At 35.3% G+C, this 60,948-nt stretch overlaps 1 protein-coding gene across 3 annotated transcripts; it reads left to right on the forward strand.

Annotated features, from left to right (window-relative positions):
• Positions 1 to 29,165: 29,165 nt before the first annotated feature.
• Positions 29,166 to 51,993, forward strand: LOC129256616 (general transcription factor 3C polypeptide 2-like). Of its 3 annotated transcripts, XR_010293226.1 has the most exons (8): positions 29,167 to 29,330; positions 31,397 to 31,540; positions 31,955 to 32,126; positions 36,718 to 36,787; positions 37,702 to 37,815; positions 42,194 to 42,265; positions 43,663 to 43,735; positions 45,103 to 45,176. XR_010293226.1 is itself a non-coding variant. In XM_054894776.2 (7 exons), the coding sequence occupies exons 1-7, from the start codon at positions 29,231 to 29,233 to the stop codon at positions 45,208 to 45,210; spliced, it is 780 nt and encodes a 259-aa protein (XP_054750751.1). In that variant the 5' UTR covers positions 29,167 to 29,230; the 3' UTR covers positions 45,211 to 51,993. The 3 variants fall into 3 exon arrangements, 2 of the variants coding, with proteins under 2 accessions (XP_063953880.1, XP_054750751.1); XM_054894776.2 differs by lacking the exon at positions 43,663 to 43,735 and having other exon boundaries at positions 45,103 to 51,993; XM_064097810.1 differs by lacking the exons at positions 42,194 to 42,265; positions 43,663 to 43,735 and having other exon boundaries at positions 29,166 to 29,330; positions 45,103 to 51,993.
• The last annotated feature ends 8,955 nt before the right edge of the window (positions 51,994 to 60,948 follow it).

The following is a 60,948-nucleotide window of genomic DNA, read 5'->3' on the forward strand; positions in this document are numbered from 1 at the left end:
CATTTAGGGTCAATGAACTTACACCATGTTGGGGGAATCAATATCAAAATCTTAACCAAGGTTAAGTTTTTGAAATGTTGTCATAACTTCTAAAGTATGTGGACGTAGCTCATGAAACTTGAACATATGGTTGATAGTGTATCACTGAAGATCCTGCCTGAATTCTCTACAATTTCAAAATACTTTACTCTGCAGTGCTGCCAAGAATCACGAATATTACCCCGAGTTTGAATAAATGGTAGAGTGGTTTTGATTTTTTCTTTACATAGATACAAAGCATTCGGCGCATTTTTGGTGTTTTAAAAAGCACATTTGCTCTAATAAAAATACTGATAGTTTAAAAACAAGCACATGAACCCCTATTTTTTAATGTTTGTTCCTCTTAGGTATACCTTCCTCTACAACTCTACAAATTTTGGTGAAAATGACATGGATTTTGAATAAAGTGCAGCATTTATTGTACTTTTGTAGTTTGTTACTGAAATTTCACATTTTTTAGATTGGGATTTTGTTATCTTTTACGCCAGTTTTAAGAACTGACAGTACTGTTAAACTTAAAATTGCAAACAAATAGCACTATAAATATATTCTCCATTCTAACGATACAATTATTAACTCTCTTGCGAAATTTGATGACTTTTTCATGTATTTTGACATTGTAGTAATCTTGGGCGGTCTAAAAATGCCAAATTCTTTTGAATGCGCAATTCTTAAGAACATCAATTTGGGTGAACTTTGAAGTTCTATAGCAAAAAATCAAGCACATGGACCTATGTTAATTTTTGCATATTTCGAATATTAAGGTTCTAAAGTATCTATGTGCAAAGTTTGGTGAAAATGACATGGATTTCACTTTAACTGTGGAACGTCCTTAAGTATCCCTGAATATCATGTGCCAGTATCAGGTCACATGACCAAGGTCAAAGGTCATTTAGGGTCAACAAACTTTGATGATGTTGGGGGTATTTGTGGAATCGTCATCATAACTTTCAAGCTTATAGATCTAGTTCATGAATCTTGGGACATAAGAGTAACCATGTATCCCTGAATATCTTGTGCTTGTTTTTGGTCATATGACCAAAATAAAATGTCATTTAGGGTCAATGAACTTTGGCCGTATTGGGGGTATTTGTTGAATGGGCATCATAACTTTGAAAGTTTATGGATCTAGTTCATGAAACATAGACATAAGGGTAATCAAGTATGAATGATTGTTTTGCACGTGTCTTAGATCACATGGTCAAAGTTCATGTTTGGTCAATCGACATAGTATTTTATTATCATATGAGTGTTTTCTTTTGTGAATGATTATTTAATAGCTGTTTTCAAAGTCAGCACTGTTGCTATATCGATTCGCGTAATGCAGGCGAGACTGCCAGAGGTGTCCCACTTGTTATTTGTCTTTTTTTGTTTGAAGTTTTTTCACTGATAAATGATATGTCAAAATGAAAATATGCATATAGTGTCAAATGATCACTTACATCTGTGACAATCATTCCAGAGCTCAAAATTTTTTCAGGTCTATTTGTAAGTATGTTTTCTATTAATCTAGCTGAGTAACTGGTTACTTTTGTTGGTTTAAGTATCAGAGGTGCAAAAGAGAAGGATGCCAATATATCTGTAAATTTGATGACATCAGGAGAAATGTAGGAGTTAATTAAATCATTATTGAAATCACTGGTAACTATACATTCTTTATGTTCATCATTTATTCTAGACAGAGATGATTCAAAGTAATTAAGAAAGTAAAGTGCAAGGGAATACCTTTATACACTCTGAAAGTATATCATCATTACAATTGTATAGTGCAAATTAAAATATGTCATTACTCACATATCTATAATGGCTGTGAATTATTGTTCTGATACGAATCAAAATGAAATGAAGTTACATTAAGTAATGAATGGTATTGATTTATGTTGTGTACTGAGCACTTTCTTACAATGTCTTTACTTACAGATGGTCATCTAACATACTTTGCATTTAATATTGGAGGCACTGTACGAAGTATTGCATGGTGTCCTGTGCCATTAAGTGAGGATAAAGCTTGTCAGTATGCTGCTTTCAGCCCATATAACAATGAATTCAAGCATCAACAAACTTTACCAAGTTACACAGGTTCCAGTTGTATTCAGATATGGGGGTTTGGACCACTTCACAATGAAAGGTATGTTTGTATGTTTATTATCTATATCATGATTAACTACATGCTCGTTCAGTAGCTAGCTTCAAGGCTGAGGTGCAGAAAATCTGTGCTATTAAGACTGCTTTTTCTTTTTAACCACACATAGAGTAGATCTTTCACAGCAATGTATATGCTCCTGCACAACTCTACAAGTATGTCGATACACTAACCTGGCAGACTGTACTTTCACAGATGGTGATGATGATGATACTGAATTCTGTAACTTCCATAGGCTTTGATCAGGGAACTCCTGGTTCCAACTAAACAGGTTAAGACTGTCCAGCCAGCCGTTTTATGCAATTTCTCATGCTCTTGTTTTGTACTTTTGAATCCATAAAAAAGCAGGCCTGTAAAAAAGTAAAAAGAATGTAATATAACATTGATCTTTGATGTCCTTATGGTTATAAGCACCATTGATTTTTCTTTTATCTCTTGATGTTTGGCAGGCAGAAACCCGACTTGAAGTTGTGTATTTTACATGATGCTGGGAGGGTTCATGAACTAAAATGGTGTCCATCTGGCTGCTATGATGATCCTAGTCTAGTGGAATCCAAAGGAGAGGATAGGTTTGATCAACGACTTGGTCTTCTTTCAGCAGCATGTTCAAATGGAAGTGTGCTGGTTTATAGTATACCTCATCCACCTGAAGATCAAATGAATTATCATCCACAACACAAAGGTACATACACACACAAGGTGTGTCCTAAAAAACAAATGAAACCCATTTTCAGAAATAGAAAATAATCAAATATAATTTGATGAAGATTTAAACTTCTTTTTGATTTGAGATCAAATTTTTAGTATATCAGCCATGCATTGTAGATGATATAAGGGCTGTCAGAGACAATTTACATAGAATCTTACAGGTTAGTGTTAATCATTCAGAGATTCAGTGAAGTAAACATAACCAAGGAACACAAAAGACATGCTTGTAGGCCTTCCCTGTCTTACCTTAGGAATGTCGGATCAGAATCCTTTATTGATAAATTTTTCTATTTAACTTGACTTTAACATTAAAATTTCACACTCACCTTGCTCAACTTAGTGTGAGCTTTCACACAAAGGTACAGTTCAAAAAAAAAAAAAAGAAAAATTGGATTCTGTAACTAGAAATAGAATATCATTAATTGTATGTCACCTTGTTTCTATTTTCTGGGACACACTGTACTCAATGTACTGTACTTAATTGATTTGTTTTTTTGTTGTGGGTTTTTCCCAGGGGGATGGGGACTTACAGTATTGCTCGGAATAAAGTTGACGCATTACCGCGCTGTACCGCGTAAGTCGATGTGAAATCGGGTCGCGCGCGATTACCACCAGCAAATTCCCATCGGCGGGAGTCGCGCTCTGAGAGAAATTACCACGAGATTTTAAAATGAAAATCTCGTGTTTTACCGCGATAATACCGCAGAAGGAGGGACGATCTTCTGTCGAAGAGATATTGATTTGATAATTAACTCACATGGCTCGAATTAGCCCTCCTGACTTGCCGCGATGTCTCTCTCGAAATTACGATGTACAGCAACAACTTATTGCCGTAAGATGCCGTCTCCTCGAAACCCAAACAAAAAAAGATCATAGAGCTGTTGAGCTTGGCGCGAGTGCACAATTTTAATGCACGCTCGTGTCATCGCCCTCAAATTTTCTGAACTTCGTTGAATGAAAGTCGGATCGAGATGAGATCACATACTTTCTGGGATAAGTAGTTAATAGTTATAAGAAAATGGAGCATCCAAGATAAGAAGGGACAGAGTCGAGCAAGAGAAGGAGAGAGCGAAAGATACAAGAGACAGATGGAGGGGGGAAATGATCAAGAGAGAGAGAGAGCAAAAGATAATGGAGAGAAAGGGGGGCGGGGTGGCTAGATTAAGCAAGAGACGCCGAGGCTGGAAAAAACAGAACTATTGTTTATTTCCTTACATTCCTGTATCGTCATTCTCTTACTTTGTTTGCAACCAGAATGATTTAATTTCATCATATTTTCAGTGCATTATTGCCAAACATTCTTCCGCCATTATGATATAAGGAATGATAAACTCCTTTTTTTTCTCCCACCACTCGATCCAGTCACACAAACACAGGACGTACAGGGCTTAATTTGATTGCAACACGAATGTCCTTGACTCATGCTTAATTACAATCAGTGTTCTTTTCCCTTGTTTCCTCATATGTTATTTTTTATCGTTTTTGATGTTGATATATTTCCATTTGACCCATGTCTCACTCTTGAATTTCTACTCTATCCCTATCTCAGCTCACTTCTCCCTCGATCCCTACCCTCTTTTTCTACTCCACTCTTCTCAATCCTTTTGAATCCCTTTTTTTGTGTATGTGTTTGTTTTTTTTGTTATGCGACGCTCAATCTGGTGTTTATGAATTAACAAAGAAAAAAATTTATTGTCACCCGATTGTCATAAGCATATATCTTTATCAATTTGTATTAATCTTCATTGTTCGAATGGTAGTTTTCAGAATGGTTTTTATATTCTCTCCTCTCACTGAATCACGTCACCTCTGCTGTCATCTCTTGCTCGCAGTGGCGTACATGTACCTAGGATTTTCCAAAAGGGGGGGGGGGGGCAAATTCGTCAAACAAATTTACAAGCAAAAAAAAAAAGGTCTTTGACCAGAAATAAAAGATATTATACCAGGAAAAATTTTGACAAGAAAAAGACAAATAAAGGGCTTCAACCACAAATTACGGATTTCATATCAGAAAAAAAATTGACCAAAAAAAGGTCTTCAAGTTCAAAGGAGCAGGCCATCTGTATCACTCGCTCGTTAGGGGGGGGGGGCAGGGATACATCTCTTGCATGGGTCGTGACTCATCGGGGGGGGGGGGCAGTCTGTCCCCTCTGCCCCCCCCCCTGTAGGTACGCTAATGCTTGCTCGACTCATTTTTTCCCTTATCATTCCTTAGAAACATGCATTTGATTTGATATATAGATGTATATTTGTCAATATAAGTAAAGATTTGGTCTTAACTAAGACCCAACGGTGGATTAGCCTGAAGGCACAAAGATGAACCACTGAAGTCAGACAATGGATCACATTGACCTGATTAACATCAGGTCAATTAACTGTAAGTATTATATCTTCGGTTATGTTTGCTTACAAATTCGCCCATGTGCACGTACTAACGTTAGGTCTACATCTTTTTAAAATACAGACAGCAAATTAACATTTATTGTAATTGTTAATTTGCTGTCTGTATTTTAAAATATGTAGACCTAACGTTAGTACGTGTATGTTGTAGACTTACTCTTCTTCAGTCCAATGATGCAGGTTTTGTATTTCTTTATGATAGCACATCCAGAATAGAGGTAAATCGGAGCTCTGCACTGTCATAATCATGAGCATGGGTTAGACTAGATCTACAATCCTAGTCGATATTCTCAAATAGATCTTTAACAGTTTTTGATTGGTAATGATTTAGGGCCTATACAAAATCCAGGGTCATATTCCTTTACTAGATCTACCAATATGTTTACGAGACACGATAGGCCCCACTAACGTTGGCGATCATCCATAGGTTGGTGTAGTAGACTCAATGTCTAGATGTGATCAATTATGATCCAATTTCAAAATCATATTTTTGAATGATGAAGACAATTATTTCAACAAAATGGTAGTGGTACGGGTAGATACAATGGCACTGGTACTGGTAGTGGTACTAGATCTTTACTAACTTGGTAATAATATGGCGACTGGGCATAAAAAGGATCTGATTGGACATTCACACGACAATCGAGTAGGCCTAGAATCAACATTATTAAAATTGCTTGTGCCTTGTGAAGGCTTGTAATTGTTATGTGCTTAACATATTCCTCACTCGTCGATATCTGCATTGCCACAAAGACAAAGTAAGCATATATGGGTATACGATCCGATCAACGCTAAGTTAGGCCTGGGTTAAACTAAAGTCTTGAAGAATTGTATACTACTACTAAGTACTAGCTAGCTAGCTACCATCACACTGTCACTAGTACGAGAATAGTAATAGTATACGGTAGCTTAGACAGGAATAACCGTCGTTTCTGGGGATTTATTCAACAGTTTCTGACATTTTACTATAATCCCCATTCCTTCAGTCTCTGTATTTTGGTTGTTCCGCTGAACTGCGTTGGCTCACGCACCAATACATAGACTGAAGAGCTTGGAGGCCCGTACGTTCAGACAACGTATTAGCAGTAACATTAGACAGCTGGCAGCCGTCTGTTTTGAGGAGTTTTTTAACATTTTTTCATTTTTTAAATTTCTCCTCATACACAGACGGCTCGCTATCGTGCAGCCACCAGTAGGGGACTTACAATGCAAAATCCCCCCATCGGGGCTCTTCAATTTTTGTCTTTAATGAATCAAACTTTTGAAAATTAACGCGACAGAAATGCATATTAATATTCCCTCTTGGCATTAATTGCCAAAAAACGGGGAAAATCAAGTAAAAAGGAACAAAAACAGTGACTTACCTCGGCTGTCGCGCAACTTCACTGCCCTGTTTTATCTGAACTTAATACACATAAACATATGGCCATTGAGTCCCCTGTACAGATCGCGCTAGAACTTCGGTCTCTGTATTTGGTGAGTGAAGCCAACGGAGTTCAGCTGAACAACCAACATAACAGAGACCGAAGCTTTTGGTCTACAGTAACATTAGATCTAACATTCGGCTGAAACCCGATTTTCCGATCGTTTTTTTGTGCATAAAATGTCACATTACGAAAAAGAAATCACATCCATATTTCCCAAAAAATGTTTAGAATTCAGAAATATTGTACCTTAGACCGCAGTTCCCGCTAATTCCTTTCAAATGATATCGAAACATCGTCATCTTCGATCCTTTCGTTACTGCTGGCTAGCAACCAACGGATTTCCATTCTCAGCCGTTCTCTGATTGGTCAGTTTAGACAGTGCGGTGTCTGTGTGTTCCGTGTGTGTATGTGTGATGCGAAGCGTGCTGTACATGTGTTCACTGGACATGTGGGCATAGAGTAGATACCCAGTCGTTTTATTGATTTTAACCTTACACACGATCAGGGATGGGTTTATTTTGTTGCTGTGTGTGCATGTGAAGGATAGAAGTTTCTTACAGCTCTTAATAAACTGACTCTCTTTCCAAGCTTAAAATTATAATGATAATTGCTTCATTCCAATTGCGTGATTTGTTTGTTTTAGAAAAGGTCTTTTATTTTTTCCTGTCTATTAATTCTCCCATTATTAAAGAGTCTTCACTTGTGTTTCATTACACTATACAATGTCCACTGTAATGAAAATGGAAACATGCCAGTCAATGGACAGTTTTATAAAAAATGGAAACATGCCAGTCAATGGACAGTATTATAAAAAATGGAAACATGCCGGTCAATATTGAATATGAAAATGGAAACATGCCGGTCAGTTTACCATATGTTCTAGTGTTTAATGAAAATGAAATTATGCTGGTCAATTGGCCAGTGTAATATAAAAATTGAAACATGCCGGTCAGTTGACCATATGTTTCAGTGTATAATGAAAATGGAAACATGCTGGTCAATTCTCGCTACCCCAAATAGCGATTTCGCCGAGATCCGGGAAAATCCCTGTAACGTGCATTGCATTATGGGATAGCTTTTTCGGTATTACAACGTCCTGTTCGGAAGTCCAATGCACTGTTTTGCCATTCAGATCAACGGTGCCGTCATGCACAACAACACAACGTCGCTTTCGCTCGGAAAGTTCGTGATCACAACCCTCTCTTTCACGATATAGTTTAACAGTTTTACAGCCTTTTCTGCTAAAGTCACTAATTCTGCCCGACGCTTTCCATTGCACGGTATTCATCTGTCAGTTAAGATTTTTTTAAGTTCCGAAACTGATTTTTATCCATTTTGTGGTCGACGAAAAATTGAACGAAATGAATGCTGTGTATATTTAGCGCACTGAACTAGAGATACGATTTAGCGTCTAGTTGAATACGATCGTGATGTCAGGCCGGTCGCAAAATTTTAAGATATTCATTATTTGTTTGATTTTTTTATAACCAAATAAAAACATGAATAAAAATTATTTTCACGTGAAATAGATTTTTTATTTTTATTTATAATTCAAATGGAATCAAAACTGACCAAATGTAATAAAAAGTATTATACTCTGTACATATTACGCTGATTGGCATCGATTTCAGCGTGGTGGAAAACTCAGTATCGCGAACCTCGCGCGAGCATGACTCTAAACCGGAAGTGGTGATGACGACCCGACGGAGTGAAAATTATCTCGTCTCGCGCATTATGAGATTTTTGTTCCTATTTGGGGTAGCGAGAATTGACCGGTATAATATGAAAATGGAAACATGCCGGTCAGTTTACCATATGTTTCAGTGTATAATGAAAATGGAAACATGCCGGTCAATTGACCGGTATAATATGAAAATGGAAACATGCCGGTCAGTTTAACATATGTTTCAGTGTATAATGAAAATGGAAACATGCCGGTCAATTGACCATACATTTCAATGTATATAATGAAAATGGAAACATGCCGGTCAATTGACCAGTAAAATGAAAATGGAAACATATGCCGGTCAGTTGCCATATAGTGTTTCAGTGTATAATGAAAATGGAAACGTGCAGGTCAGTTCTGTTCATTTTCTCTCTCCCCCTTTCTCTTTCTCTTAATTTTTGTTCTTTCTCTCATCGTCCAGATGCAATATGCTTTTTATTTACTTTTTAATTTTATATTTTTTGAAATACAGAAAGCGACAAGAACGTTTTTCATCAGCTAGTTCATGATGCATGTATTCATTAAGATTTCACAATATGAAGAAATGTGCGCATTGAAAATGGCAACAGACAAATGAACTTGATTTTTTTCATTTTCTCAATAAATTTTGTTTGTTTTATTCATTCACCATGCAACACAAAAATAAATCGACAGAAATAGTGTAACATAGATATAATGATAATTAGGAAGAGCTGAACATAAACAAAATATGTTTGAAGTGCAGATATAGCATCCTAGGTAAATAATTCATTTGAACTAAAACATTGGCTCTAAATAAGCATTCATAAAAAACTAAAATAATGCCCAATAGCATGTTGAAATACAGCTAATTATATCATCTTGAATAAAATTTTAAAAACATGCATACACTATTATATATACCTCAATGAGGAAAAGAATACTTGGAAAAAAAATCATCATTTACAGTATTCTGAGAGAAATAAATCCATACAACTATACACGTATAACAGTGATATTCTCTGATATAAATTTCAGGATATTTTTATGATGAATTGGGCAGTGTTAAGGGGAGGGGGGCATCATGCCACAGCCCTTTGGGAGTTACTTATTAAGTGTAAATTAATTTATTTCAGTAATACCAATTTAATAGATGAAAAATTAATGGATTCATATCTTTCAATAAAATGACAAATACATATATTTGCATATTTTCAACGAAAGTGTTGTGTAAATCACCATGCAATATGAACAGCTTCGATAGAAAAATCACTTCGCATACTTTGGAATTGATATACATGTAGATCCAATTATTTTAGTAATCCATACATGTCCCATTTAAAGGGATGGTCCAGGCTGGGATTATTTATATCTCAATAAATAGAGTTAAATTCACATAGCATAATGCTGAAAATTTGATCAAAATCGGATAATAAATAACAAGTTATTATTTTAAAGATTTACATTATTCCGGTGAAACCGTTCTTGGCATTTCTTTATGAATATTTATTAGGTGGGCTGATGATGTTACATCCCCACTTGTTCTTTTGTATTTATTATATGAAATTAGGTTTAGTCAAAATTTTTCTACCAAGAACTAAAACAATATGGGATTGACTGACATGCATTAGTTAATTGTCGCAACTTATCTGGAGACACATCATTTACACATGTTATGAAAAAATGAAACATTTATGATTTCATGTCATAACATAAGAAAAAGGAAAGTGGGGATGTGACATCATCAGCTCACCTGATGAATATTCAGGACGATGTGCATATAACTGTTTTCACAAAATATTGATAAAGCTTTAAAATCCAATAACTTCGTTATTTGTTATCCGATTTTGATAAAATTTTCAACATTATGCTCTGTGAATTTTACTCTATTTATTTAGATAGAAATATTTTCAGCCCGGACCATATCCCTTTGACAATATCTACTTCTCTGTTGAGACTTCTCCTATACACAAAAATATAAATAAATGAAAAAATAATAGGCATTAACATTCCGACCGGCATTCCGATTTAAACCTTTCTTTAAATATAGCTCGGGAACAGCTATAGGTGCATGTTTAGAGGGATACACTTTATGTCAACATCCATCTAAAACAACTTGAAGGCAAATTACTCTTCTAATATTTATAAATACTTGAAGTACTGATAAAATATGCTTTCTCCACACTATACCCCCCCCCCCCCCGATAATACCCTAACACAATAATGGTGTGTTAATCCCTTGTACTCAGTATTGATTTTAGTCAGAGCCTCGAGAATTAAAAAGGGGATTACTGCGTGGAAGTTCCTTTTGATAAGTCTCATATCAATGACATAAGTCCCTTCAATCGTAACTTGTCAGACATTAAGCATCCTGCCATTATGAACAAGTACAGTCAATACAAAAAATTCCAACTAATAATTATATAGGCAACCCAAACGTCCACTCGCTGACATTTTGCACTGAAACATGTCAATTGACCGGCATGTTTCCATTTTCATTATACAGTGCGTCCCAGAAAAAACGAAACCGAGATTTAGCGATGATTTATCATAACTTAATCACAAATAAAATAGACAAATGACCTACCAATGTAAAGCTTAGAATCTCCTCTTTCATCTGGTATTACTTATATTATTTCTCCTTCACGCATGAATGAGCAAAAACAATTTGAAGAAAGGATACCAAAAACTCATTTGGCGGGGGTATCTGAATTTCAACAAGAAAATCACATGTCTTAAAAGTTCAATATCTGCTCTTCAATTTGATACCTCAATTACAGAAAATGGTCAAGAAATAACAAAGTTCTGGTTATTTGAAATAAGGCTTGAATTTCCATAATTTCATTAAATAAACTGTTTTCACCGGTTTCCCACAGAAGCTATCGCATCGTTAACAAAAGACTTGATGCATGGCTGATCGTAGACAAAACGGAGTGTCGACTGAGTTTGAACGCTAGCCTGTAAAACCTCTTCATTTTATGAAATTATTGAAATTCAAGCCTTATTTCAAATAACCAGAACTTTGTTATTTCTTGACCATTTTCTGTAATTGAGGTATCAAATTAAAGAGCAGATATTGAACTTTTTAAAAATGTGGTTTTCCTTTTGAAATTCAGATACCCCCCGCCAAATGAGTTTTTGGTATCCTTTCTTAAAATTGTTTTTGCTCACTCATGTGTGAACGAGGAATAATCTAAGTAATATCAGATGAAAGAGGAGATTCTAAGCTCTACATTGGTAGGTCATTTGTCTATTGTGTTTGTGATTAAGTTATGATAAATCATCGCTTAATCTCGGTTTCGTTTTTTATGGGACGCACTGTATACACTGAAATATATGGTCAATTTACCGGCATGTTTCCATTATACACTGAAACATATGGTCAACTGACCGGCATGTTTCAATTTTCATATTATACTGGTCAATTGACCGGCATGTTTCCATTTTCATTATACACTGAAACACATACAATGTAGCCAATTGACCGGCATGTTTCCATTTTCATTATACACTGAAACATATAGTCATTGACCGGCATGTTTCCATTTTCATTATACATTGAAACACATAGCCAATTGACCGGCATGTTTCCATTTTCATTATATACACTGAAATATATGGTCAATTGACCGGCATGTTTCCAATTTCATTATACACTGAAACATATGGTCAACTGACCGGCATATGTTTCCATTTTCATTTTACTGGTCAATTGACCGGCATGTTTCCATTTTCATTATACACTGAAACACATAGCCAATTGACCGGCATGCATGTTTCCATTTTCATTATATACATTGAAATATATGGTCAATTGACCGGCATGTTTCCATTTTCATTATACACTGAAACACATAGCCAATTGACCGGCATGTTTCCATTTTCATTATATACATTGAAATATATGGTCAATTGACCGGCATGTTTCCATTTTCATTATACACTGAAACATATAGTCATTGACCGGCATGTTTCCAATTTCATTATACACTGAAACATATGGTCAACTGACCGGCATATGTTTCCATTTTCATTTTACTGGTCAATTGACCGGCATGTTTCCATTTTCATTATACACTGAAACACATATAGCCAATTGACCGGCATGTTTCCATTTTCATTATATACATTGAAATATATGGTCAATTGACCGGCATGTTTCCATTTTCATTATACACTGAAACACATAGCCAATTGACCGGCATGTTTCCATTTTCATTATATACATTGAAATATATGGTCAATTGACCGGCATGTTTCCATTTTCATTATACACTGAAACATATAGTCATTGACCGGCATGTTTCCATTTTCATTATACACTAAACATATAACCAATTGACCGGCATGTTTCCATTTTCATTATATACACTGAAACATCATTATAGCCAATTGACCGGCATGTTTCCATTTTCATTATATACACTGAAATATATGGTCAATTGACCGGCATGTTTCCATTTTCATTATACACTGAAACATATGGTCAACTGACCGGCATATGTTTCCATTTTCATTTTACTAGTCAATTGACCGGCATACGTTTCCATTTTCAATATATACATTGAAATATATGGTCAATTGACCGGCATGTTTCCATTTTCATTATACACTGAAACATATAGTCTATTGACTGGCATGTTTGTTTCCATTTTCATTATACACTGAAACACATAGCCAATTGACCGGCATGTTTCCATTTTCATTATACACTGAAACATACATGTATAGTCAATTGACTGGCATGTTTGTTTCCATTTTCATTATACACTGGTCAATTGACCGGCATGTTTCCAGTTTCACTGAAACATATAGTCAATTGACCGGCATGTTTCCATTTTCATTATACACTGAAATATATATGTTAAACTGACCGGCATGTTTCCATTTTCATTATACACTGAAACATATGGTAAACTGACCGGCATGAAACATATGGTCAACTGACCGGCATGTTTCAATTTTCATATTATACTGGCAAATTGACCAGCATGTTTCCATTTTCATTAAACACTAGAACATATGGTAAACTGACCGGCATGTTTCCATTTTCATATTCAATATTGACCGGCATGTTTCCATGTTTTATAATACTGTCCATTGACTGGCATGTTTCCATTTTCATCACAGTGGACATTGTATAATGTAATGAAACACAAGTGAAGACTCTTTAAAGGTCAAGTCCACCTCAGAAAAATGTTGATTTGAATCAATAGAGAAAAATCAGACGAGCAGAATGCTGAAAATTTCATCAAAATCGGATGTAAAATAAGAAAGTTATGACATTTCAAAGTTTCGCTTATTTTCAACAAAATAGTTATATGAACGAGCCAGTTACATCCAAATGAGAGAGTCGATGACATCACTCACTCACTATTTCTTTTGTTTTTTATTGTTTGAATTATACAATATTTCAATTTTTACGAATTTGACGATTAGGACCTCCTTGCCTGAAGCACAAAATGTTAAAATAATGGAATTCCACGTGTTCAGGGAGGAATGAAACTTCATTTCACATGACAATGACGAGAAAATCAAAATATTTCATATTTCATATAATAAAATACAAAAGAAATAGTGAGTGAGTGATGTCATCAGTTCCCTCATTTGCATACCGACCGAGATGTGCATATAACTGTTTTGTGAAATGAAGCGAAACTTTAAAATGTCATAACTTTCTTATTTTACATCCGATTTTGATAAAATTTTCAGTGTTATGCTTGTTGAATTTTTCTCTTTTTATTCAAATCAAGTTTTTGTTGGAGTGGACTTGTCCTTTAATAATGGGAGAATTAATAGACAGGAAAAAATAAAAGACCTTTTCTAAAACAAACAAATCACACAATAGGAATGTAGCAATTATCATTATAATTTTAAGCTTGGAAAGAGAGTCAGTTTATTTAGAGCTGTAAGAAACTTCTATCCTTCACATGCACACACAGCAACAAAATAAACCCATCCCTGATCGTGTGTAAGGTTAAAATCAATAAAACGACTGGGTATCTATACTCTATGCCCACATGTCCAGTGAACACATGTACAGCACGCTTCGCATCACACATACACACACGGAACACACAGACACCACACTGTCTTAACTGACCAATCAGAGAACGGCCGAGAATGGAAACCCGTCGGTCGCTAGCCAGCAGTCTTTCGTTGGTCAACGTAAGTTGCCATCTTGGATGACGTCATCATCCTTACAGACGTACATGTATTTACCAGTCGCTATATATCGCGATTTATGCCGTTGCTTTGCGCTTGTACATGTAGATGTGCGTGCGTTCGGAACTTGTCGCTCGCATTGATTGGCCAAGATATCGAAAATTTAATCGGAAAGCCTTGATAAAAGCACAACTCGTTGACGGCTGCCATATTTTCCTCTCCGGCAGAAAATAAAAAAATAAGGAATAACCCAGGGAATAACTCATCGGTAAGGTATATTTTCGATATTTTATAGATTTTACATCGTATCAATAGAAAGATTAGAGTCTAAAGAAAATAGTGGGCCTTCGTTCAAGATAATATAATGTCATTTAGAATCTAAAAGAAATGAAAAATCTGGACAAAACCCACCCTCCGAATTGTCGGGCCAGATTACACATGCAGGCTCGCACTAACACATTACCGTCGGTGAATGGGGATTATAGTAAAATGTCAGAAACTGTTGAATAAATCCCCAGAAACGACGGTGAGTGAGCCAACGCAGTTCAGCGGAACAACCAAAATACAGAGACTGAAGCTTTTGGTCTAACGGTAGCTAAGCTAGGTAGGCATCGTACGGTACACTACGGTACCAGTGCCGGTACATGTGAGCAGAGGCAGAGAGGACAGTGACAGTGCATATACTTCCGATTTTGTCTCTAAAATGGACGTCCATCATTAAATAAATACAATACCTGTATCATTTTACCGAAGAGAATGAGTTTAGATTCAGTAACAATCACCGGGATAGCACAAAAAGCACGAAATACTTTCTATTTGGTGATTTTGTTGTAAGTTAGTTCGAGCAATCTGATTTTCTTTCGAGCTCGTGCATTTCTAGTACGGTATCTGCAAAAGCATAAACGAGTACTCGCACGAGATGGATTTTTTCTTTTAATTATAGTATGATATAGGAGTAAAATAAAATGAATAGATTATGCCTAATATCAACGAGAAATACTACAAAAAACAAGTTCTAAGAGGCATAGCGAGAACTTTATAAAGAATGGTAACAAGTACTAAGGAATTTTTTTTTCTGAAATTGAAAATCCCATTTGAAATCGAAACAAGCAAAATTTTGAGATTAAAAAAATGTGAATTTGAGCCGTAGAGGATCGGGGGGGGGGGGGGGGCATAAGCACCCTCCCCCTTTCCATCGAGAGTCATTAAAATATTTGTTGTGGTAAATATCGGACATACATAAGTGAACTGACCCATGGCCGTATGCAGAAATTTTTCGCGGGTAGAGGGGGGGGGGGGCAAGATGCATAAAATAAAAAAAAATTGAAAGGAAGTGAGAAAAGTGACCGAGCTTGTCATTGCGTCTTTCCATTCTGTAAAGGGAAATTGAAGCATTTCGTGCATGCCTTTAATGAATTTTGTAAAAAAAATAAAATGTTAAAGTTTTCAATATCCAACCCCCCCCCCCCCCCCCCCCCCCGCTGCATACGGCCATGAACTGACCTTTTTTTTTTCGTTTAGGTTTCTTTTTGCTTTTCTGTTCAGATTTTTCGTGGAATATACATGTATTACCTTCATTTGGGAGTGAAACCCATTTTTTATCAACTTGTAAGATTTTACTGAATAAGCATACAACCCCCCGGGCCCCGTTGAAAAAGCTGGATCCACTCCTAATTTTCAGTAGTGATATGATGTGATTAAAATTATTGAGGGAGCGAATGAGGGAAAACCAAGCAATAAAAAAATAATGTAAACAATATGTCAGGAAGTGGCAGTATACTTAAATAAAAAAAAAAGAAATATATCCAATTAAATGACATTAGGCCAAGTAAAAAAAGAAAGTAGTTGATCGTCCTCGCGCGCATCCATTTTGGCCGCCGCATGAAAATTTTTACTCTTTACTATTTTCAAAAATTGGCTATTAAAAAAAAAAATAAATAAAATAAAAAAAAATGGTGATGTTTCTCCTCCATGCCTGCTTTCCTTTTTGATTGCAGCATCATTTTTCTTGATATCTACTATTTTTATGGCTGCTGAATAGCGAAAAAAATTCACAAGATTGGCGAGTGATTTGCTCTCATGTGCTCTGGGATCTCTCTCGCAACTTCAAAAACAATTGCTAAGTCCGATATCGCCGTAACTGCAAGAAGGAAAAAAATTCTGATTTGGTTTTTTATTGGAATTTTGAAGATACACCTGTACCATCATAAATTAGCGAGAAAATAAAGTTTGCAAACTCGGAAAAGACCACGGATTTCTTCATTTTTAGTGCATTTTCGGGGACCCCGCTTCCTAAATCTGAACTAATCCGTCGCGTGCTTTGGAAATATGGCGCAGATAAATCAATTTTAATGATGTAATTTGTATTTTAGCGGGGTATTTTGGTGAGTGATAGCGCCAGTATGGCAGTGTATCCTATTGCCGGACACCTTTATTTCAGTGCTTTAAAAATGACAACTAGAGGAAATACAATCAAGAAAAATTCACACTTGCTATTCCAAATTTTATGAAAATTATGAATATGATAAAATTATTTTATATTTACCAACCATTTTCTTTGCATTGCACTTGCCGCATACCCCTCCACGAAAAACAATTATTTTCGTGCGCGACAAATTACATCATGATTCCGGACGCGCGCCGGACGGGTAAAGATATCCTTGATTATAATGATGTAAGAGCAAATTTGTGTGATTTTTTTCTTCTTATATCATATCATGAGTAATTCTAAGTATTATTTTTTTTTTATCGAATCTGAGCAGATGTTGGTAATAAATTCGTGTTTGATAACTTATTTTATTTTGTCTTGTAATTAGCTGCATGTTCCATGGCACTTTTCAATAATAATATGCTCGCGTTCGTATCGTGACGCTCATCAAGTTCTATCGATGCGCTGCCGATCGACGGCTCTACTCACGGTAAACCTCGCTCACGGGTACCTTGAGAACTAGCCATCGACGATCACCCACAATACACCACACCTCATCATTCGATTGAAGGAGTGGACGAGCCGTGGACGAGATAGAAATTCGGCAAATCAGGCCCAAATATATCAATTGTTAATACAAAACTATGTTATATGATATTTTAAGCATTTTCTGTCATTTTTAGAGATAATTAGGTAAAAGTTGGATTTTTTGCCTTGTTTTTGCAATCTCGTTCTATGTATTGCTCTATGAAATTGAATTGCGGAAGTCTTACGATACGAATTTGTTTTAGAACGCAGTAATATGCGCGTCCGGAATCATAATAGTGTCCGGTAATACAATACGTGACTATACTTCTATGTGTGTTACGGTGAATGAGCTGTGCTTGTGACTCTGTTGGGTAAATGCATGTGTGCTGGGATGATGTGATTGACTGTGCTGGCGCGACATGTGAATTTGTGAAATGAATTGAATTTTCTGGCAAGGTTTCTTACGTCAGCAGGCAATGCATTGAATATTCAAAAAATAATTTGAAGTGGGTTATTCATTATCAATATTGAAAATCATTAATGGGATTTCAGTAAGTGCCAATTCTGTTCAAATTTGATAAACTTCATTCTCCCTCGAGCTATTCAATTTGATGGACAATTGTAAAAATTAGTAAATAGATCTAACACTAACAGTTACAAATATTGAAATAATAAACATTATGTGAACAATTAACAATTAATTCAATAATCATTTAACATTTGATATCAATTAAAAAAATGAATAAAAATTGAACAGTATTTAACATTATGTAAACGAATATACAAGCAGCTGGAAACTGCGATGCGAAACCATGCCCAGAGCTAAAAAAGAGATTGGCTCTGGAAAACTGAACATGGCTCCATGGTAATAAAAATGACCCCCTCCCCCAAATGCATGTTTTACCCTTACATATATACATGTATTAATATAGAATAATGTTTAAATCATTCACTTGACATGAACATTTTGTTTTACAACAAGTAGCGGTATACATCAGTAATACTTCAGTAGATTTTTATCGCATAATACATTTTCCATATAGATTTCCAATCAATTGCATACATGTATATATATATATATTTTTACTCATTTATTATTAATATTGAGCATGCATCGATCACATAATTCAAGCTTGACATGGCCTGACAATCATTTGAATAAAAAATAGCAAAAAAAAAAGTAAATAGTAAGGACCTCCCTCATCACTGATGTCAAAAAACGGGCCGAGAAAATGCCTCCTTGTTTTAAAAAAAAAATAGCAAGATAGCAAATAGTAAGGACCTCCCTCATCACTGCTCTCAGAAAACCCGGACGATCAACTACTATCTTTTTTTACTTGGCCTTAAATTGCGCAGTACGTTTTTCATGAATGTGTATGAAAAATGATTAAAGTAAAACAATCAGCTAGAAATGTGGAAAGATAAACTTACCTTATTCATTTAATGCACAACATAGTTATAGTTTGAACATCGGGTATAGTCGAGGACGGCCTGGCATCAGCATGGGTGAGGGGGTGGGTTACATGTATTTCTTTTCTTATCAGTCGTTCCAATTTATCCATCATTTGCTTTCATTTATTCAGTATCAACCTCTCTTGTTCTACACGTACACATACGCCTGCTATATATCTATATCTTAATTTCTCTTAATCTCTATTAAGTCAATCCCTTTATTTTATTATTCAATATCAATAGTTCCGGTCCTCTTTTCTTCTATCGCTCTTAATTTTTTTTGTTGAATATCTTCTACGTCTATCCCTTTATTTTATTCACTATCAATTGTTATTGTCTTATCTTTTATTCTTCTACCGTTCTTGTTCAATCTCTTTTAAGTCTATATACATTTAATTATTTTATTTCTTCAGATCATTCTTTCCTTTCTTCTCTCGCATTTTCTTCTCTTTAACTTCAATCGTTCCATCAGTCATACATGTATAATATGACGGTATAAGACTCTTAAATTGTTTTATTTCTTCAGTATTTCTTCCCTATCTAATGTGTACATTATTTTATACAGATATTAGATAAGATCAGGAATGTCTACTCGTATATTAATTACTCTTGAAACGTGGTTGAATTGAACGACCCTAGCTATATGTGGACTTGACTGGGGTCAATTAATTACACCGTCTGGCGCGTTTTGTGGACAATGAATAGAGGTGTGAAGATTATAGAACAGCTAACAATGAGAAGACTGTAAGTTATACCCTTTTTACACAGGATTTTCTTAGCCCCGGACTATCGCTAACCCCGTACTATCCTTAACCCTGTACTATTTTTTTTCCTTTTTACACATGCCAAATTGTTATTGCTAACCCCGGATAAGGAATGCTTGCTTTTCACACACGAAACACGCTAACCCCGGACTAGTGGTTTTTGTCGATCATTCGGAGTACAAGTACTTCACTCGTACCTTTTTACACACGCTACAATTTCCTTAACCCCGTACTATAGGTGGGGCCAAATTGCCATTTAGCCCCACCTATAGTACGGGGTTAAGCTTAGCCCACTTTCGTTTTACACTAGCGATTTAAACCCCGTACTATCGCTCTTAGCACCGCAATTGCTGGGATAACCCTGCTTTTTTGCAGGGCCAAATAATCCCGTACTAAAGGTGGGGTTAGCCCACTTTGCAAAAATGCTGTGTAAAAAGAAAGTGGGCTAAGCTTAACCCCGTACTATAGGTGGGGCTAAATGGCAATTTAGCCCCACCTATAGTACGGGGTTAAGGAAATTTTAGAGTGTGTAAAAAGGGTATTACACAATGATCTTTTGTGTAACTGTTTGAATAGAACATGTATTAAGCAGGCCCACTGATCAGTGATTAAGCCAGTCTATGATCAATGCCCACCCCCAAATTGTCCAATATAGTTGGCATTTGGGGGCCCGGAGTGGTGATGAGGGTGACGATGATGGCCATGAGAAAAATGATAAGGAGGAAGCTGTTGATGTGAAGGGAGGATAATGATAATATTGAAAATCAATGATGTTTTTTTGTATAAAATCACCTGTTCTTGATAAAAAGAGAAACAATTACAATAAGTCCAGGTTGTCTGTTCTATATAGACGAACAGTACACAGGGCAACATAAAATGAATATAAATAAACAAATTAGCAAGAGATAATATGCACCGTGGATTAAAACGAGTCAATTCGTAAAAATATATCATTGCAACATAATATTACTAAAATACATTAGGGAAATACGTTTTAAATGCTAAACGTTAGGAAAATGTTTTATAGCATTGAGAAAACCATACATTTTATATGATTTTAACATTTCCCTTAAACATTTTCATGTTACTTTGACCAAACATTTTTTTGATATTTTGTCAATGTTTTTGTGTTCGCTCGGGTTACACGGAAAATGGAGTATATTGGTCAAGCAAGAAAAGTGGAAGGTGGTGACTTGACCTTTTGACGCTTGTATCATATACACACCAAATAATATAAGCCTCTGGTTAAGTTAAACTGGAGTTACATGTATCATGTTTATAAGGAAATGTTAACGAATGGAGGGACAGACGGATACCGAGCGTGATACCAACTTACGTCTCGTCTTATACGGGCGAGCGTAAAAAAGCGATATATTACATATAGGGGGAGGCTGTTGCTGGAAGGATGGAGAGAAAGGGAACAGAGTAACACAACATGCAAAAAAAAAAATTAAGGAAGATACAAGGGGGGGGGGGGGACTGAATAAGATTTTTCAGAAAGTGCTGATGATAGGCATTTAAAGCAGGGCCACTTGCGGGTATTCTTTTTCCGGGAAAGGGGGGGGGGTTCAAGATAGCCGATCGAAGAGAAAAGTGGGCGAAGTAGGAGGAAGAAGACGACGGCTAAGAGAAAGAAATGATGGATAAAGAAGATAAGGATAAGAGAGAAGCAACAGATGATATGGTGGATGAACGAATGAACATGGTAAAGATAAAGGTAAAGAAAGAAGAACAGGAACAAAAAGAAGTGAAAGACAAATAAGAAGAATTGAATGAGGAGAATAAATATACAAATGATGATGATGATATTGTAAATTAATATCTTTGGGTATAAAATCAACTGTTATTGATAGCGAAAAAATGAGAAATGATGGGAAGCGAATCATCTTTGAATAAAAGACGTAACCGATAAAATAAACACACATAATTGATAAACAGAAAATGATGGAAAGCAAATCTACTCGTTCTTTGAATAAACAGACGAAACTGATTAAATTAAAACACAGAATTGATGAACAGGAAAATGGAAAGCAAATCTACTCGTCCTCTGAATGTCATAATGATGGAAATTGAATCTACTCGTTCTTGGAATGAACGATGTAACTGATAAAATAAAAATACAGAATTGTTGAACAGAAAAATGATGGACAGCGTTTCTTCTTTAGATAAAAGACGTAACTGATGAACAATGAAAACAAAACACAGAATTGATGGAACTAAAAAAATGATGGAAAGGGAATCAACTCGTTCTTGCCATGAACGATGTAACTGATAAAATATACAGAATTGAACAGAAAAATGATTGAAAGCGAATCTTCTTTGAATAAAAGACGTATTTGTGATGAAATTATTAAAAAAATATGAACTGAATAATGATGAACAGAAATGATGAAAAACGAATCTACTCGTCCTTTGAATAAAAGTCGTCAGTGATGAAAAAAAAAACACAGAATATTGATGAACAGAAAATGATGGTTAGCAAATCTACAGTGCGTCCCAAAAAAAACTATACACTTTTGAAATGGCTGCCAAATAAAAAATGTAGCACTTTGGGGGAAAAGACTTACATATATGGAAAGCCAATAAAGTCAACTTTCAAATAACACCAAAAAGTTGGAAAACTATTCATGCTTGAGCCAGCACTGCCCACTGAAACAAAGGGTATGAAAATTAGGGTGGGCTGGAATTAGCCTTCCAACTTATGTCAGTTTTTGAGAGGCAAATCCTTTTGAACTTGCAAAGTTAAGGGCGTTTTGATAAATTAATGATCAACCGTGACCAGTTTTGGTTGTTTAAGCAATTTTTTTAAATTATTAAATTGAACTTTAATGCATGAGTGAACATAAATTACACTTTTTGGGCTGCATTTCAACTTTATCATTTGGATCTCTTTTGGGGCAGCATTTCAACTTTATCATGTGGATATCAGCAATGTGTTCATGGGAGTCGGAAGAATAGGGGGTGAGATAGGACTTAAGTGGGAGAAGTAGGTTGATGGAACAAGGGTCAACAGAACATTCAGCCCCCGCCCCCTCCCTCTTTCCCGCCCTCCCCTCCTGTTGAGAGACTGATGGCTATTGTCATGTTCACGTGAAGTCCATAGCAGAATGTTAATTTAATGATTAATTCTGAATTGGGGCATCAACTTTTTCCTATCAATAATTTAATCAACAATTCATCAGTAAATCAACTCTTTCAATGTGCAATGTGACCAATCAAACATTCGTTTTTTTTCAATAAATTACTTCATTAATCACCATAATCATTAAATTTCTTGGTAATCATTAAATAAAAAAAACGGACCATCAGCCACCGGTCACTTGGCAGTTAAGTTTTGAATAGGCTACAATCCAGGATATGAGACAGGGAAAGAGAGAGAGAGAGAGGGGGGGGGGGGGGTGGGGCTGTGAAATGGAGGTGGAGAGGGGAGGGTACATATGACTTTTAATTTGTAAAAGGACAAAATGAAGAGGAATGCCCTTTTAACCAAGTCTTAGCAAGTTAGCATATCTCGGCCTGTTGCTTGTAACATGTACCATCACATTAATCTGACTCTCACGAATACACTTCTGAGGCCCACAAGATGAATATGCTACACTAAAATTACAATTCCTGTTCACTCATGCATAACATTTCAATTTAGTAACTCATTATTTGCCTAAGAAACCAAACCTTATCTCACTCATAAATAGCAGAACACCCTTAGCTTTGTAAGTTCCAAAGGACTAACCTCTCAAAAAAACTGTAATGCTAATTCCTGCCCAGCCTAGCCAAGCTTAGTCTCTCAAGAATTGGGGGGAGGGGGTAGAGATGGAGGGAGGGGTTGCTAAATGTTCTGTTGACCTTTATACCATCCACGTACTTCACCTACCTACATGTAAGTCATATTACCCCCCTCTTCTGACTGTCATGAACACATTGTTGAGATCCACATGATAAAGACAAAATGCTGCACTAAAAATTGCAATTCATGATCACTCATGCATTACATTTCAATTTAATATTGCATTACATTTTCACAAACAATAATCTGATCACATCTGATCTTTTATTCACCAAATAACCCTCAACTTTGCAAGTATCAAACAAAAAAACCTGAAAGAAATTGGAAGGCTAATTCCGGCCCACCCTAATTTTCATACCCTTTGTTTCAGTGGGCAGTACTCGCTCAAGCATGAATAGTTTTTCAACTTTCTGGTGTCATTTGAAAGTTGACTATATTGGCTTTCCATATCTATAAGTCTTTTCCCCCAAAGTGCTAAATCTTTTATTTGGCAGCCATTTCAAAAGTGTATAGTTTTTTTTGGGACGCACTGTAGTAATATCTGTTCCATTCTTAATGGATTTCATATCTCATAGGTTGTGTGTTTTTTTTAATTTAAATGTTCTATAACTATGATTAATTCTAACTTGATTCTAAATCTCTATTTCATAACTTTATAATAAAACTCAAATCTGAATTATACTCGTCCTTTGAATTAACGTTGTAACTGATTGAATGAAAAAAGGGTCAATCAATGAACAGAAAAATGATGGAAAGGGAATCAACTCGTTCTTGCAATGAACGATGTAACTGATGAAATATACAGTATTGAACAGAAAAATGAATGAAAGCGAATCTTCTTTGAATAAAAGACGTAAGTGATGAAATAAAAAAAAACAAAAACAGAATACGCATCTACTCGTCCTTTGAATGAACGACGTAATTAACTGATAAAATAAAAATACAGAATTAATGAACAGAAAATGATGGAAAGCAAATCTTTGAATAAAAGTCGTCAGTGATGAAAAAAAACACACAGAATATTGATGAACAGAAAATGATGGTTAGAAAATCTAGTAATATCTGTTCCATTCTTAATGGATTTCATATCTCATAGGTTGTGTTTTTTATTTAAATGGTCTATAACTATGATTAATTCTAACTTGATTCTAAATCTCTGTATCATATCTTAATAATAAAACTCAAATCTGAATTATACTCGTCCTTTGATTTAACGTCGTAACTGATTAAATGAAAAAAAAGGGTCAATCAATGAACAGAAAAATGATGGTAAGCAAATCTACTCGTCCTTTGAATGAACGACGTAACTGATAAAATAAAAATACAGAATTTATGAACAGAAAAATTATGGAAAGTGAATCTTTGATTAAAAGACGTAAGTGAGGAAATTGAAGAAAAAAAAAACAGAATTGATAAACAGAAAATGATGGTTAGCAAATCAACTCGTCCTTTAAATGAACGATGTATTACTGATTAAAAAAAACCAAAAAAACAATGAACAGAAAATGATGGAAAGCGAATCTTTTTCTTTGAATGATGAATAGAAAAATGATGAAAATACTCGTTCTTTTGAATGAAATACGTACCTGATTAAAATTACAGAATTGAAGAACAAAAGATAAAAATAAACGATAAAAAAAGATTATCTACTTGATTTGATTTGACTTTATTTTAGATATTTCACAAGTACAAACAAAATTTTGAAAACAATATCAGAAAACTTATGAGAATACAAATCAGACAAGTCATAACAATTAATTCAAATTAAGAAAAATAGTGATTTGGAATTAAAGACAATTTAAAAGAGTGAAATATGAGGGAACCTGCATAAAAAGCAAGACTTGTCCTTTAAACGGAAGACGTCTTTGATAACATAAACACTGAAAAATAAACCATGGAGCTAGCTCCATAAATAAACAGTGGAAAGATAATCTACTCGTCCTTTAAGCCAAAGATGTAACTATAACTGGGTCACTCGGTCAGGAGCTGGGCACATGGATTTCTAGCGGGGACTCGTCTGATGCGCGCGCTTGAGGCAGTTTTTCAACCCGCTGTCTATTGGGAATTTAGGATTTTCAACCCGCTGTCTATCGGGTTGAATATCTTGAAGTGCAAATGACGGGATGGTGAATTAAAAGAGAATTGGACTAAGTGGGTTTAGCCCGAATGTTGTTAGCCCATCTGATGATTAGACCAAGTGATAATAGACCATCCGTCAGTAAACCGACGGGATTGCATCGGGATTGCGTCGTGTTTTGACCAAAAAGTGCCTAGAGTTGAGGCGCAAACTACATGGACAAATAGAGATCAAATCTGAAAAAAATCTCGTGTTTTACGTGAGCATTGGGCCTCTCTTCTGCCAGCTGCATGCGTGAAATTGACGCGTGAATTTTTTGGTTCACGCCTGTCTCGCGGTAGATGCGTGACCCTTCGGAAGGGTGTCAACTTTATTCCGAGCAATACTGTACATATTACAGTGGCCTTTCAAGTGTTGTTTCAAGCTGAGCTTTTAAATCACATTTAACCAAAGCTAGTATGATCTATAATAAATCTTCATTGAACACAGTTCACATCTCTTACCATACATTGTAGTTTAATGATTTTGTTTTTATAGTTGTTATGAAGTCTATATGTTGAGGGTGAAGGTGAGCTAATCACAAGGCTTGTTCCTTTCTTCGCATATTTCATCTAATCATGGACCTATTACGAATGGACATTCAACGAATCCCCTCCTTTGACACAAAGACCGTCGCCGCTAATATCTTTATAAACAGAGCGCTGGCAGCTGACACCCATCAAGCCGGTCGTAAAAAACGCTCTCACCATGCTCTCACTGATGGACAGCGGAAATCAATTGTACGCTGCTCCTACACATTGCGATGTTGTTTGTTCACTTTATCAACAGCAACGCACAGCAGCGAACGTTAGCGCTATGAAAATGATAGCAGAAACAAGAAAACAGGCGTGCATAAACGTATTTTTTACGTATATCGCTAACAACCGGAAATGAAATGCATTGACATCACCTTGCAGATCCGTATATCTATGGCAAAAAAGCACTTGAAATTCGACAAAAAAATCTGCGGAAAAACGTTAAAATTTCATCTTTTTCGGACAGTATTGATGTCGATAGTAGCGCTTACCTTCGGTCAGAAGTTGATTTTCATTTGGGCATAAAATTCCACAGGATTGATGAAATTTAACAGGATTTTTTTTTGATGGACAGACGACAATCGCACATTATAGACAGCCTAAAATAATGTACTGAAAAACCGGATATGAATTGCGCATTGCATTCTAGGTAATGTAGGGACTTTCCCTTTTGGCAATCGGGGCTAAAACATGACCGCCTTTGGTCGAAAGAGGGCCAGTGATCGATCGGTGACGATCAATGGGCGAAAGGAGCTTGTGTAAACAATCGCCCCGGGCGGTGGTCCTAAAAACCGCGTAAAGAGAAAGTTAAGGGTTAGACAGCGATTTTGACAGCTGGAAACAGGTGGTGGTCATAAAATACTCTCGTTGAATGTCCATTCGTAATAGGTCCATGATCTAATGTACAGTTGTAGTTATTGTTGTTTTGTGTTTCTTTGTGAATGTGACTATTTGAATATATACAATTGATGTTTTTTATGGATTTCAAATTATTTGAAACTGAACTATGCTTGCTCTCAGGAAATAATATGTTGTAAGATCCTATACATCAGTTTTCCTTCCATTTTGAATAAGAATTTTCCCACATGTATTTTTAATAATATCTGTAACTAACTGAAGGCTAACTGAAATGTGTAAACCTGTACTTATTATGGTTATATTTCCCAACAATGTGTAAACCTGTAATGGTAACATCATACCTTGAAGATTGAAAGCAGATCATTGTTGTAAATGGAGTTGAGCCCGATGCTTACCCTCTTGAGAGGGGGGAGGGGTACCCCGAGGCTCCGTTATGGGGCCCTTGGACTTCATTCTATATACTGGCCCTTTTTCCGAAGACATCGCTGCTCATGAAGGTATAAATCATGTGCTACATGTATATGCTGAAGATACTCAAGTATACGTGGTCATTCATCGTGATGAGCTGACTGTTTGCATCTTATCTACGAAAAAATGTGTGAAAGATACCAAAGTCTGGGTTGGCAAGAATAAGCTTCTGCTCAGTGGTGACAAGACTGAGATGGTTCACATTTCTTCACAATTTCGAAAGCGGAATGACCGTGCAGTCATCACTATTGATGGAGCTGTCATCAATCCTACCGAGTCAACCAGATATCTTGGTGTCATAGTAGATGACGCATTAGACTTGAGGGAACATATTTGTAAGGTTTGCAGAGTGGCATCCTTTGGTATTTATAGAATTAGCAAACTTAGAAAGTATCTGAACCAGAGTTCCACCGAGTGCCTTGTCAACGCATTTGCAACTTCACATTTGGATTATTGCAACAGCTTACTTGTCAGCCTCCCATCTTACCCCTCTTCAATGAATTCAAAACACAGCTGCCCGTCTAATCACTCGCATGAGAAAGCACGATCACATCACTCCTGTCTTGCGAACATTACATTGGATAAATTATCCCTCAAAGAATTCAATTTTAAATGCTTCTTCTCACATACAAGGTAATTCATCACATTGCACCATCATACCTAATCGATCTTACATGTATCTCACAAAGATATCCTCCCTCCATGTCTCTCTGCTCATCATAAAAACTTCAACGTGCACTTGGCCCTCGCGCTCGTACCCGTTATGGTGCTTGTGCTTTCTCGGTGTGTGCCCCTGCTCTCTGGAATAATCTCCCTGCCCACATTCAGAATTCTCCTACTGTCAATGTATTTAATAATCGACTCAAAATCCATCTTTTTAATTAACAAAACAAGTAAGCTGTTGCAATGACCAGTTATCTGTTATCTTTCTATTGATTTGTTGTTAGATGACTGATATTTCATTACCTCTTCATGTTTTACACTAATAGTACCAGTTATCTGTTATTTTCTTAATATTTCATTTATTGATTTGTTGTTTATATGATTGACATTAATTACCCTTTAAAGTTGTACACTTATATTCATACTTTGTTTCTATTTAAATTTATGAAATTGTACTTGTTTTATTTACGTTCTGTTTAAATTGTAAAGTGCTTAGAAACTGTTTTGTATTAGGCGCTATACAAAAGCTACATATTATTAATATTATCATTATGTATATTGCCCAACAGTGTGTGTAAACCTGTACTTATTATGGTTATATTTCCCAACATAAACCTGTAATAGTTATATTATCCAACAGTAGTGTGTAAACCTGTATAAAATGGTTATATTGCCCAACAGTGTGTGTAAACCTGTACTTATTATGGTTATATTTCCCAATAGTGTGTAAACCTGTAATAGTTATATTATCCAACAGTAGTGTGTAAACCTGTATGAAATGGTTATATTGCCCAACAGTGTGTGTAAACCTGTACTTATTATTGTTATATTTCCCAATAGTGTGTAAACCTGTAATGGTTATATTTCCCAATAGTGTGTAAACCTGTAATGGTTATATTTCCTAACAAAAGTGTGTAAACCTCTAATGGTTATTATTCCCCAACAATAGTGTGTAAACCTGTACTTATTTATGGCTATATTTCCCAACAATAGTGTTTAAACCTGTACTTATTATATTTCCAACAATAGTGTGTAAACCTGTCCCAAGTCTAGTGCTGTCACCAGGCATGGAGAAGAAGAATGCAGACAGTTCATTTGGGCAATGCTTATGTCTTGATTGGCAGCAAAGAAAACCACATTTTAAATTAGCTGCTGGCTTTTCATCGGGTAAGTTTTTAAAATCACCCCTTAATTGATAAAGTATATAGATTATTTATCCCTTTAAAAAAAAAATAATTGGTCTATTTCAGACCAGGATATACAGAGGGGGGGGGGGTCAATTTGACTCCCCCTTCAGATCTCGGCCACTGATTCCGTGATCACCGCGTGTAGAGCTGGATGTAAACTATAGAAATTTTTTCAAAAAATTAATGAATATTTTCATTAATTAATTATGCCAATAAGGGTGTGAAATTTGCCCTGCGTTTGTATTTGTGTATGTTTTTTGAACTCACTTTATATAGCTAGTAGAATGCTAATTTTTTGTTAAAGTATAAATTTTACTTTTCTTTCAAAAATCGCCAAAATATAATTAATTTCTTATAATTTCATTTTTCAAAAAATTCTAATGTATTTTTTTTGTTTTTCGAAACTGTTGTTTTTTTCTGGTGAACTTTGTCGGGGACCCTTTTTGACCCCCTATCCAAGCAGTAATAAGTCCTACAATCTTAAAATACACTTAATACTTGCGGATACTTGAAATGTGGTGATTTGGCAGATGTTGATAGAAAATATCTGTTCCAGGAGCTCGGCAACAGCACGTCTGCACGTTCAAACAGGCTTTACTGAGATATGTCACTGCCCTACTGATGACACACAGCTACTACTAAACATGCTCAATAAGGAACTTCTAAAAACATGTATTGACTATGTATGTGGTTGTTGAATACTGGAGAATAGGCTCATGCTAAATGATAGTATAACTGTGTTGCTAATAGTTGGTACAGCTAAGCAGAAATCCAAAATTAACTTAACCCTAATACTTCCTGGGTATTTTTAACCTTGTTGCTATTGGGGAGGGGGGGGGGGATCTCGGCCTTGGATCGTAACAAAATTTGCACGATGGTCGAGAATAATGTAATGTACATAGTTGCATAGTTATATTATATTCAACTCATTTCATATATAATTTTTTCTTATGAATTAATTATGAAATAATACTTTTTTCACAAAATCACAAAATAAAGTTTCTAGAATGCTAATTTTGGGTTTGATTATTCCTTATAGCACTCATAACAGTTGTAAATGAAAAAATATTGGTACCAAAATAAATTTCCAATGTGTTTTAATGTTTTTTTATTTCTTTCGTATTTCTCTGTGTTTTTTTTTATTTGTGACATTATTTCAACCATAAATAGCAGCACATCAAATAAAAGACTGTTCTTAATAAAAGTAAAAATAATCACACATTAAAGGGGAATGAAACCTTTGGAATAAGTAGGCTTGTGTCAAAACAGAAAAATCAAAGAAACAGATCAACAAAAGTTTGAGAAAAATCGGACAAACAATGAGAAAGTTATGAGCATTTGACTATTGCAATCACTTATGCTATGGAGATCCTCTCATTGGCAATGCGACAAGGATGTGTGATGTCACATGTGAACAACTGTCCCTTTGATGGACTATAAAATACCCCCAAAATGTCTCTATTTGCTTTTTCTTATGGTGATACAAACTCTTTATCCATGATGTATTCTTTAAAAATCTGTATTACATGCCCTCCTAGAGAAAGAATTCATGATTTCCTGATAGATGTGATAAAAGAGTAATTTTAGTTGAAATCTATACTAATGTAATGGGCAGAGTTGTTCACAAATGACATCACACATCTTTGTTGCATTGCCAATTAGACAATCTCCATAGCATTAGTGATCGCAATATTCATATGCTCATGACTTTCTCATTATTTATCCGATTTTTCTCAAACTTTTTGTTGATCTGTTTCTTTGATTTTTCTGTTTTCACACAAGCTATCTTGTTCTGAAGGTTTCATTCTCCTTTAATGAATTTTAGCTGAAACACATACATGAAATCACATTTTAAATTGTGATTATGAAATGTAAATAGTGTTATTGATGTCATTTCAAAATAGCAATAATTTTGTATTCCTTGTCTATATATCTACTTCCTCACATTTATGGTGTTGAAGAGAACCTTTTTTATCAAAGATTTTTGATAGAGGAGTTGCTTGCTATTGATTAATTTCTTCTTTACAACAATCAATCTTTTAATAGGAGCAATTGCTATATGGAATATAGGATTTCAATCATCGTTCCTTGTGAGACAATCAAAGATAGATGACTCAATCACTCTTCATCCAATTCAAGTCTTCACTGCTCATAATGGACCTGTTTTGACCATCTCATTCTCCCCTGCCGGTAAGTTCTATTCTTTCAATTCATTACCATTTTTGTAGGAGAAATAATGTTTCTGACATGACAATGCAATAAAAAAAATATGGAAGGTACTCTTTTCTTATGCTAATATGAACTGTTTTAAGGGGTAAATTGCTAAGTCTGCAAGTACAGACACAACTTTGATACTTTTGACACTTTATTTCATTAAGCGTTTGAAGTAATCCAATTACCATCAAAAGCTGTGGCATATCAGTGTTTGTGTGTGTATAATAGAGTTTTTACAGTCTGTGTGAAATATGGTGAGATGCTGATGGAATAATATTGAACTTGGATTAAAGAATCATTACGAGGAATCAATGCAGTTTATGTATGTGTATCACTGGTAGAAATAGGATTAGTAAAGATTGATTGTATATCATTTATGTTTGATTGTAGACAATAGTTTCATGTGCAGCAGTAGCCGCAATAGGATGATGGAATTCTGGGATATTCATCAACCAGGGATACCTATATGCAGTCGTCTATTTCGCAATCCTCCACAAACTTGTCAATGGCTTTCTCAGTATAATGCAGTTCTTACTAAAGAGGATGTCTCTCTGCCAAGAATGTAAGGATATTCACTTTATAAGGAAACTTATAACTCTTTGTAAAGAAATTCAATTTCTTTCTTGAAAGTTTAAAAACTGGTCCCCAATTGAAATAAAGAGCAAATCAAAGGAGATGGAGGATCATCCAACACAATTTCTTAAAAGTGACTTTGATGCCGCAAGGATGAAATATGTTAGACATGTTCTTCATTGGATTTGTCTTGCAGATTGTTGACAAAAGATTCCTACCTAACTATAGACTTACTGGCCAGATACAATAGGAAATATGCTTTTGTAATGATAGTTACATTTCACTGCCTCTGTTCGGATATTATGAGCAGACACATTGCTAAATTTGATTTGAAATTACTCGACTGGCCGCATGGTTAAGTTTTAAAATCATATCATAACTTATGCGAAACTTAAACATAAGGGTACTCAAGTATTACTGATCATTTTGCATGAGTGTCTGGTCATATGGTCAAGACATGGTCATAGGTCATTTAGGGTCAAGGGAATATTGTTTCTTAAAATAATTCTTCATCTTAATTGTTTTCAAATTCAACGGTGCTGCTACATTGAATTGCATAATCAGGGATGCCAGAGTTCCGGCTATAGCCGGAATTCCGGCTTTTTCATTTTTCCGACCTTAAGTTCCGGCTGGTCGAGTTTTCTCAGGCCGGACAGAACTGTCAACGGCCAGATCCGGCCGTTCAGTGAGAAGTCTAGGAGAAGTCTATGCTCCGTACGGCTGTTATATGTACCTAAGCTATTGTGCAAGAAAAAAATCCTGTGATATAATGGAATTAGACTCGTACGAGCCGGTCAGTTAAACGCTAGTTTTAATCAAGTTTTTTGTGTGCGTGTGTGTGTGTATATGGTCGCATTACGCTAGACTGCACTGTATGTATGTGACATTATAACGTGTATAGATTGTGAACGTAACTTTGAATTTTGAGAAAACTACTGTATTTGAGTCTAGTGTAATAGCAATGCGATAAGTGGCATGGGCTGCATGGCTATGCATTCGCTGCGCGATGAGTATGCCTACACCGGCCGTAAACGGTGTTTTCGCGCTCCCGTTCAATTCACGTTGTTATTCTGAGCTGATTCTCCGTTTCGATTGTGGATTTAATCACAATTTTTCAACAAGTATGGATGTTGAAAGAGGAGTGGGATAAAGAACAAATTCCAGTGGAAGTGGTCGGAGAACAAAGACAACAGTGGAACGTTTCTCTTGGATTATTTTCGCAAAATCGATGTCGCTGGTAAAGCACGATGTATTGACTATTGACAATAGTTATGTTCTTGTACTTCATCAAGACATAAATATTTTTGTGAATTAATTGTAAGTTGAGGCTCTGCAACATAAAAAAATGCCCAAAAGTAGAGCTAAATTTTTGGGAAAATGATCCCTAAAATAGGCTCAGATTGCATCAGAGACCATTTAGAACCCTAGAGCTTCCAGGGCCCTTGCCGGGCCTTGGGCGGGCCCTGGACCCCGGCCTAATGGGACTTCGCGCTCGTCATGTGCGCTTCGCGCACATAATTTACCTTCCAAAAAAAGTTCAGGCCCTGGGACTATTTGCCTCTAGCATCACTGCATAATGCAAGAGAGACAGCCAGATGTGTTGAACTTGTTCAAGTACACAAAACATTCACAATAAGTAATGGATCATTAAAGTAGAAATATATTGAAAATCGTAAAAATGGAGAATCATATATCAAATTAAAGGAGAAAATAAGGAGAACACGATGATGTACATCATTTATCATGGAGACCGATGGAACTCAGTTAATTGATAGTTTAAAGTTCTCTCTCTGAATGCTTCAAACACGCAGAATTACATCCGCGAAATTGGGGATTTTTTTATGACGTCACTCTGTACGAGAGGCGTGATTGGCTCTCCAACGTGAAGCTCCACTTGCATGCAAAACCTGTTGCGAGGGTACGTTTTCTCCACTGAATACTTCGATCCCGAAATGAAAGAAAACCCAGAATTTTATCTAGATTTGGATTTTCAAATTGATGGTTTTGAAGATGAAGAGAATGATGATGAAGTGAACAACAAAGTGACGTAGTTGGGGGTAAATTGGGGGAATTACGCCGATGATGATGAGTCGGACAATTCAACTTGCAACACGATCACATGCTGATTCACTACCAACTCATGCAGCTGCTAAGTGCTAGCTACACCGCGCGGGCCAAATTGAACTCATGAAAATGAATTACCACACTGTCCAGACAGAGTCTCTTACCTCTGTGACTATGAAGAAGGAAAATAATGATAAAACTGTACTTACAAACAAGTGAATGTAATCCGAACCTGAAGGCAAATCAACTCAACGAATAGCAGCAGACGATATGCACCGACGATAAACTTCATGTGGCTGGGATAGATTGTCACTCGTTCTGTCAGATGTAATTTTTATCTCATTAATTTGACAAAATTACGAAACTTGGGGAATTATTTATCTATATAAAAATATAGTGACATCTCGTATTATTTTTTAAATTACGATAAAACCTTTTTTGAAGGAAAACTTTGAGGTAAATTAAATTTAGATGTAAAAGATTATCTCCAACATGCGAAGCTTGTATGCATGCTTGTTTGTCATTGCAAACAAACCATCTGCTGATTGAGAGCTGTGCAACACGTGCATAGATCTACTCTCTCAGCCAAGGCGAGCAAGCAATACGGCATGTTTGTGATTTTGTTTACGATGTCATATATGAGCTGCGCATGTTGGGGATATGATCATTCACAATAAGTAATGGATCATTAAGAAAACAACATCCATGTGTGAAAAACAGGTGTGACATACAAATTTTCTAAACCAGGTGTGAATTTCTAGGACTGAAGTTCCTTGGAAGGAAGAGACCTTGTTTACATTGCACACAACAAATACAGAAAGCAATTAATGGAAAATGATGCAAAATTACACATCAAATGCTGGCACTTTGCCTAAAAATGAAACCTCTTTTCTTAATAATCTCTTTAGCATTCAGAATGCTGTTTATTTTCCAGCCTGTTATGTGAATATTCCTATATTTGTGCAATGACTTGCTTTAAACATGGACCTATTACGAATGGACATTCAACGAGAGCATTTTATGACCACCACCTGTTTCCAGCTGTCAAAATTGCTGTCTAACCCTTAACTTTCTCTTTACGCGGTTTTTACGACGACCACCCGGGGCGATTGTTTACACAAGCTCCTTTCGGCCGATGATCGTCACCGATTGATCACTGGCCCTCTTTCGACCAAAGACGGTCATGTTGTAGCCCCGATTGCCAATAGGGAAAGTCCCTACATTACCTAGAATGCAATGCGTAATTCATATCCGGTTTTTCAGTACATTATTTTAGGCTGTCTATAATGTGCGATTGTCGTCTGTCCATCAAAAAAAAATCCCGTTCAATTTCATCAATCCTGTGGAATTTTATGCCCAAATGAAAATCAACTTCTGACCGAAGGTAAGCGCTACTATCGACATCAATACTGTCCGAAAAAGATGAAATTTTAACGTTTTTCCGCAGATTTTTTCGTCGAATTTCAACTACTTTTTTGCCGTAGATATACGGATCTGCAAGGTGATGTCAATGCATTTCATTTCCGGTTGTTAGCGATGTACGTAAAAAATACGTTTATGCACGCCTGTTTTCTTGTTTCTGCTATCATTTTCATAGCGCTAACGTTCGCTGCTGTGCGTTGCTTTTGATAAAGTGAACGAACAACATCGCAATGGGTAGGAGCAGCGTACAATTGATTTCCGCTGTCCATCAGTGAGAGCGTGTTTTACGACCGGCTTGATGGGTGTCAGCTGCCAGCGCTCTGTTTATAAAAGGATTAGCGGCGACGGTCTTTGGGTCAAAGGAGGGGATTCGTTGAATGTCCATTCGTAATAGGTCCATGCATTAAAATACAAAAGATATTTACAAAATTGGTAAAAAGTAGATTTTACATTTCCACACTGACTTAAAATATAGGCCCATATTCTGAACCCTGGTTTAAAGTTGTGGTTTGACCATGGAGAGCCAATTGGAGCACAAATCCCTTACAGTACACATTCAATATGATAACTCATACATGTATGACACCTGAATTGTTCATAATTGTCTGGGAATGATAACTGAAGTATTTTTGTTCATTATGAAAGCAAAAGGAAACAAATTAGTAAACATAAGAAATATACAGTATAAACAACTTTTAGCTTTTCCTATAATTTTAGCACAGAGTTAGACCATGGTCTAAGTTTAATCCGACTTCAGAATATTGGCCATAGTGTTTACCAAGCAGGAGCTGAAATAAATTAAAGAGAAAAACATTTCTAGAATATTTGGGTTTATGAACTCTGCAAAGGACATAGTTTTCAAAAGATCCTTTTTTGTAATTTATGGTGTTTTATGTGACTGATTTCAGATCTTTGTTTAAAGTGTTTTTTTATAATTAACCTTAAATCTTTGTTATATAAAGCACCCTTGAGCACTCTACAGAGTGGATTTGGTGCTTTATAAGTCACATTATTATTATAAAGCATTATGATTAATTTTAGATCTTTGTTCAAAGTGTTTTATTTGATTAATTTGAAATCTTTGTTATTTATAGTGTTCTTCAAGAAGGATCTACTGCCAATAATCCAGCAGCCCAGATATTTTCTCAACAGTGTCATGTCACTGTGAGTATCCCAATTTTCTTTAATATAGTGTTTTGTGTATTGATGTAGAGAGATATTCTAATTATATTGTAGATGTTAAGTCTGCAGACCATTCCAATATTTCTATACGTAACTTGTAATGGGTTTAAATTTTATGTATGTTACATGTATTCCTATAGAAAATCATGATATAGCTTTCCATTGACACGTCTAATCAACTACATTACCACTATTCATAGAATAATTATAATTGTGCTTTTTAATTAAAAATAAAGAAGATATTATTATAATAAGAAGAACAATAACAAAAATAACAATACTATTGATAATTAGGAGAAGAAGAAACATGAACAAAATCATGCATACATGTAGGATGATTTATTTTGCAGTCAGAACACATATTTAAATTTGTCTCGCCTGAATGAAGTTCGGCAGAGACATAGCAATCACTTTCCTGTTGGTCCTTGAGTCTTTTGGTCTGTTTAAAATCACTTTTCAACCGAACTTGGATTGTAGTTGTACTTGGGAGACCTGCATGTTATGGTGCAGTCAGAGGTCACATGGTAAGGTCAAAGGCTATTTTCAGGTCAATGTTAAAGTTTACGTGCAAGACTCTCTTATGACAAATGTTATTCCATCGCAGTTATTTTACAATGAACATTTGATACTATTCTGTTACGTGCCCTCGCAAATCATTTTTCTAGTTTCACAAGTGGGCAAGACACAACATCGCCTTGTTAGGATATAATTGATGTAAATTAGATTCATTAAAAATCTTTCTCTTTGAAGTATGCCCTCTCAGAGACATACATTAAGTTGATGAAATGTCATCTTCTATTTTGGGATTGCCTCAGTTTCAGTGTACGTTTCATAATCAAAATATGATTGAATGAATGATTTAACACTAACAAGTTAATGCATTTTTATCCCATTAGGATGTGGCTTACTCTGAATGGTTAAACTGTCTTGCAGTGACTGATAACTCGGGCAAGATTGAAATCTGTAAAATGTCTAAACAGTGGCCAGGGAATCACAAAGTCAAGCTCAAGGTTAGTAGGTGTATCATCAAACATTTAAGCTTCAAAAAGCTGAAGCAACAGTCACATTTACAATATTCATTTATTCTTTTTGAAAATATTTTGATAATATTTAGTGTCTTATCTCTCTAATGTTTTCATTATTCTAAAATAGAAGGCCCCTTGAACACTTTTTTATTTGTTTTATTTTATTTATTGATTGTGTATCAGGAAGCTATAAAGAAAGAATATAGCCTATCCTTAAAGGGATGGTCCAGGCTTGAAATATTTATAAAAAATAGAGGAAAATTGACAGGATTCTGCTTTGTAAATTTTACTCTATTTATTTAGTTATAGATATTGCCAGCCCGGACAATCCCTTTAAGTTTTGAATCTATTCCATGTTTTAAAAATGGATCTATACACAAAATAATAAAATACAGTTTTTATATTTATTTGGATTGCAATGAAAAAAGATTTTATGTAAAATCCCAAAATCCACCCACAAAAACATGTTATTTAATATCATCCACACCAAACCAGTTTTTACATACACATATTTAAACATGCAATGAATTAGAATACTGATCAACACATTTTGGGGAATTGCCAGAAAATAAAGAGAGCTTTTAAAGAGCCAGACCATGGACCTATAAGAAATGGATGATTAACCCAAGCCTTCTTTCGATGCAATAATAGTCACCATGTCCTGATTATCTGAATGACGAAATACAGGTGTTTTGACAATAACTACTAATTAAGCGTAACTAATCACTAACAATGGAACCTTTTTTCCTAGTCTTTTGCATTTGTTTGTCATGTATTAGCTGATGCCCTGTATCATGATATACTTTTCAATCAACATGCTTCATACTTAGCATATCAAAATTAAGCAGACAATTTTCTGTGATAAAAAATTGTAATTTTCACACTTTTGCACGGTACACATAATGACCTTAATAATAATGCTGAGTCTAGTACTTTCTTTGTAAACTTTCTTTGGAATATTTTGAGGAAACCTAAAAAATGGGATTATAACCAACCCATTACAATTCAGCCTCTATCTTGAAATTTGCATTAATTTCCCAAATTAAAACTAATGGAATTGAAGATTAGCAGATGCAAACCAGAACTTCACATTGATTTTCCAGCATTTAAGTAATTTATTGTATCCCCGGAACAGAGTTCGGAGGATACTATGGATTTGGCCTCGTCGCGCCGCGTCCGCCGCAGAGATTTCCTTGTGAGCGCTCTATCAGCCGCATTTCTTCTCCGATCATCTTCAAATTTGGCATGAAGGTTAGTATGGTATAGCGAAGCCGCCTATCGATTTTGGTGTGGGCGGAGGTCACGTGGTAAGGTCAAAGGTCATTTTCAGGTCAACATTAAAGTTTACATGCAAGACTCTCTCATGACACCTAACTCCGCAACCGTACGTCGCCTTTCAACCAAACTTGGATGGTAGATGGACTTGGGGAACCTGCATGTTATGCTGCAGTCAGAGGTCACATGGTAAGGTCAAAGGTCATTTTCAGGTCAACTTTAAAGTTTACATGCAAGACTCTCTTCTGACACCTAACTCTGCAACCGTAAGTCACTTTTCAACCAAACTTGGATGGTAGATGGATTTAGGGTACCTGCATGTTATGCTGCAGTGAGAGGTCACATGGTAAGGTCAAAGGTCATTTTCAGGTCAACGATGAAGTTTACATGCAAGACTCTCTTTCTTCGCAACCATAAGTCACTTTTCAACCACACTTAGATGGTAGATGGGCTTGGGGGACCTGCATGCTAGGGTCATTGCCGCCATGATAATTGTATTTATTTGTCAAATTTCTGTGTGAGCTCTATATATCGCAATGACGGATGACGCGGTGGGTTCGGGGGATACATGTGCTCGGCTACACGACCCGCCGAGCATCTCTAGTTTTTGTCTGCACATTCATTATGTGCAATTTCAATGTCTAATAATAGAATGCTTCATGGCCTTATTGACAGTGATCATGATAGGATCACAATAGATAGATATGAAAAGAATGACAGTCACATGTTCATGAATTTATTAACTATATCAATTTATTTATTCAACCATCATCAGTTACAAACAATTACATAAATACATACCAATATAGATAATTATACAAATACTAAATATAACAAATCGATGAATATAACTATAAATCGATGAATGTCCTCTCATAGGTCTATGCCTAGACTGAAACTAAAAGGGAAATTGACAGATAGGAAATATATTATATGCTACATAGAACAACAGTGTATTATTAAGCTTTATGCATATTCACCTCTTCACAGCTGAGCATTTTGCTAAAGAAAATAATCTTATTAACAGATTTCAGCAATAGGCTTCATCATGGCTCTAGGAAGCTGGGGTAGCTGAAGATCTTCTTTTTGAGTGCTGCATGTATTACAGTATTTTCCCATGATAGGATCACAATTTTGGTATGTGTGATAATTTGGTGAAATGTAACTGAAACAAGCAACATTTTATACAGAAACACTTTTTTTATTGCTTGTCAAATTTCTTAGAAACAAAATGGCCTTGATTTTGTAGTGAAACCCTAATATGTATTTCTTTGTTTTTTTGTCTTTTGTTTTTCTTTTTTATACGCCCATTCTATGGGACATATTATGGTATCATGTCGATGTCCGTCTGTCTGTTTGTCCGTTAACTTTTCTTTGTAAACGTGATAGCTTCAGTTTAACGTAACCTAGGCTCATAATTTGGTGTGTATGATACATGTACTAGCATGGATCCCAGGAAGCCTATTGATTTTGATGTCAAATGGTCAAGGTCACAGCGACCTGCTTTAATCTTACCCTTCTGAAGTCCTTGTAAATGTGATAACTTCAGTTTAACTTAACCTAGGTTCATATAGTTTGGTGTGTATGATATTGGCATGGATCCCAGGAAGCCTATTGATTTTGAGGTCAAAAGGTCAGAGGTCAAGTCGCAACCTTCCACTTTTCTTGCTTGACTAATTACTCCATTTTGCATGTTACAGATGGGCGTATCATGTGCCCGCCCCAGTGACACTCTTGTTTTCAATGGAAATTATCACAGGCCATTTAACAACTACATTTAACCCTATTAAGTTAATTAAGCAGACCAATTAGAATGAAATAATTACCCTTTTACCAATTTTAATTCCCACTGATTTTGTACACAAAGTATAAAAATGTGTCATTTTCGGTATGACATTGGCTCGTAAAAAGTCAGGTGGTGCCTCGACATTATATGTGTATGTCACAAATTTGGTCTTAAAAGTTGCGCGAGACTTCAAAGTAAATTTTGTGTTGTCACCTTTGTGCGTTCCGGCAAAATCATCATGCAAAGTGTTGGGGGGGGGGCATGATGGCACCTAGTCCTTTTAGGGTTAAAGGGGAAGATCACCCTGACATAAAGTTTATTGTAGAAATAGCAGAAAAACTATTTAAAAAAAATAGTGCTGAAGGTTTGAGGAAATCACTCAAAGAATGAAAAATTATTAGAATTTTGATTATTTGATTTGTGACGTCATATACAAGCAGCTTTTCTACATATTGCATGGTAAAAAATCAATGAATCAAAGGGTTTTTAGTGTACCTTCAGTATATCAATAGACAAATCATTTTTACCCACTCCTAAAAAGAAACTAAAAAATAAGTCATCACAAACCATTTAAAAAAGCAATTTATGCATTTTATATTTACATATGGGGCAGCTGCTCATTTATGATGTCACAAATCAAAAACTTGACATTCTAATAACTTTTTTTAATCTTTAATGGATTTTCCTCAAACCTTCACCAATATCTAAATCATTTTTTCTGCTATTTTACATGAAAGTTTTTGTAAGGGTGAACTTCCCCTTTAAGAAAAATACTCGGCTTGTACATGTAAGCTTTGAACAGGCATGATATTCTCCAGATTAAAATTAGAATTCTGATTTTTAAATAATTTTGTAGATTAAAAAAAAATTATAAAAAATCTTATTATTTTTTTATATTGTTATTTAAATGTGAATTCCTATGCCCAAGAACATTATCATGCTGTTTTTACTGCTTCTTAAAGTCAAGTGATAAAACTGTCATGCAGACTCGCTTTGAAAACTCACTTTAGATTTCTTTTCTATGCAAGACCTTTCAACTCCGAACGGGGTGCCTCAGACTTCGGCGGTGACTTAGCGACCCTTCGCTAATTTTCAAATTTTTTTTTCAGAGGGGAATATGATGCCTGTTTGAAAATGCACAAAGCTTGCATGGCAGTGTTTACGAGTTTAAGAGCTTTTGATTGGCATATATGATCAGTCATTTTCACTTTTTGGTCCGGTCCGAGTCTTTAAGCTTTTCCTGAGACTCAGAATAAGAAAATTTGCATTACTAATCATTTCACCATGTGTTCTTTGGTACAGAAAATGTTGGTCAGGAGTCCATCTAGTAATGATCTCTCTGATGTATGCATCAACAAGGATGTCATCTACAAGGTACATGTACATGGTTGCAATGTCTCCTGTTATAATTAGTGGTGATTTATATGTAGTAATATTGGTCCCATTCCTACACCAAAGATGATGAAATATGAACCAAAATGATTAAAGACAAGGTTATAAGTGAGACACATGTATTTAATGCAAACCTTAATGTTTAGATAGTTCAATAAATGAATTAATAGAAATAATTTGATTAATGAACAAATCCCTTGATGTTCATGTCTGAGATATTAAAGCATATTTGACATTAAAATAAATTTTTGGTCAAAAGTGGAATTAGCTCCTTTCTGTCTCACCTGAACAGTTTGGCAGAGACCTAGTTAACACTTTTCCCGTTGGTCTGCTAGTCTAATTCAGTTTGGCAGAGACCTAGTCAACACTTTTCCCGTTGGTCTGCAAGTCTAATTCAGTTCGGCAGAGACCTAGTCAACACTTTTCCCGTTGGTCTGCTAGTCTAATTCAATTTGGCAGAGACCTACATGTAATTAACACTTTTCCCGTTGGTCTGCTAGTCTAATACAGTTTGGTAGAGACCTAGTTAACACTTTTCCTGTTGGTCTGTTGGTCTGCTAGTCTGTTACAAAAATGTTTTTGTTCAACTTGCTCTCATTTCTTTATTTGTGAATCAATATTGTACATACTTGGTACATATGATCCTTTAATAGGTAATACGACTTGTGTGCGCTCATGAGGATGATAGGGTCAAAGGTTATCTTGGGATCAAAAGTTCTAATGATTGAGGTCATTTCCATTCTTTTTTTATTCAAATTTTTTTTCAATTTGCTCTCATATCTTTATTTCGGCGTCAATTTTTATTGTACTTGGTTTATTAAAGGAAACCAAAATACAAGGAGAAATTCCATCTTATCAGAAAGAATCAAATGAGAGGAGCAATCTAAAACTTGTTTTATCAAAATCGGTTATAGAATAAGCGAGTTATGGAAGTTTGAAAACTCTTGTTGTACTTTCTATGGGGATCCTCAGATTGGCAAACGTGCTTTAAAATGGCTGATTTTGTGGACAACTCTCCATTTTATTGTACACAAATTTTTAGATTTTTCTCCATTATCTTTCAAATTGCATCTTGCCTTCTTCTGAGCACAACATATGTCAGGGGAAAATATAATTCACACCACCTACATGTATGTCAAGATATCTGAATGAGATAATGTGAAATATGTAAAGGGGAAAATCAGAAAATTTGCGTACAAAACAAATAGAGAGTTGTCCAAAAAATCAGCCATTTTGAAGCACGTTTGCCAATTTGAGGATCCCCATAGAATGTACAACAAAACGTTATAAATGTACATAACTTTCTTATTTCTTAACGGATTTTGATGAAACTTAATTTAAATTGTTCCTCTCATTTTACTTTTTGTCTTGCTCACCAGAGGTGAAGGCGAGACTTAGGGATCCAAATGTCGTCCGTCCGTCACAAATCTTATGACAGATAACTCCACAACCGTAAGTCACTTTTCAACCAAACTTGGATGGTATATGGACTTGGGGGACCTGCATGTTATGCTTTAGTCTGAGGTCACATGGTAAGGTCAAAGGTCATTTTCAGGTCAACGTTAAAGTTTACATGCAAGACTCTCTTATGACACCTATCTCCGCAACCATAAGTCACTTTTCAACTAAATTTGGATGGTAGATGGACTTGGGGGACCTGCATGCTATGCTCTAGTCTGAGGTCACATGGTAAGGTCAAAGGTCATTTTCAGGTCAACGTTAAAGTTTACATGCAAGACTCTCTTATGACACCTATTTCCGCAAACATAAGTCACTTTTCAACTAAACTTGGATGGTAGATGGACTTTGGGGACCTGCATGTTATGCTGCAGTCGGAGGTCACATGGTAAGGTCAAAGGTCATTTTCAGGTCAACCATAAAGTTTACATGCAAGACTTTCTTATGACACCTAATTGCGCAAGTGACAATTTCATATGTTCCAGGAGTAATCAGTCTTTGTTTCAAATTATATTGATAGTATTGAAACAATTCATATTTTATAAAATACTCTATGTCAAGGAATAGTGAGTGAGTGATGTCATTGTTTCCCTCAGTTTTAGCATTTTGTTTGTCTTATTGTTGTTAATCAGCTTACTGTTGGAGTGGACTTCTTATTTGATAATATACAAAGTAAGAGATTTTTAAAAATATAATAAATAAAAATACTGTTACTAGAATAGCCCCCCCCCCCTCTCCTTTCCAGGGAAAAAGACAATTCAAGATAAGAGAGAAAGCTACAAATCCTCCTCCTTGTTCTATTAGGGTACATCCCTCTTGTAGTACTTGTGCAGAAAAGATGTGGATATGAAAATAAGAAAATATTTGAAAGTGAAAAACAAAATGAAAAGCAGCAAAGGTGCAAGAAAAATATCCGAAATTAAGTGACACAACAGCAAAACTTGAACATCATTCAACAAATCTCTAATCATGTTTCATATACAACTTTCAACACAATTTTCAGCAAAAAATATTTGTATCAAGCTTGTGGTGCATTGCAACTGTGGCTTAGCTGCAAGCCAGCCAAATGGGGGGACTCTGTGCATTAGCAGAACAATCTGCATTGTAAATGTGCATTCGATTGGCCTAAATCAACTTAAATGAGCACTAATATAGTGTTCAGTATACAATTTTGGAGGTCTGTTTGGCACTTCATTAAATGGGGAACTTATGAGGAAATCTTCAAGACTTTTCAGACTTCCATACCTAGCCTGCGATTCAATTCTCATTTATGTATCTTGTATTTGATGAATTGTCAGTTTAAAAAACGGGTAGTGCCTACTTGAAATTTATATTGTTTTTTATTTTTGTTTGTATTTCAGTTGCAATGGAGTCCAAATAAAGCATCTTGCAAGTGGTTTCTAGCTGGTGGAAAATCTGGTATAGTACATCTATATCATCTTCCATCTAAATTCATTGAGAGCAGATGACTGATTGTTCCTACAGTTCAGATACGGTGTCATTAAGTGTTGATTGTACATTGTAGTCACTGCAATCAATCATTAAAAATGTTCTACAATGATTGCTAGCAAGCTTTATATTACAGGCGCCTGGTTTACAGAAGGTCTTGGTAAAAGTGTATGTAAGAGGGTATTTTTGCGTCATAAATTCTCAATGTGTTCTCAGTGATGGGCTTTTATTCATGGTGATTATCAATGGCCTGAATGATATTGTGTCATTCTATATGAATGGAATCACGTGCTTTTGTATCCTGTAAAAAACATTATTTGATTGTTATCCAAATATTCAATGCAATTTTCAAAAAATTCACACAGAAATGTAGCATTAAAAGTATTTCCTCCTTAAATTGATGAAACTGAAAGCCCAAGAACTTACTTTTGGCTAAGTCTTATTTGCTGCTTATTTTACATAGCTTTCCAATCTCGTATCTGCATTGAGATCAAACAATCATCTTTGCCTAACATATCAGCTGTAAACAAACACAAGATAACATGAAAATAAGGTGTAAAGCTATGGGGTCCTATCTGTTTAAACACTAATACTTTTTTCTATGAAAATCATCTATACAATATTTGAAATTGCAATCTGGAAAACAACATAATTAGACCTTTCTTTATGCAAATGCACATTGTCACAACTCTGATCACATGACAAAGTCCTAGAGTTCTTTCTGATGAGTGAATTTAAAGGACAAGTCCACCCCAACAAAAAGTTGATTTGAACAAATAGAGAAAAATCCAAGAAGCATAACACTGAAAATTTCATCAAAATCGGATGCAAAATAGGAAAGTTATGACGTTTTAAAGTTTTGCTAAATTTGGAAAACAGTTATATGCACATCCTGGTCAGTATGCAAATGAGGGGACTGATGACGTCACTCACTCACTATTTCTTTTGTATTCTATTATATGATATATGAAATATTTTAATTTTCTCCTCATTGGAAGGTGAAACAAGTTTTCTTCCTCCATGAACATGGGGAATTACAATTGTTCTAACATTTTATGGTTCAGTAAAGCTGGTCCTTATTGTCAAATCTGTAAAAATTGAAATATTGTATAATTCAAACAATAAAAAACAAAAGAAATTGTGAGTGAGGGACATCATCGACTCTCTCATTCGTGTGTTGTCGAGTTGTGCATATAACTGTTTTGTGAAAAATAAGCGAAACTTTAAAATGTCATAACTTTCCTATTTTACATCCGATTTTGATGAAATTTTCAACGTTATTCTTGTTTGATTTTTCTCTATTGATTCAAATCAACATTTTTCTGGGGTGGACTTGACCTTTAAGTGTTTTTGTCTCATCTGCTCACCAGAATGAGACTGTAGGCACTGATTTTCCGACGGTGATGACATCGGTGTCGACATTGAATTTCATAACAAGGATTAAGTTTTTGAAATGTCATCATAATTTAAAAAGTATATCGACCTTGTTCATGAAACTTGGACTCAAGGGTCATGACATACATGTAAGTATCACTGATCATCTTGCATAAGTTTCAGGTAACATGACCAAGGTCAAAGATCATTTAGGGTCAATGTCTCAATGAAATTTGACCATGTTTTGCTTTTCAACAAAGGTTAAGTTTTTGAGATATTAGCATAACTTTAAAACTGTAAGGATCTAGTTCATGAGACTTGGACATAGGAATAACCAAGTGTCACTGATCATTTTGCATAATTTTTACATATAGGTCACTCACATGATTAAGATCAAATGTCATTTAAGGTCAATGAACTTTTGACCATGTGGAGCTTATTTTTTTATCGAAATGTCATAACTTTGACAGATTATGGATCTGGTTAATGGACTTGGACATAAGTGTAATTAAATATCACTGATTGTTCTGCCTAAGTTATTGGTCACATGATTAAGGCCAATAGGATCAATGAACTTGTACCATTTCGTTTTTTTTTTTTTTTTAATGTCTTCATAACTTTGAAAGTAAATGGACCTTTTGCCTGAAACATGGACATACATGGAAGGGTAATCAAGTATCACCGATCAATGTGCACAATCGCTGATGTGGTTTACGGTACACCATGTGGAGTGTTATAGAAATAGTGTATAGAAGAAGAAAAGGAAATGGATTGGCGAGAAAGTGGAAATTTGAGAGTAGAGTATTCTTTCCTTGAATGTAGTCCTGAAAAGGACTGTAAACCAGAAGAGATTGATGAATTGAAAACAGCTTGAGTAGTAGGGTGGATGAGGAGATGCTGGCTTGAGTCTGTGAGTAGAGATGATGAGTAGAAGCAGTAGAGAGACTCGACGTTTCAGGCAGGTTGACTGTCCGTCTTGACTCCTGAAGCGATTGTACATGCCACCATGCAAACCTTCAAACAACATCAATGTGCACAAGTTTCAGGTCACATGAACAAGGTCAAAGGTCATTGAAGGTAAATGAACTATAAAATTATATGAATGCCGTTTTTTAGTGAATAATCATATTATCTACTTTGTTTTCAAAGCAAGCTCTCCTCTATTGAATAATGCAATGGTGGCAAGACTTTCAGAGGCATTCCACTTATTAAAGGAAATATGTGGCTATAATAATGCATGAAACTGAAGAGTTTGAAAAAAAATCTTCATTCTTGGCCCATGTATTAAAAAAGAAGTGAGTTCTGCTGATGAGATTGGGTTTTGAGATCACAAGTGAGGGGTCAAATATCATGGAGGTCAATCATGTTAATGGTTCTTTTTTACTGTCGTCCACTAACAGAGGGAAATAACATTGATTTTTTTTAATTGACTTTTTTCTTGATTTGAGATATTTCCTGTATGCTCTACATAGTGCTAAATAGACAAGCATAACCCCTGATTTCTGAAGTATAGACGTTTCAAAAGCAAGTAACTATTTTTTCCCCATGAGACAATGACACAATATCCTCATACACATGTATACTGATCATAAGAAACTCATTTTCAGTGGATGGCACTATAGATCCAATGAATTTAGTAAATTAATGTTTGGTTTATAAGTCCATCTGTGAGTAATGATCTGATTAGGTACTAAGAAAAATTTGACAAGAATATAAATATGAGACCTGGGCTGGAAAGGATGTTAATTTGTGTTGAGTTGAGAATCAATCTGAATTGCTTGTAATCCTTCACCCTCACCATTGATAGGGTTTTGTTGGATATATCATTAAGATGTATAGTTTGCTGCCAAGTTTCACTTTGAACACGTTATTTTAGTTATATTTTTAACTTTGTACATGTATTTAATTTGGGTATATATATTTAGTTATCTATTTTGTTGATTATAAGACAGAGGTATAACAAGCTCCTATGGACAATTCAAATTACCATGATGTACTTGTAGGACCCTAATACTAGTATCAGATTAATAACAGGCCTTGGTCCTTTGCTGTCCATTGGTTATTATTACCTATACAAGGTATTTTAGCAGATAAATAAAGTCATATTTCGCTCGCTACTTTCAATCCGAGACCGACGAGGTAAACCTTTGCCATGTTGCCCTCCCCAGGCTTTGACCATAGGAATCCTGTACAAAACAGAGGGCAATATTGGCCATATTTCTGCTAGTGCGCTTGCGCAGGAGGAGCCAATTTTGATCGCTAGTAGTTGCAGTATTTGAGAAATCTGACTGGAACCAGTTTATGAACAAACGCTTTGTAGATAATGCGCAGCGCAAGATTTCTACGCGTTGAGTGTATGTGCGCGCCATGCATGATGCACGACTGCAATGTAACAATTATGTCACATTGGCTTATTAAGGGTAACTTCGCTAAGGTCATGAATAACCTGAAATCAAAAAGAGTGATGAGCAAACAGGCTTATAACTTGCTCCAAATAGTAGCTTGAATTACACATGGTACAGCCTTAGGTAATAATAATAATGACTGGCTCTTCTTTCGGGAAACATCAAATATGTCGCCCATAAAAGAACCATATTGCCCTCATCTAAAGACTCGGGCCAATTTGATTCTGTTGCGGGTGACATATTTGATGTTCCCCTCAAGGCCAGTCAATATTATATAAATACCCTAGTGATAATGATAACATTGGATACCATTGGATAGCAAAGTTTAAATAATTATATAACATGGACTGGCCTTGAGGGGAACATCAAGTATGCTAACAAAATCATATTGGCCTGAATCTTTAGACGAGGGCAATATGATTCTTTTGATGGCAAGACATTCCCTAAAGAAGAGCCAGTGAATATTATTATTATTACCAACAGCTGTATAATATGTAATTTAAGCTATTATTTGGAACAATTTATGAGCCTGTTTGCATATCAAAACTTCTGATGTTGGGTTATTCACGAACTTGGCGAAGTAATCCTTGCTAAGCAATTGTGACCTAAATTGTTACCGCGCACTATCGCATCATGTATGGCGCAAACATACATGTGCTTGGGTTTGATCAGCTGGGAATGCGTATGCACTGCCGTGCCACGCATTATCTGCAATGCGTTGGTTCACACACTGGTTCCAACCAGAGCGCATAGCAGAGTGAGACCACATGTATAGGCGCCGCTTTTCAGACGGCGGCGTCAACACCAAATCTTAACCGAAGGTTAAGTGTTTGAAATGACATCATAACTTGGCAAGTATATGACCTACGGTAGTTCATGAAACTTGGATATAAGGTTAATCAAGTATTACTGAATATCCTGCGGGAGTTTCAGGTCACATGATGAAGGTCAAAGGTCATTTAAGGTCAATGAACTTTGGCCAAGTTGGGGGTATTTGTTGAATTACCATCATACCATTGAAAGTTTGTTGGTCTAGTTCATAAAACTTGGACATAAGAGTAATCAAGTATTACTGAATATCCTGTGTGAATATCATGTCACATGACCAAAGTCAAAGGACTTTGGCCAGTTTGGAGGTAATTATTAGATTGCTGTCATAACTTTCAAAGTTTATAGATGTAGTTTATAAAATGTGGATATAGGGGTAGTCAGATATCACTGACAAATCTTAGGTCGCATGATCAAGGTCAAATGTCGTCAATGAACATAGTATTGTATCATTATATGAATGGTGTTTTTTGTGAATAATTATTTTATAGTAGTTTTCAAAGTCAGTACTGCTGCTGTATTGAATCGCATGATGCAGGTGATACGACCAGAGGCATTCCATTTGTTTTCTTTACACCAATTATTATACATCTTCTCTTCTTTTCCTCTTGAATACCCTTTACATTTAAAGAAATAAAATTGCAAGAATCTATATAGGTGTAGAGAAAATACTATGGAGTTAGAAATGGAAGGATGTCACCATCGACTTGCCCCGCCTAGAGCCGGCCGAAAAGGACAAAGAAAAATATGAATAAAACGGAAAAGAGACATACAAAGGGACCCTCCCCAAAGGACGTAACCTCAACTACATTTTACATAGTTGAGTTGTTGTAAAGGTACCCCTTCCCTATCTCTAACCTCTGATGCTTTCCAATCTCTAATAGTTGTCTTTTCATTCCTAAATCCAAATAGTTGTCTTTTCATTCCTAAATCTAAATAGTTGTCTTGTCATTCCTAAATCCAAAAATTAAACCTCTTGTAATTATCAAAGGTGATTGACTTTAACTTTGCTATTATGTTTAGAGTATGTAGGTGGGAAAACCAGCTCTTCAAACCATTTAACATTCTGAAATATTTGAAACCATTAAAAAACAGTTAACATTATACCATATACTTTTGTCTAATGTACTATCCACTAAGACATTTCAATTAAATCTTTCAAAATATTTGCTTCTGATTGATACATGACATCCTATTCAAAGCAATTTAAGTTCTCATCTTACATTCACATAAAATTTGTGGGAGACCAAAACACACTCAACCTCTGCATTCTTTTCAACCAACAGTCTTGAAATGACTGCTTTTTTTTTTTTTACTGAAATAAGTGATCAAGATCGGCATCTCCTGCGCAAGCGCACTGGCAGAAATATGACCAGTATTTCCCTCTGTGTTTATGCAGCATTCCTATGGGCAAAGCACAGGGAGGGCAACCTGGCAAATGTTAACCCCATTTATTGTCTCAAATTGAAAGTAGCAAGTGAAATATGACCATTATTTATCTGCTAAAATGCCTTTCATAGGTGATAATAGTATTTATTTTATGGTCCCAGGTGGTCTTTTATCAAACTGTTCATAAAATAATGCATGACTTTATGAGCAGTTAGAATATGACATGAAGAAATGCAACCCCAAAGTTCTTCCTGACATTAATCTTTTTGAAGAATATTTTTCAATGTTCATTCGTCAGACAATGTATGCAACATTTAATATTCGAATTACTAGTATTGGGAGGCACTGTTTCTTGAAAATCCTACCTGGATACTTTTTCATCATAGAATGGAAATGATAGGAGTATTTGTTGTGTATTGTATAGGATCCATCTACAGTATTTACATTTTATTTCACACTTTATTTCACACTTACATTTTTGTTTATCTATACAGCAATGGAGTTTCACTTTTGTTATACGATTTGCCCCTTGCTTGTCAATGAGAACAAAGAATAAATATAGTATGTATTATACTTCGCCATAGAATTAAAAATTGTAAAGTGTCTTCTGTATCTTTTGAACGATAACATCAATAATGATAATAATAAATTGTCTAAATCCTGAAATTAAGTGATCAGTACTATTGTCAATATCACATCAAAGAAATGTTTTGGGGCAAACTGTAATTTGAGATGGAATAATCATAATTACATCTGTGAAGTATTTTCTGATTAAAGCAAAGAAATAATGGCTTTATGATTGTCAAATCTTTGTATTTATCATTGGTTTTCCTGGCCAATTTCGATTAGATTATTAAGCAAATTCCAGCAAATCGTGCTTCACCATTTTTCAATTGAACAATTTTTGTGATTCTTTCTTCATCATTGTTAAAAGTAAACTTATCATTCAGATTATCTTTCATTTGATTCGGTTTGTCAATATGAAAACAATCATTCAAAAATTGCAAAGCATGAGTCGAAGAAGGAATTCTGTGTTTTATATTTCATTTTCACTTACAGGCAATCAATTTGGCACTTACAGTGGTTAAATGAAATAACGTGTAAAGTGATGTCTTTTCCCCCTTTGGATTTACTTATATTTCTTTTCTGTCATTTTTCAATCACATATTTATTTATATATTCATGATATATCTCTTTTGTGAGCTTTTTTTCATCTTCCATAATATTCTTTTCTGGACCTTATTTGTATATTTGAGGATTGTATATTTGAGGATGATTGTCTCATTTGTCATCTCTATTTCTAGTAGACCGGCCAAAACGATTTTTTAAACTTTGGACGGCAAAATTTGTTAATGCTTGCTAATGCTTGGCATCCCAGCTAATAGTCTTGCAAAAATACCCAGGAATAACGTACGGCCGGATGCCAAGCGCAATTTTGCGTGAAAGTGTCATTTTTAGCGTAAAATCTGAAAGAATGTCGAAAATCACGCATTTTGATATTTTGACGGATTATTTTAATATTTTTGATTATCTTTGATATGCAATTATTCTTATTCAGAGTTTCAAATTATAAGTCTCATAAATATGCATTTCAAATTTGAATATTACACACACAGATATGGCACTGGGAAACATAAAACCGTCATTTCCTCAAAATAAAAGTTTGTGAAAACTATCAATACTTTAAAGTTTTTTACGCAACTTAAATTCTTCGATTTAAATGAGTTTCTTAATCAAATGTATAGTAAATGTCCTAATGTCACAAATATTAAAAGAATTTTCAAGTAAGATGGAATATATCTCATTTTATGTTATCCGAAAGGAGACAATGTGCATTTTACCAGGTGCGCATTTTGAAAGAAAAATTGAAAATACCGTACATTATGTACATAATTACATGTATAAGTACATACTAAAGCGAGTTTTTAATTACATGTATAAGTACACACTAAAGCGAGTTTTTAATTGAATAGCACAATTTGTCAATTCTTTGCATCCCAGCTCAAATTCTTGCGGAAATACTGAGGAATAACGTACGGGCGGATGCCAAGTGCAATTTTACGTGAAAGTATCATTTTTAGCGTGAAATCTGAAAGACTGTCGAAAATCACGCATTTTGATATTTTGACGGATTATCATCATATTTTTTATTATCTTTGATATGGAATTATTTTTATTTAGAGTTACAAATTATAAGTCTACTAAATATGTATTTCAATTTGGAATATTACACACACACATATATGGCAATGTGACATAAAAAATCGTGATTTACTCAAAATAGAAGTTTGTGAACACTATCAATAGTTCTAAGTTTTTTTTACAACTTAAATTCTTCGATTTAAATTGGTTCATCTATTGAATATCGATCGTTTCTAATGTCACAAATATTAAAAGAATTTTCAAGTAAGATGGAAGAAATTTTTTCCGAAAGGGGGCATGCAAAATTTAGCGGGGGGGGGGGGCATTTTGAATGTAAAATTGAAGATACTGTAAATTATTAACATGATTACATGAATAAGTACATACTTAAAACGAGTTACAAAATTTCTGGCCGCAACTGCCTCTTCCCCATCCCCCCGCTTCCTAAGGTCATGTGTAGTGTCCGAAAGGATTACATGGAGCTAAAAGTATCTCGTTTTCAAGATAATATACCACTAGCGTAAAGGGGGGGGGGGCGCAGTCTGCCCGACGAGTCACAACTCATGCAGGGGACGTACCCCTGCCCCCCCCCCCCCCTGACGTTTTTTTTTTTCTGGTAAAAAATCCTTTATTTGTGGTTAAAAACCTTTTTTTTTTTGCTTGTAATTTTTTTTCGCGGACGAAATATCCTCAAAAAAAATTGCCCCCCCCCCTTTGAAAAATCCTGGGTACGCCGCTGTAACATACCCCAAGTATTCTGCTCGCGATTCGAGCGTATATTTTATTGTGGTTTAGCGAGATAAGCACCCTACACAGGATTACAAAAAGATGGAAAATAAATTTTCGACTCGAGCTTCGCACTGGCATTAATATATGAGATAAACAACTTGCTATCTGTTTAAAAAAACACCTTGCTTGAAGTGTCAATTTCTCAGAATCCAGTCGCATCCAGTCTATTATTAAATAAATGTGATTACTGTATGTCCAATCTTTAGCTCTTAGTCTCTCCCAATTTTAGCTTGCGCTAACGTTTTTGTTAAGTAAGATATTCATCTTTTTCTACATTAAAAACATGTTTAAAATCCTTCGTTTAATTCGACATTTTCAGTTCACGCTTCGCGCTTGCATCAAATGCTATAATTAAACACTGATCATTGTTCATGATTTGATGATTTTTGTTTTACCTCATTTGCTAAGAAAGCGTGAATGCTTCTAAGCAAGCAACCAGATGACCGATGGCTTAAGGTACTCTCCGAGGGACCTATAGGATTAAAATGCCTTACTACCATTTAAATGCCTTGGCACTATCGCGCCAAGTGGAAATTGAACCCAGGCCACCGGAATCCGAAACTCCCTCACTACCGATTGAGCTATCGCGCCTTAGAATGTTTCGTTTCTAATTTAAAAAAAAAAAGCTAGCTCGGCTTGTGCTGGATTTTTTTTAAAACAGATACATAACATTCTTTATTTCAAAACGTCATCGAAATGTCCAGTTTACGGATTGGAATATAAAAATCAGATTGCGTTTCGCGCTCGCATCAATAGCCTATATATCAATTTTTTAAAATATGTATTAAAAGCTCCGTTTTCACGTCAGAATAATAAAAATTTCTGAAATTCTTAACATTACATTACATGTTCATGATTACACTTACGAATTGTGTAACTTTCTAACTTTCAGCTCTAAATTTCATGGCATATTATAAAAATGCTTGCGCTTCGCGCTCGCATTATTCAAATGGGCCTTGTCAGATACTTAATCGTGCTTGTGAGAATAAAGCTAATATGTACTTAATAATAAATACTTGATGAATCAATATATTTTGGTACCCCCTGCAAAATACCAAGCCCCGCCCCCGTGCTCCTCTGCTGACAAAATCCTAGCTACGCTGCTGGTGAGTGAGCTGACTGACCAAGTCTTTTAAGCAAAAGCCTTAATTTATAGGGAAGAATTTGTGTTTATTAATTTAAAAACAATGGTTAAAATTACAATATTTACATTCAATTGAGGTTATAATAAATTAATAAATATGTATAAATATATAAATAAAAGAATAAATATATAAATAAATAAATAAATGACCCCCTCCCCAACAAGCTTTCTATTATTTTGCTTCTGTTGTTTTATGCCTTTTTTTTTTTTTTTTTTTTTTTTTGGGGGGGGGGGCAAGTTTCCCCTCCCCCTCACTTCCATGCATCTTCTATCACAAGGCTTATGTCAGTGTCCATAGCTCATTTTCCCAATTTTAGAATGTAGAAGGCGTTGTTTCATGCAACTGCAGTCTCTTTGATCAGTTAATTGAACAGTTCATTAGACCAGAAATTGAAATAGATCGGTCAATAACCATTTGCATGAGCTAAAAAAATTTATCTGTGGAGGATGATGTTTGAAATACTAAAAGAGTAGGTTCTTTAAGTTCATATTTTAATTCTTAAAGCTCATTTCATCACATGTATTGCCATGTTGGGAAATGCAGTCGCACGGCCATTATGACAAACAAATCTAAAGGCTAATGACCAGCGTCCAGCGCAGATATTGTAATACAGTATATAGATTGCATTTCCCAAATTGGCATTGGCAATACATACATGTATGTCCAGGGCTGCCCCAGATCGGACTGTCCGGCCCCCGTCTTAGACTACGATATATAACAGCATGGACCTATGATAATAGCAAACGCGAAAACTGTAATGAAGCAAAATGAATTAAATGAAAATTATAACTTGCAATGCAAAAGACCAAATAACATTTATTATTCATATTTTCACATAATAATTATAGCAGCAGAACATTAGAAACAACTAAAACTAATAATTATTCACAAAAGCGCCATTCATGTGATAATAAAATAATAAGCTCATCGAACCTAAATGACGTATAACCTTGATCATGTGAACTGAAATTTGTGCAAAATGATCCATGATACTTTGATACTCTTATATTCAAGTTTAATCATGAACTGGATCAATAAAATTCAAAAGTTATGATGACATTAAGAAAAAATACCCCCATATGGCCAAAGTTCAGTGACTCTAAATGACCTTTGACCTTAATCATGTGATAATAATAATAATAAAGGGTATTTATATTGCGCACATATCCACCTTGTTAGGTGCTCAAGGCGCTCCTATATTACCCGGCTAAGCTAGGCATTCATAGCGCACACAGCTTTTTAAGGAATTACTTCCTACCGGTACCCATTTACCTCACCTGGGTTGAGTGCAGCACACTGTGGATCAGTTTCTTGCTGAAGAAAATTACGCCATGGCTGGGATTCGAACCCACGACCCTCTGTTTCAAAGTCCGAAGACTAATCCTCTGGGCCACAACGCTCCACAAACTCCACAATGCTCTAAAACTTGTGCAAGACGATCAGTAATACCTGAATACTGTTATAAGTGTCATTAATTTTTTTTCTATAGGTTCAAAGTTGTAACAAAATTTCGAAAACGTAACCTTGGTTAAGATTTCAAGGTTGATATGACGCTGTTATCAAAACTACCGTCTCCTCCGCCGGAAAAGTGGCTCCTTTAGTCCTGCTCTGCTATGCATGCAGGCGAGACAAAAATAGGTATTGAAATAGCAAGAAGATCGAACTCTACAAAGGTAAACATAATCCTATATAATATCATGATGAGTATCGCACTGATTAATATCAGTATGTGCAATATAGATGTAATATTGTGCGCTGTTTGTATTTTATCAAAAATGCGCATCCGTTAAATGTGCATTGTTATCTTTCGCATATATAACATGAAATGATATATCTTGCATCTTATTTCAACATTTGTTTTCACTATATGTGCCATGACAACAATTATTATGTATTTATTCGGTTAGCGCTAAAATTGATGAAATTGAGATGCGGAACACAAACATTATACTATTGATAGTTTTCACAAACTATTATTTTTAGTAAATCACGATTTTATATTTCATATTGCCATATATGTGTGTGTAATATTCCAAATTGAAATGCATATTTATGAGACTTATAATTTAAAACTCTGAATAAAAATAATTCCATATCAAAGATAATCAAAAATATGATGATAATCCGTCAAAATATCAAAATGCGTGATTTTCAACAGTCTTTCAAATTTTACGCAAAAAATTGATACTTACACGCAAAATGAAGTGCACTTGTCATCCGCCCGTACGTTATTCCTCAGGATTTCCGCAAGACTTTTAGCTGGGATGCAAAGAATTGACAAATTGTGCTATCCAATAAAAAACTCGCTTTAGAATGCACTTATACGTACATGTAATTAAAAACTCGCTTTAGTATGTACTTATACATGTAATTATGTACATAATGTACGGTATTTTCAATTTTTCTTTCAAAATGCGCACCTGGTAAAATGCACATTGTCTCCTTTCGGATAACATAAAGTGAGATATCTTCCATCTTACTTGAAAATTCTTTTAATATTTGTGACATTAGGACATTTACTATACATTTGATTAAGAAACGCATTTAAATCGAAGAATTTAAGTTGCGTAAAAAACTTTAAAGTATTGATAGTTTTCACAAACTTTTATTTTGAGGAAATCGCGGTTTTATGTTTCCCTGTGCCATATCTGTGTGTGTAATATTCAAATTTGAAATGCATATTTATGAGACTTATAATTTGAATCTCTGAATAAAAATAATTTCATATCAAAGATAATAAAAAATATGATGATAATCCGTCAAAATATCAAAATGCGTGATTTTCGACATTCTTTCAGTTACGCTAAAAATGATACTTTCACGCAAAATTGCGCTTGGCATCCGGCCGTACGCTATTCCTGTGTATTTTTGCAAGACTTTTAGCTGGGATGCCAAGCATTAACAAATTTTGCCGTCGAATCCTTATCTAGAGCACTTTTTGACTTTTGGCCGGTCTATACTATTCATTTGGTTTATACATTTTTTGTTTTCTTTATAATGCTTGTCTCTCGATCGCCTGTTTCATCCATCGATTTCCTATAACCATTCAAACACTGAGAGCAATTATCAAGTGATGTCGATCAACATCACATGGTTGTAGCGTTTGCAAGCTGCCATGGTCGCTGGTTTGATAGAAATTTATGAAAGACAACCTTCTCTGACAAATTTATATTGGGATTTATCTGCTCAAGTTAACGCCCATGAATCCCAATGTTGTCCTTTTGATGCTCATAGATATTTCAATATAAAACAAATAAAATCAATTGACATGGGCAGCAATCCTGCTGAACAGGATGGTGTGGGATCTGGGAGGAGGACACGGTCCTTTGAATAGCCTTGCAATCAAAGAACGCAGTATTTACATTTTGCACCAGTCAAGATATTTTTTTTTCAAAGCCGCTGAAAACTGTTTTATTTTTCTCAGTCATCAAAATGTATATGCTGTGCTTCTTTCAGGCATCTAAAAATGAATTATCATTGTCTTTGTTTTTTGAGATATTGAAGAAAATGTAGATACTTTGGAGAAAGTCGAAGCAAATGCTTGGTTTCCCCATGCATGGATCCAGATAAAACAGAATTCCATTTAGTTTTATTATCAATTACTCAGTCTATATGGCTTCGTTACAATGAAATAATGTATCGATGTGTAATTAAAGGGAAAATAAAAGCTTAGTAACATGGAGGGCGCCCTCTGTGGTAAAGTCCCCCAAATGGTAACAAAAATTACACAAAAGGTTGCACGGGCCTATTATATCAACATCGGGAAGGCAACTCTCATTCGAGCCAACCCATTTTCATTTTTTTTAGTTTTGATATGGCTGATTGACAAAGTGTATGAATATAATTGAAAATCTAACACTGATTCTAGAAATGGTAACTACTGAACTTCCTTTACCCAAATTAGGAAGATATATCAATGACTTTGGAGCTATTTTGTGACTGGCGGAAGAATTAGGGCTGTTTTACTGTTTCAGTTGATAAATTTGATCCCATCATAGTTATCTTCATAAATGGAGATTTATTTTTAAACTGAGCTGGCTAAAATACCCTTCTCTGGTCAGATATGGAATGTCAGATATATATTCTATCCAAAGGTAGTAAACATTCGACCCTCTAATTTCACGTTCATTTTTGTATGAATTTTTTAAAAGTGCCATTTTAACACACAAGTCTATGGGGAATGTTTTATGCTCGTGACACCTATATGTAATATAGGGGAATTCCCTATAAGTGGGTGGAATACTACCTGCCCGAACTCCTCAGTAGCAAACATATTCTCATTGATATCAATGTGTCTATGCAAGTAGTGCAAAAAATGGATTTAATGGCTTAGCAAGGCTATATCAGGTAAAGTTAGTAGGTCTGTGTATGTAAGCCTAGGGGCTCACAGGCCTAATTTATTTCCCATAGACTTGTGTGTTAAAGTGGCACTTCAAAAGAATTCATAAAAAATAAGGAGGAAATTTGAGGGTTGAATGTTTACTACCTGTGGATAGGATAAATGTCTGACATTCCATATCTGACCAGAAAAGGGTACCTTGACCGGGTCATTTTAAAAATAAATCAGCATTTATGAAGACTACACCTGACGGGACCAAATTCATCACTTGAGAGAGTAAAATGACCCAAATTCTTCCGCCAGTAAAAATGTAGTTCTATAGTGGTGATATATCTTTCCAATTTGGAAAAAGTAAGTTCAGTAGGTACCCTCCCTACACTCTAAATTACAGGGATTTAAAACAAGTCCACATGGACTGTAGTTAGGGACCAATCGAATTCCGGATTTAGTTTGAATCCTTAAGATTCATTTTTAAATCTCGAAAGATTTAAATTTAAATCATTTGAGATTTAAATTTAAGTCGTTAGGATTAAAACTAAATTCAGAAATCGATTGGTCCCTAGCTACAGTCCATCTGGACTTATTTTAAATCCCTGTAATTTAGAGTGTAGAATCAGTGTTAGATTGTCAGTCATATTCATTCATTTTTGTCAATCAGCAATATCAAATTTAAAAATTGAGCAATGGGTTGGCTCGAATGAATATCTATGGCCTGCCAGTTGTGATTAGGCCCGTGCAACCTCTAGGGCTCACAGGCCTAATTCATTTCCCATAGACTTGTGTGTTAAAGTGGCACTTAAAAAGGATTCATAAAAAAATAAGGAGGAAATTCGAGGGTTGAATGTTTACTACCTGTGGATAGGATAAATGTCTGACATTCCATATCTGACCAGTAAAGGGTACCTCGACCGGCTCATTTTAAAAATAAATCAGCATTTATGAAGACTACACCTGACGGGACCAAATTCATCACTTGAGAGAGTAAAATGACCCTAATTCTTCCGCCAGTAAAAATATAGTTCCATAGTGGTGATATATCTTTCCAATTTGGAAAAAGTAAGTTCAGTAGGTACCCTCCCTAGAATCAGTGTTAGATTGTCTGTCATATTCATTCATTTTGTCAATCAGCAATATCAAATTTAAAAATTGAGCAATGGGTTGGCTCGAATGAATATCTATGGCCTGCCAGTTGTGATTAGGCCCGTGCAACCTCTAGGAAGCTGGTCAATGTATAGAGTCTAGTCCTTCTTTCATCTGATACTAATAGGCCATAGCCCTAGGAAGATTTTGATAAAAAGGTCATGTGCAATACTAAAGTATTAAGTTCTCATTCTTCTACTGTTTCCT

This window comes from Lytechinus pictus, chromosome 3 (genome assembly GCF_037042905.1).
Source record: "Lytechinus pictus isolate F3 Inbred chromosome 3, Lp3.0, whole genome shotgun sequence".
NCBI lineage: Eukaryota > Metazoa > Echinodermata > Echinoidea > Temnopleuroida > Toxopneustidae > Lytechinus > Lytechinus pictus.

Bases quoted from the DNA above. Each gene is read 5' to 3' on its own strand.
- LOC129256616 (XM_054894776.2), top strand. From the start codon at position 29,231: ATGGAGAAGAAGAATGCAGACAGTTCATTTGGGCAATGCTTATGTCTT. The intron at 37,816-42,193 runs GTTAGTAGGTGT...TCTTTGGTACAG, and splicing joins ATCACAAAGTCAAGCTCAAG to AAAATGTTGGTCAGGAGTCC. The intron at 42,266-45,102 runs GTACATGTACAT...TTTGTATTTCAG, and splicing joins ACAAGGATGTCATCTACAAG to TTGCAATGGAGTCCAAATAA.